The 58,627-nt window shown below is 44.4% G+C and overlaps 1 protein-coding gene across 4 annotated transcripts; it reads left to right on the top strand.

Annotated features, from left to right (window-relative positions):
• Window positions 1-6,557: 6,557 nt before the first annotated feature.
• On the top strand, window positions 6,558-47,426 carry TRMT2B (tRNA methyltransferase 2 homolog B). 4 transcript variants are annotated; one of them, XM_050775963.1, is made up of 13 exons: window positions 6,558-6,662; window positions 17,283-17,397; window positions 18,224-18,278; window positions 21,902-22,036; window positions 22,864-22,963; window positions 24,275-24,345; window positions 38,730-38,876; window positions 40,268-40,362; window positions 41,015-41,229; window positions 41,735-41,836; window positions 42,915-43,034; window positions 43,248-43,347; window positions 46,068-47,426. In XM_050775963.1, exons 2-13 carry the CDS (start codon window positions 17,306-17,308, stop codon window positions 46,192-46,194), a joined length of 1,359 nt encoding a protein of 452 aa, XP_050631920.1. In that variant the 5' UTR covers window positions 6,558-6,662; window positions 17,283-17,305; the 3' UTR covers window positions 46,195-47,426. The 4 variants fall into 4 exon arrangements, with proteins under 4 accessions (XP_050631920.1, XP_050631918.1, XP_050631921.1 ...); XM_050775961.1 differs by having other exon boundaries at window positions 17,283-17,553; XM_050775964.1 differs by lacking the exon at window positions 21,902-22,036.
• Window positions 47,427-58,627: the final 11,201 nt, after the last annotated feature.

The following is a 58,627-nucleotide window of genomic DNA, read 5'->3' as shown; positions in this document are numbered from 1 at the left end:
GTGCCGTCACCCCCGGCTAATTTTTAAAAAAATGTTTAGTAGAGAAGAGATTTCACCATGTTGGCCAAGCTGGTGTGGAACTACTGACCTTGAGTGATCCACCCTCCTCAGCCTCCCAAAGTGTAAGGATTACAGGCGTGAGCCACTGCACCTGGCCCATATCTCTATTTTCGTAGAACAGATTCCTAGAGGGAGAATTTCGGGGGCAAATGCTATGGAATTTTTTAAGACTCGTGATTCTATTTGCTTTCTGGGAAGCATCAATTTACAATCCCACTGGCAGTGTATGAAGGTTTCTGCCTCACTGCTCATGGTCTACTTTGAGAAATATGTGTTCCTTTTTTTTTTTGGTGACAGAGTCTCGCTGTCTGTCACCCAGGCTAGAGTGCACTAGCACTGTCACGGCTCACTGTAGCCTTGACCTCCTGGGCTCAAGCAATCCTCCCACCTCAGTCTCCTGCTAGCTGGGACCACATGCGTACACCACCATGCCTGGCTAATTTTTTAACTTTTTGTAGAGTTGTGGTCTCTTGATATTGCCTAAGCTGGTCTCAAACTCCTGGGCTCAAGTGATCCTCTTGCCTCGGCCTCCCAAAGTGCTGGGATTACAGGCGTGAGCCATTGTGCCTGGCACAGTTCTTTGTAAATCTTTATTAACTTCACAGGTGAAATAGTATTATCTAGTTTGTATACTTTGCATGTTCTGTGATTACTAGTGAGTTAGAACAAAACACCCTACTGAGCAATCAGATTTCTTTTCCTGGAAATTCTCTCTCCATGCCTTTGTCAAAGTCTTTATTGAGGACATCGTGTTCTTCTTGTAAGTTTATGTAAGCTTTTTATCAAGAAAGATAATGACTCTTTGCTATACTTGTATATATTTTTCTGCTTCTTTTTTATGATTTCATTTTGTTAATTATATTTTTGTCATGTCAAGTTCTTAAGGTTAAGTAGTAAAATCTACCTACTTAGTGTTTTTTTTTTCTGCTGCTTTTAAGTTTATGATGTCCTCTCCCATCCACAGTTCAGATGCATAATCATCTGCGTCTTATTCTAGGGCTTTTAGGGTTTGATTTGATGGTTGCCCAGGCTGGAGCGCAGTGGTGCCATCTCGGCTCACTGCAACCTCTGCCTCCTAGGTTTAAGCGATTCTCGTGCCTCAACCTCCTGAGTAGCTGGGATTACAGGCACGTGCCACCACTCCTGGCTGGTCTTGAACTCCTGACCTCAGATGATCTGCCTGCCTTGGCCTCCCAGAGTGCTGGGATTACAGGCGTGAGCCATTGCACCTGGCCTATGGTTTGATTTTTTTGATCTCCAACTAATTCATCTGAAATTTCAGTTGGTGTGTGGTAGTCGGAGCTCAGATTTTAATGGACATCACCTGGTATGCTTGTTACAAACCTAGATATTCCTGAGCCCTATAACTGCCCCATGGGTTCTTCCTGCCCACTGCACAAACAAAATAGACCATGGCATTGCAGTAGAGAAAGAGTTTAATTGACACAAGGCCGGCCAAACCATCTCCTCAAAGTATCAAAGTATCAAAGGTTAGGGGTTTTTCGAAGGTAGTTTGGGGGAAGGGACAGGGGTGGCTAAGCAATGGGTGCTGATTGCTTGGGTTGAAAATGAAATCATAGGGATTGCAAGCTCGCCTCTTGCACTGAGTCACTTCTGGGTGGGACCACAGGAGTGGTTGGTGGGTACAGGTGGAGCCATGGGTGTCAGACACCCAAAAGACCTGGAGACATCTCAAAAGGCCAATCTTAGGTTCTACAATAGTCATGTTACCTGCAGGAGTAATTGGAATAGTTGCATATTTTGTGACCTCTGGAATAGTGGCTGGCAATCATTTAACTATGCCTACATCTTAGTAGAATGCAGGCCCCCCTCATCCTCCTAACCTGGTTGGTGCCCTTTCATTAGTTTTACAAGGGTGGTTTAGTTTTTGGGAAAGGCTGTTATTTAAACTATAAACTAACTTTCTCCCAAAGTTAGCGTGGCCCATGCCCATGAACGGCCAAGGACAGCTTGGAAGTTAAAGGCAAGATGGAGTCAACAATGTCAGATTTCTCTTAATGTCATCATTTTGCAAAGGCAGTTTCAGTGACCTGGAAGCTGAGGGAGACTGCTGCATACATTCAGATGGGAGGTCATAAGATTCTGTGCTAAGGCAAGCTATACTGCATACTGCAAATGTTTCTCAAAATATGGTCAGGGGCACATCTGCAACATAATCCGCTTGGATGATTGTAACACATATGGATTCTGAGCCCCACTCCACACTTACTGAATTGTCCCACCCCACACCTACTGTGGTTCCGACCCAGGAGCAGACTCAGTCCAAGAGGACCATTTTCCATACCCCTATGATTGCATCCCCAACCAAAGGGGAAGAGGAGGTGATGAAAGGTATAGAGTTGTCTATACATATAACTATAACTGCCTACCAAACTATCTTTGAAAAATTCTAGCCTCCAAATTTTCAGGGAGATTGATGTGAGTAATAACTCCATCTCCCACATGTTGTGGCTGAGCTCTCATCAATTAAACTTTTTTTTTTTTATTCGAAATGGAGTTTTGTTCTGTCACCCAGACTGGAGTACAGTGGCGTGATCTTGGCTCACTGCAACCTCCGCTTGCTGGATTCAAGTGATTCTCCTGCCTCAGCCTCCCAAGCAGCTGGGATTACAGGCACCTGCCACTATACCCACTTAATTTTTGTATTTTTAGTAGAGATGGGGTTTCCCCATGTTAGCCAGTTTAGTCTTGAACTCCTGACCTCAGGTGGTCCACCTGCCTCGGCCTCCCAAAGTGCTGGGATTACAGGCGTGAGCCACCTCGCCCAGCCTCAGGAAGTTTTTGATCAAGGGGAACTTTAGAATGGCGGTGCTTGTCCAAGAGGGTGATGCTCCTGCTCGGTCAATTTTAATACATGTTATTTCTGAGAGCGAATGCTGTAACCTCTCAGCTATCTTTTCCTTGCACCAAAATGAGAATGTTTGACAAATTCCTAGGGATTTCACTTTGCTGTGATTTGGTTGGCTAATAACAAAATTAAGTAAAAGGTTATCTTGGTTCCAGCTCTTATTTGAGTTAACAATATTCCTTATCATCTATGACATATCCACTTACTGACTTTCTGGTTGAAGGGTCTAACCTTTCCTATAATATGGGGTATTTATTTTCCCCTTACAAATGTAATGATTTCACTTTTATAGAAGAACATGCTTTGCCAAATTAAATAAATATAAAGGAGTTAATGGCTAAATAATTACATTTTAGCTTCTGTAATCTCTTTTCTCTCTCTACCCATCAGGGTTTTGCCTCCTTGAATGACAGGCCTGCTTTAAATGAATTTGCCTGGATGCTCAAAATAGGTGGGGGTGAGGGAGGAAATGCCTTCTCTCTTTCAGCAGACAAGATGGAATTCAGTTTAATTAATCAAATATTAATATTTATTGAGCTCGTATTGGACACCTGATTCTGTGCTAGGCACAACACAGAAGGCCAAAATGAGAAGTGATAAAGGAGCAGAAGGGCTTGGGAAGGCAAAGAAAGGGGAAGAGGAGGTGATAAAAGGTGTAGAGCTGTCTATCCATATAAGAGGGGATAATAGATGAGAAAGGGAAAATAGAGCCAAAGATAAATTCTCTGGCCTGGTCTCACTTTGTAGCCCTGTATGGGCCTAGAAAGCTGAAGCAGTGGTTTGAGCTCAAATTTTGTTTATGAGCCATGAGAGCAGTTAGGATAGTAGCAATTTGAGTCAAACATTTACATTCTCAAGGGTTTAGGATGGAAGTGAAATCTCTTTTTAAAAAACAAGAAATATATACGTGCGCGGGCGTGTATGTGTGTTGTGGGGGCCACAGCCATTGGCCCCCTGAAGGTTCACTAAAATATCACTGATACGAGGTTGATTCATAGGAGAAAAGGCATACAAATTCATTTAACATGTACACATGGGAGCCTTCATCATGGAGACCCAACTTCCCAATAATTAACAGAAGCTTATATATCATCTTGAAATTACAGAAAGAGGCTGGGCGGTTGCTCATGCCTGTAATCCCAACACTTTGGGAGGCCCAGGCGGGCAGATCACGAGGTCAAGAGATCGAGACCATCCTGGCCAACATGGTGAAACCCCGCCTCTACTAAAAATACAAATATTAGCTGGGTGTGGTGGTGCATGCCTGTAGTACAGCTAGTAGGGAGGCTGAGGCAGAAGAATTGCTTGAACCCAGGAGGCAGAGGTTGCAGTGAGCTGAGATCGCGCCACTGCACTCCAGCCTGGGTGACAGAGCTAGACTCCGTCTCAAAAAAATAAAAAATAAAAAATAAAAAAGTAAGAAATTACAGAAAGAATGTGGATGGACTCAGAGTATATACAAAAACAGGTTTTAGTAGCAAGATAGGTTATGGAAGAAAGGAAGAGACTTGGTTTGTGAAGGTGGCCTTGTTATGTAGAGGAAGCCTCCTTCAGAAAGAATAGGTGGTAAATGCTTCTTTCCAAACTTTTAAAGATGTCAGACTCAATCTCTCCTGGATCCAGGTAAGGCATAGAAATGGGAAGCTTGGCTGCATTCAAGGAGGTTCTCTACAGACGCAAATTTCCCCCATCTCAGTCCTCTGGTCCTGAGGCAGCCATTTCAAAAATATGGCAAATACATTTATTTTGGGGTAAAATATTTTGATTTCCTTCAGAATGTATGAACACACAGTGTATCAACTTGTTTTGAATGATAATAGCTAACTTTTTTGTGTACTTACTGTATTCTAAGCACTTTGTGCGTATTAACTAATTTAATCGTTGTCACAACCCTATGAAATAGGTACAATTATTTGGACATTTTTTTCAGATGATGAAACTGAGGCACTGAGCAATTAAATAACTTGCTCAAGTGGACACAGCTTATAAGTGGCAGAGCTGCTGGCGACAGTGGCTTATGCCTGTAATCCTAGCACTTTGGGAGGCTGAGGCAGGCGGATCACCTGAGGTCAGGAGATCGAGACCAGCCTGACCAACATGGTGAAACCCCGTTTCTACTAAAAATACAAAAATTAGCTGGGCTTGGTGGTACACTCCTGTAATCCCAGCTACTCGGGAGGCTGAGGCAGGAGAATCGCTTGAACCCGGGAGATGGAGGTTGCGGTGAGCTGAGATCGCACCATTGCACTCTAGCCTTGGCAACAAGAGCAAAGCTCCGTCTCAAAAAAACGGAAAAATAAAAAATAAGTGGCAGATCTGGGCTTTTAATTCTATTCTGACTGACTCAATGTTTGCTACTATTTGAAGTATTGGGCCTTGTTTAATTTACTACTGTACTCACTAAGGCTAACGCATTGCCTTACACATAATAGGCATGTTATGCTTTGAATAAATATTAATAAATGAAATGTTGACTACAAAGTGTTTTCCACTTAAGCACAATTATTATTAAGCATAAAGTATCATTAAATGTACGTTCACTTTTTTTTTTTTTTTGAAACGGAGTTTCGCTCTTTTTGCCCATGCTGGAGTGCAGTGGTGTGATCGCTCACTGCAACCTCCACCTCCTGGGTCCAAGTGACTCTCCTGTCTCAGCCTCCCAAGTAGCTGGGATTACAGGTGTGCGCCACCATGCCCAGCTAATTTTTGTATTTTTAGTAGAGACGGGGTTTCACCATGTTAGTCAGGCTGGTCTCGAACTCCTGACCTCAGCTGATCCTTCCTCCTCAGCCTCCCAAAGTGCTGGGATTACAGGTGTGAGCCACTATGCCCAGCCTGGTACGTCCACTTTGCTGTAAATTTTACTCTGTTAAAGCAACAATATTTTACAGCACACAGATGTGTGTATACCTCAAGTTTTCTTACTTATGTGGCTGGGCTACTGAATGTAGTCCAGGAGGTAGTGAATCAACCAAAAAGAGACATCTGTCTTCTTTTTGAGTTCTGTAGTTGAAGAAAAAAATTATTTCTGAGGGCTTAGGATTTAATAGTCTTGAGTGGGATCCAGTGAAAAAACTATAAAGTATTTTTCTGATGCAGTGTAAAATAGAGAATGAATGCCTGAAAAACCCCACAGCTCAGAATAGGTCTGACTTTTACCAAAGGATGCCATTTCAGGAAACCACCCTGCTCCTCATTTCCCAATCTTCCAACCTATTATGGATCTGATGTCTGCAAGTCTACCAGAAAACTATTCCTTGAGTTGGCAGACTTAAACTGCAAGCACCCCTGGGATGGGTAACGCAGTTAACACTGTAGTCTGAGTTTCTTCGTGAGTCTCTTATGTAGATCCACCAATGGGACGGTGAGAAAAGAGCAGGTGGTGGGCGGGGCCGCGGGGAGGGGAGGAGAGGAGAACTTAGAGAAGGAAGGCGGCGGGTATCAGGGCTATGAGTGCTTTTAAGGAAGGTCTCCATAGAAGGTTCCCCCAGCAAAGTAGGGAGGGGCACTCCCCGAGAGGAGTCGAGGTGCCGGGGCCTGCTGCCTCGCCGACGCTGGGAGGAGCCCCGCGTCCCGCCGCGCTTGCCAAGGGTTGGCTGCGCTTGCGGCGGGAGTAGAGGCGCCTTGCGCACCAGGAAGTGACTGTTTCCCCGCCGCAGCAAACCAGGCCATCCGCTGGCCTTTTAGTTTGCCGCCTCGGGTTTGTAAGAGGATTTATTGGTTACGAAGGAAGGTAAGGTGGATAAATAGCCCGGAAAACCTGATTTAACCCTTGCGTTACAGAAAACTCCCTACTATGCCAAACTGTCCGCGGGGCGGGTAATGGAGGCGGCAGGCGGGGCTGGGGACGGGACCCGACGGTGACTGCGCAAGGTCGTGTACAGCCTAGCGTGGGCCTGTGCCCTAACTCCTCCCACTCCCTTACTTTCCGTCCTTCCGGGGCCCTGCAGTCCGGCCAAATTTAGTGGTATCCTTTCCTAGCGTCTCCTCTTTGTTAACCCTTCCTACAGACACAGTGGGCAGAACTTGCCTAAAGAAGAAAGGAATGGGAGGGCTAGTGGAGTCTTGTTGGGGACACAAGGACCTAACTGCCTGTGGACTGCAGTTGGGATACAGCAGAGAACCCATTTGCTCGTTTGGTTTAGCAAGGAATAGTGTTTGGGGCCGGTCCAACTGAAGGAAGGGTGAGCAGAGAGTGCAAGCAGGACCCTTGTCGGTGGGTGAACATTTTGCTCCAAAAGGGATCCTTGGCCCTGCGCGGTCAGACCTACCACATAGTCTCTTTGATTTGAACCTCTCTGAGCACAGGTGAATTAGCCTGCCTTCCTATCTGGGCTACTCTGGACTCCATGGCTCTTCCTGATCAATTCCTGAGGCAGGTATAGAACAGTCGAGCACAACCGCTCACACACCTTTTTTTTTTTCTTTTGCTAAGGAAAAAAACGCCCAAGCATTTATTGTTTTTATTTTTTATTTTTTTTGAGACGGAGTCTAGCTCTGTTGCCCAGGCTGGAGTGCAGTGGCACGATCTCAGCTCACTGCAACCTCCGCCTCCCAGGTTCAAGTGATTCTCCTGCCTCAGCCTCCGGAGTTGCTGGGATTACGGCGCCCGCCACCACGCCCAGCTAATTTTTGTATTTTTAGTAGAGACTGGGTTTCACTGTGTTGGTCAGGCTGGTCTCGAACTCCTGACCTCGTGATCCACCGCCTCGGCCTCCCAAAGTGCTGGGATTACAAGCCTGAGCCACTGCACCTGGCCCCCAAGCGTTTATTTATTGTATTTTTTATTTTTTTAAGATGGAGTTTCACTCTTGTTGCCCAGGCTGGAGTGCAATGGTGGGATCTCGCCTCACTGCAACCTCTGCCTCCCAGGTTCAAGCAATTCTCCTGCCTCAGCCTCCCTAGTAGCTGGGATTACAGGCGTGCGCCACCACACCTGGCTAATTTTGTATTTTTAGTAGAGACAGGGTTTCTCCATGTTGGTGGGTCTGGTCTCGAACTCCTGAGCTCAGGTGATCCGTCCTCCTCGGCCTCTCAAAGTGCTGGGACTACAGGCGTGAGCCACCGCACCCGGCCCCAAGCATTTATTTAAAACAGGACAAGATATAAAAAGGAAATAGTATCTTCTGTGAACAAATGCCTCGCCTGACATTAAGAAACAAAGAAACAGAACTCACCTTGACTGGTATGAGTGTGCTGCCTTGAAAAAGAAATTTCACCACAGAAGTTACTAAATATGACAAGCTTTTACATAGAATGATGGCTAGTTGGCACCTTGAAATAATAAGGTCCTGTTTTAGACCATACTTGATAATTTGGAAGAGACCTAGATGGACAAGGACCCTCCTGCTGGGGTATAGAGCAAATGAACTACAGTCATGGCGGAGTCACCAGTCAGAGGACCCACACATTCACAAAAAAGTCTAAATGTCGTTGGGGTGGGAATAACTGTCTTCAAATTCCTCAGCTCCCTTGTCCCTCCTCTGCAAATCCTCAAATGGGCCTGCAGTTTCCTTCCTCCTGACTTTCCTGCTGACTGGAGGGACAGGACCCCTCTCCTGGATCAGCTCTACTCCCTTCCCCTGTAGTCTGGGCTTCAAGGACCCTGGCCTCCTCAGACCCACCAAGTCATTCCTTATATCTCTTGCCTCTTCATTAATTTCCTTTGTCTGGCTTTTGCCATTCTCCATATCAAACACATACATTCTCTCATAGGCCACACACTTTTTTTTTTTTGAGAAGGAGTCTCTGTTGCTCAGGCTGGAGTGCAGTGGCATGATCTTGGTTCACTTGAACCTCTGCCTCCCGGGTTCAAGCAATTCTCCTACCTCAGCCATCTGAGTAGCTCGGATTACAGGCATGTGCTACCACACTCGGCTAATTTTGTATATTTTTGGTGGAGACGAGGTTTCACCATGTTGGCCAGGCTGGTCTCAAACTCTTAATCTCAAGTGATCTGCCCATCTCGGCCTCCCAAAGTGCTGGGATTACAGGCGTGAGCCACCCTGGCTTTTTTTTTTTTAGACAAGGTCTCCCTCCCAGGCTGGAATGCAGTGGCACAGTCATAGCTCACTGCAGCCTTAAACTGCTGGACTTAAGTGATCCTTCTGCCTCAGCCTCCTAAGTAGCTAGGACCACAGGTGTGTGCCACCACACCTGGCTAATTTTTAAATTTTTTTGTAGAGACCGGATCTCGCTGTGTTGCCCAGACTGATCTCAAACTCCTGGCCTTAAGCAATCCTCCTGCCTTGGTCTCCCAAAGTACTGGGAGTTATGGTTGTAAGCCACTGCGCCCGGCTGCCACACACTTTTGATTGTATTAACAGGTAGTCCAGCATAGGCCATAACCTCACTACACTCCAGCAGGCACTCATGTAGAGGGTCAGAAAACTTATGTGTGTATGTGTGTGTGGTGTTTTTTTTTTTTTTTTTTTTTTTGAGGCGGAGTCTCGCTCTGTCGCCCAGGCTGGAGTGCAGTGGCGCTCTCGGCTCACTGCAAGCTCCGCCTCCCGGGTTCCCGCCATTCTCCTGCCTCAGCCTCCGGAGTAGCTGGGACTACAGGCGCCGCCACCACGCCCGGCTAATTTTTTTGTATTTTTAGTGGAGACGGGGTTTCATTGTGTTAGCCAGGATGGTCTCGATCTCCTGACCTCGTGATCCGCCCGTCTCGGCCTCCCAAAGTGCTGGGATTACAGGCTTGAGCCACCGCGCCCGGCGGTGTGTGGTGTTTTTTAAATTTCCCACATAACTGTACTCATCCTCACAGCACTTGCATGCATTATTACATCTTGTCAGTTTTGCAGGTTGGAGATGTTGAGGCATGAAGAAACCAAGTAATATGCTTTGAATCAGAGCCTAAGGAAGGGCAGTGACACATGTTGAGCACTGGCTGTCTTTTTTTTTTTTTTAATTTATTTATTATTATTATACTTTAAGTTCTAGGGTACATGTGCATAACGTGCAGGTTTGTTACATATGTATACTTGTGCCATGTTGCTGTGCTGCACCCATCAACTCGTCAGCACCCATCAACTCGTCATTTACATCAGGTATAACTCCCAATGCAATCCCTCCCCCCTCCCCCCTCCCCATGATAGGCCCCGGTGTGTGATGTTCCCCTTCCCGAGACCAAGTGATCTCATTGTTCAGTTCCCACCTATGAGTGAGAACATGCGGTGTTTGGTTTTCTGTTCTTGTGATAGTTTGCTAAGAATGATGGTTTCCAGCTGCATCCATGTCCCTACAAAGGACACAAACTCATCCTTTTTGATGGCTGCATAGTATTCCATGGTGTATATGTGCCACATTTTCTTGATCCAGTCTGTCACTGATGGACATTTGGGTTGATTCCAAGTCTTTGCTATTGTGAATAGTGCCGCAATCAACATACGTGTGCATGTGTCTTTATAGCAGCATGATTTATAATCCTTTGGGTATATACCCAGTAATGGGATGGCTGGGTCATATGGTACATCTAGTTCTAGATCCTTGAGGAATCGCCATACTGTTTTCCATAATGGTTGAACTAGGTTACAATCCCACCAACAGTGTAAAAGTGTACCTATTTCTCCACATCCTCTCCAGCACCTGTCGTTTCCTGACTTTTTAATGATCGCCATTCTAACTGGTGTGAGATGGTATCTCATTGTGGTTTTGATTTGCATTTCTCTGATGGCGAGTGATGATGAGCATTTTTTCATGTGTCTGTTGGCTGTATGAATGTCTTCTTTTGAGAAATGTCTGTTCATATCCTTTGCCCACTTTTTGATGGGGTTGTTTGTTCTTTTCTTGTAAATTTGTTTGAGTTCTTTGTAGGTTCTGGATATTAGCCCTTTGTCAGATGAGTAGATTGCAAAAATTTTCTCCCATTCTGTAGGTTGCCTGTTCACTCTGATGGTAGTTTCTTTTGCTGTGCAGAAGCTCTTTAGTTTAATGAGATCCCATTTGTCAATTTTGGCTTTTGCTGCCGTTGCTTTTGGTGTTTTAGACATGAAGTCTTTGCCCATGCCTATGTCCTGAACGGTACTACCTAGGTTTTCCTCTAGTGTTTTTATGGTATTAGGTCTCTAATCCATCTTGAATTAATTTTCGTATAAGGTGTAAGGAAAGGATCCAGTTTCAGCTTTCTACTTATGGCTAGCCAATTTTCCCAGCACCATTTATTAAATAGGGAATCCTTTCCCCATTTCTTGTTTCTCTCAGGTTTGTCAAAGATCAGATGGCTGTAGATGTGTGGTATTATTTCTGAGGACTCTGTTCTGTTCCATTGGTCTATATCTCTGTTTTGGTACCAGTACCATGCTGTTTTGGTTACTGTAGCCTTGTAGTATAGTTTGAAGTCAGGTAGCGTGATGCCTCCAGCTTTGTTCTTTTGACTTAGGATTGTCTTGGAGATGCGGGCTCTTTTTTGGTTCCATAGGAACTTTAAAGCAGTTTTTTCCAATTCTGTGAAGAAACTCATTGGTAGCTTGATGGGGATGGCATTGAATCTATAAATTACCTTGGGCAGTATGGCCATTTTCATGATATTGATTCTTCCTATCCATGAGCATGGTATGTTCTTCCATTTGTTTGTGTCCTCTTTTATTTCACTGAGCAGTGGTTTGTAGTTCTCCTTGAAGAGGTCCTTTACATCCCTTGTAAGTTGGATTCCTAGGTATTTTATTCTCTTTGAAGCAATTGTGAATGGAAGTTCTTTCATGATTTGGCTCTCTGTTTGTCTGTTACTGGTGTATAAGAATGCTTGTGATTTTTGCACATTAATTTTGTATCCTGAGACTTTGCTGAAGTTGCTTATCAGCTTAAGGAGATTTTGGGCTGAGACAATGGGGTTTTCTAAATATACAATCATGTCATCTGCAAAGAGGGACAATTTGACTTCTTCTTTTCCTAACTGAATACCCTTGATTTCTTTCTCTTGCCTGATTGCCCTAGCCAGAACTTCCAACACTATGTTGAATAGGAGCGGTGAGAGAGGGCATCCCTGTCTTGGAGCACTGGCTGTCTTAAGCACAGTCCTGAACATGTCATATATATGAACGCTTTTAATTCTCACCAAAACCGTAAAGATAGGTGTTCTTAGTCCTATTTGTATAGACAGTGACACTGAGATTCATAGTGCTTAAGTAGTAATATCTTGCGTAAAACCGCATAGCCAGTGAGAAGTAGAGCTGGGATTGGAACGTGGCTTCAGCTGAATGCGGTGGCTCATGCCTGTAATGCCAGCACTTTGGGAGGCCGAGGCAGATGGATCACTTGAGGTCAGGAGTTTGAGACCAGGGTGGCCAACATGATGAAACCCCGTCTCTACTAAAAATACAAAAATTAGCTGGGTGCAGTGGGGGGTGCCTATAATCCCAGCTGCTTGGGAGGCTGAGGCAGGAGAATGGCTTGACACAGGAAGTGGAGGTTGCAGTGAGCCAAGAATGTGCCACTGCACTCCAGCCTGGGCGACAAAGTAAGACTCTTCCTTTTTTTTTTTTTTTTTTGAAAGAAAGAACATGGCTCCAAAGCCCGTGTTCTTAACTGTACTGTCTTGTTGCCTCTTGATGGGGGGGTGTTGAGTGGAGGGTGCTATCATTAACACCTGAACTCTGGGCCAGCTTAAATATATTCTGTAAAAAGTTTGAAATCCCCCCAAATGTCACATGCTATGACAGTCACTTTCTTTAGTACTTTGTAATCATACAAAATGGTGTATGGGCTAAATATTGCAGCACCTATGTCATCATCCTCTAGGTTACTTACTGATCATGGAATGTTAATTTAGCAATAATTTGTGTGTGTGTGTGTGTGTATGCATGTATGTATAAATATAAAATTCTGAATTAGGCTATGACTTAACATTGGGATGAAATCCAAGGTAGAGCTTAAGGGCAAAATACAAATTTCACAGCAGGTTAATAGGATGTCAGGCTAAGTCCATTCAAGTGTCCTAAGTACTTAAAATAGGTGTTTATGGCTGGGCATGGTGGCTCACGCCTATAATTCCAGCACTTTGGGAGGCCGAGACAGGAGGATTGGTTGAGTCCAGGAGTTTGAGACCAGCCTGGAAAACATAACGAGACCCCATCTCGTTTTTTTTTAAAGATGGAGTCTCTCTCTGTCGCCCAGTTTTGCTCTGTTGCAGTCTTGGCCCATTGCAATCTCTGCCTCCCAGGTTCAAGCAATTCTCTTGCCTCAGCCTCCTGAGTAGCTGGGATTACAGGTGCCTGCTACCACGCCTGGCTAGTTTTAGTATTTTTAGTAGAGATGGGGTTTCGCCATGTTGGCTAGTCTGGTCTCGAACTCCTGACCTCAGGTGATCCGCCTACCTTGGCCTCCCAAAGTGCTGGGATTACAGGTGTGAGCCACCATGCCCGGCCAACCCCATCTCATTTTTAAAACAAACAAAAACCAGGTGCTTTCACAGCAATGCAGATATACCGTAGAGTCCTGTGTTGCAAAGGGAAGCCCCCTACTTGTGTTCTCAGTGTCACCCATGTTAACTCTTCCAGCTTTTGTCTCATAGTTACTCCCATTGTTCCTTCTCCCACTCCCCTCTTTCAGTGTTGCCACCTCTACTCAGTTAAATACTGTCTTTAAACACATCATGACAGTTACTATTAATGCTTACTGAAGAGATTTTGCCAGGTGTTGGACTCTGCTCAGAGTTTCACAAACATACCTATCTGATCTTCTGCTAAGTACTTTTTTTTTTTTTCGCGAGACAGGGTCTTGCTTTGTCGCCCAGGCTGGAGCATGCATGATCATGGCTGCCTGGGCACAAGTGGTCCTACCACCTCAGCCTCCCGAGTAGCTGGGACTACAGGCGCATGCCACCATGCCTGGCTAATATTTTAATTTTTGTAGAGATGGGGTCTCCCTGTGTTGTCCAGGCTGGTCTCAAACTTCTGGGCTCAAGTAGTCCTCTTGTCTTGGCCTCCCAAAGTGCTGGGATTATAGGCGTGAGCAACACTGTACCTGGCCTAAGTACTTTTTTTTTTTTTTGAGATGGAGTTTCACTCTTGTTGCCCAGGCTGGAGTGCAGTGGCTTGATCTCGGCTCACTGCAACCTCTGCCTCCCGGGTTCAAGCGATTCTCCTGCCTCAGCCTCCTGAGTAGCTGGGATTACAGGCAGGCGCCACCACATCTGGCTAATTTTGAATTTTTAGTAGAGACAGGGTTTCTCCATGTTGGTCAGGCTGGTCTCGAACTCCTGACCTCAGGTGATCCACTTGCCTTGGCCTCCCAAAGTGCTGGGATTATAGGTGTGAGCCACTGTGCCCAGCAGCCTAGGTACTTTTTATTAATTATCTTCTTGTAACTCCTACAACCACTATATAAGGTAGATACCATTGTCTCCATTTTACAAGTGAAAAAAAGGAATGTCAGAGAGAATGATTAACTTGGCAACCGCCACCTAGGTAGTGAGTGGTGGGGCCGGTGGACCACCCAGGACAGGTCTGGCTGTCTGACTCTAGGATCTGCACTCCTAAAATGTCAAAGCCTTCATTTGTGCGCACTGCCTGCCACTTCCCATTGCCTTCTTTCCCTTCTTTCTTTTGTCCCAGACATAATGGATGTGATACTGCCTTCCTCAGAGGTATCTGCCTTGGCCTCCAGGCCTCCAGGCTCTCTTGACTCTCATTCTGACACCAGCATCTCTTCTTGCTCTCCAAATATTACCTTTCTCCCAGATATAGTCATTGGCCTTTTGCTCTTGCCTTTACACAAAGCACTTTTTAAAAAAAATTTTATTTTGGTTTATTTATTTATTTATTTTTTTGAGACTGAGTCTCTCTATATTGCCTAGGCTGGACTGCAGTGGTATGATTGCAGCTCACTGCAACCTCCGCCTCCCGGGTTGAAGCGATTCTTGTGCCTCAGCCTCCCGAGTAGCTGGGACTACAGGTACACGCCACCATGCCCAGCTAAGTTTTGTATTTTTGGTGGAGACGGGGTTTCACCATATTGGCCAGGCTGGCCTCGAACTCCTGACCTCGTGATTCACCTGCCTTGGCCTCCCAAAGTGTTGGGATTACAGGCATGAGCCACTGCACTCAGTCCTAATTTTTGTATTTTTAGTGGAGACGGAGTTTCACCATGTTGGCTAGGCTGGTCTGGAACTCCTGACCTTGTGATCTGCCCGTCCTGGCCTCCCAAAGTGTTGGGATTATAGGCATGAGCCACTGTGTTTGGCCTCAAAGCCCTTTTTCATCTTACAGCTTGTGTTATAGGCACTCAATGAAATCTGTAGCCTTGCCATCTCTCTCGATCTCTCTACTTGTCCTACTGCTTCTCTACTTACTTGTTAGACATTTCCATTTGGATATTTCCCTACCATTCTAAACACAATATGTCTCAAACGTGAATTTCCTTTTTGTTTTTGTTTTTGTTTTTGAGATGGAGTCTCGCTCTGTCACCCAGGCTGGAGTGCAGTGGCACGATCTTGGCTCACTGGAACCTCCGCCTCCTAGGTTCAAGCGACTCTCCTGCCTCAGCCTCCTGAGTAGCTGGGACAATAGGTGCCTGCTTCCATGCCCGGCTAATTATTGTATTTTTAGTAGAGACAGGGTTTCACCATATTGGCCAGGCTGGTCTCGAACTCCTGACTTTGTGATCTGCCCGTCTCGACCTCCCAAAGTGTTGGGATTACAGGCGTGAGCTACTGCACCCGGCCGAACTTGCTTTTTATTAGCCTCCTTATTTCATCTTTAATTCTCTACACAAGGCCTCCATCATCTCACTATTACCTTCACAATAAAGTCGATGTTTTATTCAGGCATGAACATTCTTTCAAATCTCACTTTGACTTAACTTTTCAGCCTGTTGCCTCTATTCCTTAAAATGAACTACTATTTTAGTCAGACTGGTCTCCCTGCTGTCCTTCAAACATGTAATTCATCTCTCTGCCATCCTTTAAGACTCAGTTTCTGGCTGGACGTGGCATCTCACACCTGCAATCCTAGCACTTTAGGAGGCCTAGGTGGGAGGATCACTTAAGCCCAGGAGTTTGAGGCCAGTCTGGGCAACATAGCAAGACCTTGTCTCTACTATGTTTGTTTGTTTGTTGTTTGTTTGTTATTTATTTGAGGCGGAGTTTCACTCTGACGCCCAGGCTGGAGTGCAGTGGCATGATTTTGGCTCACTGCAACCTCTGCCTCCTGGGTTCAAGTGATTCTCCTGCCTCAGCCTCCTGAGTACCTGGGACTACAGGCGTGCGCCACCATTCCCGGCTAATTTTTGTATTTTTAGTAGAGGCGGGGTTTTACCATGTTGGCCAGGCTGGTCTCGAACTCCTGAACTAGTGATCTGCCCGCCCTGGCCTCCCAAAGTGTTGGGATTACAGGAGTGAGCCACTGTGCCCGGCCTTATTTATTTATTTTTTTGAGACAGAGTTTCTGCTTTTGTTGCCCAGGCTGGAGTGCAATGGTGCAATCTTGGGTCACTGCATCCTCTGCCTCCCAGGTTCAGGCAGTTCTTCTGCCTCAGCCTCCCAAGTAGCTAGGATCACAGGCATGCACCACCACACCCAGCTAATTTTGTATTTTTAGTGGAGACAGGGTTTTGCCATGTTAGCCAGGCTCGTCTTGAACTTCTGACCTCAGGTGATCCACCTGCCTCGGCCGCCCTAACTGCTGGGATTACAGGCATGAGCCACTGCTCCTGGCTGTCTCTACTATAAATTAAAAGAATGGTGTGGTAGTGCACACCTGTAGTCTCAGCTACTTGCGTGGCTCAGGTGGAAGGATTGCTTGGGCCTAGAAAGTCAAGGCTGCAGCAAGCCATGATCATGCCACTGCACCCCAGCGTGGGCGACAGAACGAGACTGTCTTAACAAAAAAAAAAAAAAAAAAAAAAAAAAAAAAAAAGACTCAGCACCATGCCTCCCTGCTCTGGGAAGCCTTTTCTGAGCACTCATCAGGAACCAAGCATACTGTGTTATTTCCTAATGTCTTTTCCTGTGTCAGCATTTAATCTCCTTAATTAGATTGTAACCTTTGTAACCCCTCTGGTGTCTAGTGTGGCATGATGTCTTGCACATAGTAAGCACTTACTAAATATTAGCTGCTTCATTGGCTGTTGGTTAGGAAGTTGGAATAGGGAAAGAGATTTGTCATAGAAATATATCCAGAGATTTGAACTCTTTCCTGGAGGACAGAGACTATATTTTCCCCATCTCTTTATTTTGGGAACCAAAACATACCTTGCATGCAGTAATTCAGTTCTGCTCAACAGGCTTGCTTTTACTGTCTGCTGTGTGCCAGCATTCTGCTAGGCGCTTGAGATCCATAAGGGTTTATAAATGGATGAATGGGTTTGGTAGTTGTGCTTCCATTTCCCAACCTCTGTATGTGTACCTTTCATGCAGGTGGATTTCAGTGTGTTCTTTGGATGGCAGGCCTTAAGAGAAGAGTCCCAATGCACCGCCTCAGATACTTCATCTCCATGGTGGGTCTCTTCTCCAAATCAGGACTGCTTCCCTGGTATGCCAGAAATCCACCAGGATGGTCACAGCTCTTTCTGGGCACAGTATGTAAGGGAGATTTCACCCATGTGGTAGCCACGAAGTGTCAGAAAGGACAAAAAAGTCAGAAGAAACCAAGTCATCTTGGACCACTAGATGGTTCCTGGCAGGAAAGGTAAAGGCCAGGCTGATGTCCTCTTTCCTTAGCAAGTCTCAATCTGTGCATCTACTGAAATTCTGTATTCCTAATGTAACTAATGTAGCATTACAAGGATTTGTGGGGCCACCTGAGGTAGGATACCCAGGGCAAATTTGAGGACGTCTGAAGAATATTGGTGGAAATGCTTTGGGGTTGCAGAAACCATTCTCTTTGTCTTTGAGTGTGTTTTTATCAGAAAGAAGATACTAATCTGGGACCTTGTCTTTAATAAGTCCAGGACAGGTTTGCTGAAAACCAGGAACCCAGCATGATATTAGATGGATTAGAGATGAGTAGTCCCATTGCAGCCATATAAGCACAAATATACCTCATTTATGCAACAAATGTATTTTCTAAATCAAATTATATTTTAAAAGCATTAGGAAGATAAGCTATTTAAAGAAACCCAACAGAGAAGCCTTTTGTAATATGATTAATTACCTCCTGAAAAATCTGGATTTTTCTTATATTAGGTTTGCTCCATCTGTTCTGCTTTGTTAAGTAGACAACATCAAAATGGGCTGTTCTCCCAGACTCCATCTCCCTAGAGGGCATGAGAGTTAGGTCTTCTGAAAGTACTTATGAATAGTAGGTGCTCAGTACATATTTATATAATTAAAGAATTGCCTGAATTATTTTATTCCAGGCTGGCTGATGTTGTTACACCACTCTGGAGGTTGAGCTATGAAGAACAGCTCAAGGTAGGTGACCAGCCTAAGTCTTTACCCCTCCTTTCCAGGAGAATGGTGCCAGACTCGTAGGAGGCTTGACTGGGCAGTTATTTATTTATTTATTTTTAATTTTAAGTTTTTTTGAGATGGAGCCTTGCGCTGTCACCCAGGCTGGAGTTCAGTGGTGCAATCTCGGCTCACTACAACCTCCACCCCCCCGGGTTCAAGCAATTCTCCTGCCTCGGCCTTCTGAGTAGCTGAGATTACAAGCATGCGCCACCATGCCCAGCTAATTTCTGTATTTTTAGTAGAGATGGAGTTTCACCATGTTGGCCAGGCTGGTCTTGAATTCCTGACCTCAGGTGATCTTCCTGCCTCAGCGTCCCAAAGTGCTGGGATTACAGGCGTGAGCCACCGCGCCGGGCCTTGACTGGGCAGTTCTATGCAGAAGCCCAAGCAGCTCCTTAAACTCATTATGCTATTGACTCCAAAATTGGAACTTTAGGCCAATTATATCTTCCTCACTCTAGACCCATAGATCCAAATGTGTGTTTCCTCTCTTTCTTGCATTTTTGTTATACTTATAGCTCTGTGTATGTGAGTAGTAGTGCTCTTGCTGTTTCACATGTAGCTGTGCTTTCCAACATGGTAGCCAGTAGCTATATGTGGCAATTTAAATTTGAATACAGTCAGTTCTACTGCTTAATTCTAAATAAGCTCTACTGCTTATTTAGAAAAGAGAAATTTATTCTAACTAATTGACATATTAGGGAAAATTTGAGAATAATGCAAATTTCGTGTTTACTTAGAAGTAATTTTGTCCATAAGAAACGCTAGATGAAAGACCATACTCAGCTGAACCGAGCTATTTAAGAACATATAAAATGAATGCATGCACATACCTCAAACATCTACCGGCTCCCTCAATTCCCCCAGTGTGTTTGTTATAAGCCATACCCATCCACATCCGGTGTTAGAACTTTCCATCTGACTGACATAGCCCTCTTTTTATGACTTCGTGATAACTCCAAGTTGCAATTCTTTTTTTTTTTTTTTTTTTTTTTTTTTTTTGAGGTAGAGTCTGGCTCTGTTGCCCAGGCTGGAGTACAGTGGCGTGATCTCAGCTCACTGCAACCTCTGCCTCCTGGGTTCAAGTGATTCTCCTGCCTCAGCCTCCCCAGTAGCTGGGACTACAGGCACATGCCACCATGCCAGGCTAATTTTTATATTTTTAGTAGAGACAAGGTTTCACCATGTTGGTCAGGATGGTCTTGAACTCCCGACCTCAGGTGATCTGTCTGCCTCGGCCTCCCCAAGTGCTGGGATTACAGTCGTAAGTCACTGCGCCTGGCCCAAGCTGCAGTTCTTCTGATACCCACTTCCATAAGCAAACTTGGTCATTGTCAGGGTAAAGTGTTATCCTTATTGTAGTATTCATGTTTCTTTCTTTTCTTTCTTTCTTTCTTTTTTTTTTTTTTTTGAGATAGTGTCTCACTCCGTTGCCTGGCTGGAATGCAGAGGTGTGATTACAGCTCACTGCAACCTCTGCCTCCAGGGCTCAAGGGATCCTCTCACCTCAGCCTCCCTAGTAGCTGGGACTATAGGCGTGTACCACCATACCTGGTTAATTTTTTGTATTTTTTGTAGGGACAGGGTTTTGCCATGTTGCACAGGCTGGTCTCGAACTCCCGGATGCAAGCGATCCACCTGCTTCAGACTCCCAACATGTTGGGATTATAGGCATGAGCCACGGTGCCTAGGTCACTATTCATATTTCTTTTTTTTTGAGACGGAGTCTCGCTCTGTCGCTCAGGCTGGAGTGCAGTGGCCAGATCTCAGCTCATTGCAAGCTCCGCCTCCCGGGTTTACGCCATTCTCCTGCCTCAGCCTCCCGAGTAGCCGAGTAGCCGGGACTACAGGCGCCCGCCACCGCGCCTGGCTAGTTTTTTGTATTTTTTAGTAGAGACGGGGTTTCACCATGTTAGCCAGGATGGTCTCGATCTCCTGACCTCGTGATCCGCCCGTCTCGGCCTCCCAAAGTGCAGGGATTACAGGCTTGAGCCACCGCGCCCGGCCGACTATTCATATTTCTTAACCACTTGCCATGTACAAAACAGTGTTGCTGTTTTTATTAGATTCTTAATCTTTTCTGTGGGTGTTACTGATAAAGTTTTGGAATGTTGTATGCCTAATCCTGTTTTTCCCATGAGCCTTGAGATCTTTTTGTGCGTGATTTTGCGTAGTGTGGTATAGGAACACTTATGTCATATTATAGCAGGGCTGACTCTTAAGTTAATTAAAATTAAGATTAAAAATTTAGGTCCAGGTACAGTGGCTCGCGCCTATAATCCCAGCACTTTGGAAGGCTGAGGCGGACAGATCACCAGGTCAGGAGATCTGAGACCATCCTGGTTAACACGGTGAAACCTGTCTTTACTAAAAATACAAGAAAAATTAGCCAGGCATGGTGGCACACTCCTGTAATCCCAGCTACTCAGGGGGCTGAGGCAGGAGAATCACTTGAACCCAGGAGGCAGAGGTTGCAGGTGAGCGGAGATCACACCACTGCACTCCAGCCTGGGCGACAGAGTGAGACTCCATCTCACAGTAAAAAAAAAAAAAAAAAAAAGAAAAAAAAATTTAGGCTGGGCATGGTGGCTCACCCCTGTTATCCTAGCACTTTGGGGGGCTGAGGCAGGCAGATCACTTAAGCCCAGGAGTTTGAGACCAGCCTGGGCAACATAATGAAACCCCATCTCTACTAAAAATACAAAAAATTAGTCAGGTATGGTGGCGTGTGCCTGTAGTCTCAGCTACTTGGGAGGCTGAAGTGGGAGGATCACCTGAGCTTGGGAAATCAAGGCTGCAGTGAGCCAAGATCTCATTACTGCACTCCAGATTGGGTGATGGGAGTGAGACCCTCTCTCTAAAAAAAAAATTAAAAAAAAATTTAGTTCTTCATTGCCACTGACCACATTTCAAGTGTTCAATAACCACATATGGCTAGTGGCTACTGTATATGTAGAACACAGTGCAAACAGAACATTTCCACTGTGGAAAGCTCTACTGGACAGAACTGACATATACCTTGAGTGTTCAGTCTGAAAGGGCAGATAAATTGATGAGCTTACACAAGAGCTCATTCTTGACCTTTCCTCATTATCTTTTTAGGTCTGTTTTTGTTCCTTCATTCTGGATTCCTCATCTGTTGAGACCATGAGTCAAGAATCTGTGGAACACTCTTCTTTTGTACTGTTTGTTTTCCATTCTTTGCGGTGAAGCCACAAAAGTATTTCATTTCTTTCTTTCTTTCTTTTTTTTTTTTTTTTTTTTGAGACGGAGTTTCGCTCTTGTTGGCCAGGCTGGAGCAGTGCAATGATGCGATCTCGGCTCACCACAACCTCCGCCTCCTGGGTTCAAGCGAATCTCCTGCCTCAGCCTCCCGAGTAGCTGGGATTACAGGCATGTGCCACCATGCCCCTCTAATTTTTGTATTTTTAGTAGAGACGGAGTTTCTCTATGTTGGTCAGGCTGGTCTCGAACTCCTAACCTCAGGTGATCCGCCCACCTCAGCCATCCAAAGTGCTGGGATTACAGGCATGAGCCACCATGCCCAGCCAGTATTTTGTTTCATTGCTTATATTCTTTTGCAGGTGAAATTTGAAGCTCAGAAGAAAATTTTACAAAGACTAGAGTCTTACATCCAAATGCTCAATGGAGTCAATGTGACAACGGCTGTACCCAAATCTGAGAGCCTCCCTTGTCTTCTCCATCCTATTATACCCTCTGTAAGTCCCCACCTCCCTATTCCTTATCTGTTAAATCCCCTTAATGCTAATAACATCAGCTAATATTTACTGGGTACTTGCTGGGGACCAGGCCCTATGCTAAATGATTATCATGTATCACTGTCACATTTTACTGTTTATAATAACCTGGAGGAATAGATACTACCATTTTATAGATGAAGACCTTGAGGCCCAGAGAGATTGAGTAATTTGCCCAGGACACACATCTAGAAAGGGCCAGAGCTGAGATTCACACTCAGGTCTATCTGATAGAGAGCCCATTGTATCAACCACTCCACTATTACCTCCCTAGAAAGGTTCCAAACTTTGGAAACCTTTCTCCCTGCCACCCCCACGCAATTTGCCCATGTAACATTGGAAACCTTTCTAATGTGGCCTCAGAGGAGTGGAATTTCATTTATGGCAGGGGTTAGCAGACTACAGCTCTTAGGCCAATTTTGTCTTGCTGCCTGATTTTGTAAATAAAGTTTTATTGGAACACAGCCAAGCTCACTTGTTTATGTATTGTCTATGGCTGTTTTTGCACTGTGATGGCAGAGTTGAGTAGTTGCAACAGGGACCATATGGCCTGCAAAGCCTAGATTATTTACTCTTTGGCTCTTGACATAAGTAGTTTGTTGACTCCTGCTTTTTGGCAAGATTGAAACTCCCCTTCTTGACTGTCTTGATCTTCTTAGCCACAGACTTTCACATATGCCATACCTTCCAAGCAAACTTTATTTGTCCTCATCCAGAGAACATTCCTGCTTTCCCTTTATTGTTATCCTCCTTAGTTTCATTTGACCTCTTGTCACCCTCCTCTCCAGCCTGTCATCAATGGTTACCGAAATAAGTCCACCTTCTCTGTGAACCGAGGTCCAGATGGCAATCCAAAGACTGTGGGGTACTACCTTGGAACTTGGAGAGGTCAGTTGAAGGTTGTACAAACCAAAGACTGAAGAGGAATGAAAGGGCGCAGAGAAGTGTCAGTAGAAGTGGAAAATACGGTGGCCTTAAAGAAGAAGATTAAATTGGAAGTCTTTGATGCAGAACGTGATCATGAGGTTGATTGTGGGTACTTCTGATGGTAGTCATCGTAACACAGTGATAGAAAACGCAACCCTCGCCCTTTCTTCCTCTAAAAGCCATATGCCTGATACCTAGTAAACACTTAGTAAATGCTGGCATTGTTGCTGCTGCTGTCTCATCATCATTGTTGTCATCATCATTTTATGCTGCTTTCTGCAGTGGGAGCAATCTCTTTGTTAGAGTTGTCTTCCTATTTCACGTCCCCATATCTCTGAAAATTATTTCTGTGGTAAATCTACCTTAAAAGAATTGGTAGGGGAGCTGTGTGTCAGTGAGGGGAATCACAGTGGCATAGTTCCAGCACTTAATTTCAGTTATCCATTCCCAGATTCCATTCCTGAGCTTTCTTTTCTTTTCTTTCTTTTTTTTTTTTTTTTTTGAGATGGAGTCTTGCACTGTCACCCAGGCTGGAGTGCAGTGGCGTGATCTCGGCTCACTGCAACCTCCACCTCCCAGGTTCAAGTGATTCTCCTGTCTCAGCCTCCAAGTAGCTGGGATTACAGGCATGCACCACCACACCCAGCTAATTTTTATATTTTTAGTAGAGACGGTTTAGTTTTGCTATGTTGGCCAGGCTGGTCTCGAACTCCTGACCTCAGGTGATCCACCTGCCTCAACCTCCCCAAGTGCTAGGATTACAGGCATGAGCCACTATGCTTGGCCCATTCCCGAGCTTTCTGTTTGCCATTTTCAATAAATCCATTTGAAATACCATCATTTGATGTTAGTCACACTGTTTAATATCCATATGTTTTAAACTGCTGTTCGTTAGGGCATGGACTTGACTTTTTTCCATCCTGTGTGCTGAATTACATGACTATGTGATGTCAGTGTTCTATTATTCAGTAATAGAAAAATGAAACCCATTGCATTTTATTTCCCTCTTAAAATCTGAACAGAAAACAGACGTTGTCATATAGCGCATGTGTGGCGTGAGAGAAAATATTGAGGAGTAGCTTCATAAAGAATTAGCTGCTCAATGGCTAGACCAGGAAATAATTAGGTTTTCTCTGAAAAGTGGCAATGAGATTGTATTTGCTTTTTTATATCTACATATGCCACTTTGACGGTGGAAATTTGAGTTGCCAGGCATTTTCTTTTAAATAATCTTTGAGAATAAAACCATGTAAATTCTTTTTCTTTCCATAGATGGGAACATTGTCTGCGTGCGGTCTAATAATCTGAAAAACATCCCTGAGAAACACAGTCAAGTGGCACAGGTAAAATGGAACAAGAGCTGGTTGAGGATGACCTGGGGCGTTGTGGTCTACAACAGCAACATCCTTGACATTTTGATAATAGAGCCAGTTCTAGTGCTAGAGGGAAGGAGGGGCTCTGTACTGAAAGCATACCTTGTAACTGTGGAGAGAACATTGCTAGGTTTTCATTTCAGGGAGAGTAGAGAGGGGAAGAGAGAACTGTGTCCATTATTGTAAATGTCAGGCATCCAAGGACATGTTCATAGTAGGGATGTATTAGGAAGAAGTGCTGATGAGGGCACTATAGCAAGTGTCAGGTGTCTGAAGTATTTGGAAGGCTAGTGTTTTCAGCAGAACAGAATTGAGGAATATGAGGTGAAGTGGTGATAAGCTAGTACATCATGAGCTTGGCCTCTGAGACATTTCTTTACTTCTTTCTTTCTTTCGGTTTTTCATTCTTTCATTCGTTCTTTTGTTCGTTCTTTTGTTTGTTCTTTCTTTCGTTCTTAGATGAGGTCTTGCCATGTTGTGCAGGCTGGTCTCGAACTCCTGGCCTCAAGCAATTCTGCCACCTTCTGTATCCCAGAGTGTACTGGGATTATAGGCATGAGCTACCGTGCCTGACCTCTGAGACACTTTTTTTTTTTTTTTTTTTTTTGAGACAGTCTCATTCTGTTGCCCAGGCTGGAGTGCAGAGGCATGATCTCGGCTCACTGCAACCTCTACCTCCCGGGTTCAAGCAATTCTCATGCCTCAGCCTCCCAAGTAGCTGGGACTACAGGCCCATGCCACCACACCCAGCTAATTTTTGTATTTTTAGTAGAGATGGGTTTTTACCATGTTGGCCAGTCTGGTCTTGAACTCCTGACCTCAAGTAATCCACCCGCCTCGGCCTCCCAAAGTGCTGGGATTACAGGTGTGAGCCACCATGCCTGGCTTTTTTCTAGTTCTTTATGTCAAATTACTGTGTCCCTTGAAATAATTCCACTCTTTGTAGTTAAGCCACTAACTGGATACTTGATACATAGGTTCTTTTTTTTCCATTTTGCTTTCAAATTTTACAGATCTTTTTACATTTAAATTTTGTTTTATACTTTAAAAAAATACTTACATGGTTCCAAACTCAAGTCTACAAAATAAAGGTATATTCAGAGAGGTCTAGCTTTCACCTCTGACCCCTCTACCCAGTTCCCTCCCTCCCATGGGTAACAATTTTTTTTTTATTTTTGCTGATTTCAGAAAATGTAGGCCGGGCATGATGGCTCATGCCTGTAATCCCAGCATTTTGGGAGGTTAAGGCAGGTGAATCACTTGAGGTCAGGAGTTCGAGACCAGCCTGGCCAACATGGCTAAACCCCATCTCTACTAAAAGTACAAAAATTAGCTGAGCGTAGTGATGCACGCCTATAGTCCTAGCTACTCAGGAGGCTGAGGTATGAGAATCGCTTGAACCTGGGAGGCAGAGATTGCAGTGAGCCAAGATCGCACCACTGCACTCCAGCCTGGGTGACAGAGCGAGACCATGTCTCAAAGAAAGAAAGAAAAAGAAAAAGAAATGTAGGCCAGACACGGTGGCTCACGCCTTTAATCTCAGCACTTTGGGAGACTGAGGCGGGCAGATCACCTGAGGTCGGGAGTTCGAGACCAACCTGACCAACATGGAGAAATCCTGTCTCTACTAAAAATACAAAATTAGCCGGATGTGGTGGCGCATGCCTGGAATCCCAGCTACTTGGGAGCTTGAGGCAGGAGAATTGCTTGAACCCGGGAGGCAGAGGTTGTGGTGAGCCAAGATCATGCCATTGTACTCCAGCCTGGGCAACAAGAGTGAAACTGTCTCAAAAAAAAAAAAAAAAAAGAAAAAAGAAGAAAGAAAATGTTAATAGATATTTGTATCTTCCCCCTTTCATAGTTAAAAGGCAGCTTACTATAGACATTGTTCTATATCTTGATTTTTTTTCACAGAATAATATACTTGACTTTTTTATAGTTGCGTAGTCCATTTTATATCTTTTTGTTTTTATTGGCATGAATAATTACCTCATTTTTCCATTTGCTTTGTTTTATTTCTTCTCTTTTTCTTTCTTCCTTTCTTTCCTTTCTTTCTTTCCTTCTTTCCTTCTTTCTTTCCTTCCTTCTTTCCTTCTTTCCTTCTCTCTCTCTTTCTTTCTTTCTTTCTTTTTTCTTTCTTTCTTTCTTTCTTTCTTTCTTTCTTTCTTTCTTTCTTTCTTTCTTTCTTCCTTCCTTCCTTCCTTCCTTCCTTTCTTTCTTCCTTTCTTCCTTTCTTCCTTTCTTTCCTTTCTTTCCTTTCTTTCTTTCCTTCTTTCCTTCTTTCTTTCCTTCTTTCCTTCTTTCCTTCTTTTTCTCTTTCTTTCTTTCTTTCTCTTCCTTCCTTCCTTCCTTCCTTCCTTCCTTCCTTCCTTCCTTCCTTCCTTCCTTTCCTTTCCTTTCCTTTCCTTTCCTTTCCTTTCCTTTCCTTTCCTTTCCTTTCCTTTCCTTTCCTTTCCTTTCCTTTCTTTCCTTTCTTTCCTTTCTTTCCTTTCTTTCCTTTCTTGTATACGAAGTCTCGCTTGTTTCCCCAGCTGTAGTGCAGTAGCGAGATCTTGGAGCACTGCAGCCTCCACCTCCCAGTTTCCAGTTCCGGTGATTCTCCTGCCTCAGCCTCCTGGGTAGCTGGGATTACAGGCACATGCCACCATGCCCGGCCCATTTTTGTATTTTTAGTAGAGACAAAGTTTCACCATGTTAGCCAGGCTGGTCTCGAACTTCTGACCTCAGGTGATCCACCCACCTTGCCCTCCCAAAGTGCTGGGATTACAGGTGTGAGCCACCGCACCCAGCCTGCTTCATTTTCTATAAGCCGATTGCTAATTTCTTTCTTTTTTTTTTGAGATGGAGTTTTGCTCTTGTTGCCCAGGCTGGATTACAGTGGCGTGACCTTGGCTCACTGCAATCTCTGCCTCCTGGGTTCAAGTAATTCTCCTGCCTCAGCCTCCCAAGTAGCTGGGATTATAGGGGCCCACCACCACTCCCAGCTAATTTTTGTAATTTTAGTAGAGATGGGGTTTCACTATGTTGGCCAGGCTGGTCTTGAACTACTAACCTCAGATGATTCATCCACCTCGTCCTCCCAAAGTGTTGGGATTACAGGTGTGAGCCACCGTGACTGGCCTTCAATTTCTTTCCAAATGCTTTATAAGATCTGTCAGATATTCATCAATATTTTCCATATGCTCAAAAGCTTCAGTTGAAGTTTTTCCCTGAAGACCTTTTTCCTGAAGTCTGCCATCCTAGGCTCAACCTGTCTTCTGCATGGCTGTTATCCTGGGGCTTCTTTTGCTAGTCTCTAGTCTTTTTTTTTTTTTTTTTCAAGACGGAGTTTCAGTCTTTTTGCCCAAGCTGGAGTGTAATGGTGCGATCTTGGCTCCACCTCCCGGGTTCAAGCGATTCTCCTGCCTCAGCCTCTTGAGTAGCTGGGATTACAGGCACCAGCCACGACGCCCAGCTAATTTTTTTTCACAAAAAGAATTTTATTTTATTTATTTATTTATTTTTTTGAGATGGAGTCTCGCTCTGTTGCCCAGGCTGGAGTGCAGTGGTGCAATCTCAGCTCACTACTACCTCTACCTCCCGGGCTCAAGCAATTCTCCTGCCTCAGCCTCCTGAGTAGCTGGAATTACAGGTATGTGCCACCACGCCCAGCTGATTTTTTGTATTTTTGGTAGAGGGGTTTCACCGTGTTAGCCAGGATGGTCTCGATCTCCCGACCTCGTGATCCACCCACCTTGGCCTCCCAAAATGCTGGGATTACAGGTGTGAACCACTACGCCCAGCCCCTCTCCCTGATTTTTTTTTTTTTTTGAGAGGGGTCTCACTCTGTTGCCCAGGCTGGAGTGCAATGGTGTGATCTCAGCTCACTGCAACCTCTGCCTCCTGTGTTCAAGTGATTCTCCTGCCTCAGCCTCCCGAGTAGCTCAGATTACAGGCGCCTGCCACCACACCTGGCTGATTTTTGTATTTTTAGTAGAGATGGGGTTTCACCAGGTTGGCATGACTGGTCTCGAACTCCTAACCTCAAACGATCTACCTACCTTGGCCTCCCAAAGTGCCGGGATTATAGGTGCTCCCAGCCCCCTCTCCTTCATTTTCTATGTGCTCGCTATTCTTCCTATTAGATTTGGGGAACTTATGGATTGCTTCTGTCATCTTCTGCTCATTTCTCTCTCCTGTTTTTCATCTCTTTGCCTTTTTGTTCTTTTTGTAAAATTTTATTGACCTACGTACCAACAGCTTTATTGAATTTGTCTCTATCATTGTGTCTTTAATTTTCAAAAGGTTTTTCTTGTTCTCTAATTGCTCCTTTCATATAGCATTCTGTTCTTTTTTAGTAATGTAACATTAACGTATCTTTCTATTTGCTTTTTTTTTTTTCTGTGACAGTTTTGCTCCTGTTGCCCAGGCAACGGGCAATGGCGCGATCTTGGCTCACTGCAACTTCCACCTCCTGAGTTCAAGCAATTCTCCTGCCTCAGCCTCCCAAGTAGCTGAGATTACAGGCATGTGCCACCACGCCCGGCTAATTTTTGTGTTTTTAATAGAGATGGGGTTTTGCCATGTTGGCCAGGCTGGTCTTGAACTGCTGACCTCAGGTTATCTGCCCACCTTGGCCTCCCAAAGTGCTAGCATTATAGGCATAAGCCACCGTGCCTGGCCTCTGTTTGCTTTTTTTCCTGTTAGAAGTGTCTGTTCTCTCCTGGATTTTTTTCCTGTGTATTTGCTTTGGGCATTGTCTTTTATAATGGAGGTGTTAACCAAATAGCTGGTAGTGCTTGGCTGGCTGTTCATATTTAAGAGTGAGGCCTTAGGACCAGTGTGGTGGCTCATGCCTGTGATCCTAGCAGTTTGGGAGTGTGAGGTGGGTGGATCACTTGAGTTTAAGAGTTCAAGACCAGCCTGGGCAACGTGGCAAAACTCTGTCTTTACTAAAAATACAAAAAAATTAGATGGGGGTGGTGGCACTCACCTGTAGTCCCAGCTCCTTCCAGGGCTGAGACAGGGGGATTGCTTGAACCCAGCAGGTTGAGGCTGCAGTGAGCTGAGATGGTGCCACTGCACTCCAAACTGGGCGATAGAGCAAGACCCTGTGTCAAAAAAAAAAAAAAATAGTGAGGCTTTGACCAGTTAATAGTTCATCTTGAGTGGGTTTACTGATTCTTGGATTTACTGCTGGTAATTGTGGACAAGTCTTCCATGTCTCTGTCTCTTGAGTTATTTTCTCTGGGGTTATTCAGTCCCTACAAAGAATTATATTCAAATCTGCCTGGCTACTGGCCTTCTGGAATAAGGTATAGAAAGGGGCCCAGATCTCACACCATTAAGAATGCAGATTTATGCTGGGCACTGTGGCTCACACCTATAATCTCAGCACTTTGGTGGGCCGAGGCGGGCGGATCACAAGGTCAGGAGTTTGAGACTAGCCTGACCAACATGGTGAAACCCTATCTCTACTAAAACCACAAAAATTAGCCAGGCGCAGAGGCAGGTGCCTGTAGTCCCAGATTCTCAGGAGGCTGAGGCAGGAGAATCGCTTGAACCCGGGAGGCGGAGGTTGCAGTGAGCCGAGTTCACGCCACTGCACTCCAGCCTGGGCAACAGAGCGAGACTCCATCTCAAAAAAAAAAGATGCAGATTTATATAGACTTTTCCTGCTTCCATCTCTCTACCACCGTCAGTGTGCCTGGTATCTCCAAGTTCTGAACTTTGATGGGTTCAGTTTCTCCTGAGAAAAACATCTTCAGTCTCCTGGTAGAGGAAGATGGAAGTTTTTGATAGGATGAAGACATTTGCCAGTTTTTGTTTGTTTGAGACAGAGTCTCAATCTGTCGCCCAGGCTGGATGGAGTGTAGTGGTGTGATCTTGGCTTACCGCAACCTCCACTTCCTGGGTTCAAGCAGTTCTCGTGCCTCAGCCTCCCAAGTAGCTGGGACTATAGGCACATGCCACTATGCCCAGCTAACTTTTGTATTTTTAGTAGGGACGGGGTTTCACCATCCCTAGTTGGCCAGGCTGGTCTGACCTGACCAGTTGGCCAGGCTGGTCTCAAACTCCTGACCTCAAATGATCCACCAGCCTCAGCCTCCCAGAGTGATGGGATTACTGGTGTGAGCCACTGCATCTGGCCAACATTTCCCAGTTTTGTGTCCAGACTTTTTAGCCAAACCCTGAGTTTAGTCATGCATCTTACCCCATCTCAGCTTCCTGCAGTATTTTGCACCTTTAAGTGTGAGCCTTACCAGGATTGCGTAGAGCAGATAAGCCTTTTGACTTACCAGATCCACCTCTGTGGTCACTCCAGATATAGCTTCCTTCACCTTGCTAAGTCACTTGTCACTTCACTCTGCTGTCCATCTTCTGAGATTTTACTGAGTTTGCTTTTCTGTTGTCTTCTCTCCCATTATCTTTGTTCTTTCATTTATTTATCCAACAAGTAGTTTTGCACCCCTATAAGTGCAAGGCACTATTCTAGATGCTTAGGATACAGTAATGAAGAAAATAAGTTCCCCTCCCTTGTGTAATTTAAATTTTAGTTGTGGGGGAGGCAGATTTTTTTTAAAAACAGTGAGTAAATCGTATGATATGTTGAAAGTTGATAAGTGCCATGGGAAAAAATAGAGTAAGGAGGATAAGAAGTTTTGGGGGCTGGAGGAAGTATGGGTTATAATTTTATTTATTTATTTATTTATTAGAAAGAATCTTGCCCTGTCGGCAGGCTGGAGTGCAGTGGCATGATCTCAGCTCACTGCAACCTCCGCCTCCCAGGTTCAAGTGGTTCTCCTGCCACAGCTTCCCGAGTAGCTGGGACTACAGGCGCATGCCACCATACCCAGCTAATTTTTGTATTTTTCGTAGATATGAGGTTTCATCATGTTAGCCAGGATGGTCTCGATCTCTTTCTTAACCTTGTGATCTGCCTGCCTCGGCCTCCCAGAGTGCTGGGATTACAGGCGTGAGCCACTGCACCTGGCCCTTATTTGTTTATTTATTTTCAGATGGAGTCTCGCTCTGTTGCCCAGGCTGAAGTGCAGTGGCATAATCTTGGCTCACTGCAACCTCTGCCTCCCGGGTTCAAGTGATCCTCCTGCCTCAGCCTCCCAAATAACTGAGATTACAGGTGCGTGTCACCACATCTGCTAATTTTTTTTTTTTTTTGAAATGGGGTCTCACTCTGTCACCTAGGCTGGAATGCAGTGGCATGATCTTGGCTCACTACAACCTCTGCCTCCCGAGTTTAAACAATTCTCCTGCCTCAGCCTCCAGAGTAGCTGGGACTACAGGTGTGTGCCACCGCACCTGGCTAATTTTTTTGTATTTTTAGTAGAGACGGGGTTTCACTATGTTAGCCGGGATGGTCTCCATCTCCTGACCTTGTGATCTGCCTGCCTCGGCCTCCCAAAGGGCTGGGATTACAGGCGTGACCAGCTAATTTTTTATATTTCTGATAGAGACGGGGGTTTCATTATGTTGGCCAGGTTGGTCTCGAGCTGCTGACCTCACGTGATCCACCCACCTCTGTCTCCCCAAGTGTTGGGTTTACAGGCATGAGCCACCACACCCAGCCTGGATTGTAATTTTAAATAGGGTCAAGGTAGGCCCCATTGAGAAAATGATATCTGAATAAAGCAATGATTCTCAACCGAGGGCAGTTTTGTCCTGCAGGAAACATTTGGCAGTGATGTCTGGAGACATATTTGGTTGTCATCACTGGGGCGTGGCTGGGTGGTGGTGTTTGCATCTACTGGGTAGGGGCTAGCAATGCTGTTGAACATCCTACAATGGCTGGACACAGTGGCACGCACATGTAGTTCCAGCTACTCACAAGGCTGAGGTGGTAGAGGATTGCTTGAGCCCAGGAATTTGAGGATGTAGTACACTATGATTGTACCTGTGAATAGCCACCGTACTCCAGCCTAGACAACATAGCAAGACCTCTGTCTCTAAAAAATGAAAGATCCTACAGTGTATGGATCAGCCCCCTACAATAAAGCATTTTCTTTTCTTTTTTTTTTGAGACGGAGTCTTGCTCTGTCGCCCAGGCTGGAGTGCAGTGGTGCGATCTCGGCTCACTGCAGGCTCTGCCTTCCAGGTTCACGCCATTCTCCTGCCTCAGCCTCCTGAGTAGCTGGGACTACAGGCGCCCGCCACCATGCCCAGCTAATTTTTTGTATTTTTAGTAGAGACAGGGTTTCACCGTGTTAACCAGGATGGTCTTGATTTCCTGACCGTGTGATCTGCCCACCTCAGCCTCCCAAAGTGCTGGGATTATAGGCATGAACCACTGCACCTGGCCAATAAAGCATTTTCTGCCCCCAAATGTCAGTAGTGCTGATGTTGAGAAACCCTGGAATAAGGACTTAAAGGAAGTGAGGGTGTTAGCCATGCAAAGGTCTGAGGGAAAAGCATTTTAGGCAAAAGAAAGAGCTATTGCAAAGACCTCAAGACAAGAGTGTGGCTGGCTTTTTGGAGGAACTGACAGTAGACCCAGGCAAATGAGAGGAAGAATAGTAGAAGATGAGGTGAGAGTTAATGGTAGTGACTTTGGCTTTTATTCTGTGTATAAGTCTCTTCTCACATTGGTGTAAAGAACTTCCTGAGACTGGCTAATTTATGAAGAAAAGAGGTTTAATTGACCCACAATTCCACATGCCTGGGGAAGCCTCAGAACACACTATCATGGTGGAGGGGGAAGCAAGCACATTTTACTATGGTGAAGCAGGAGACAGAAGAAGGGGGAAGTGCCACACACTTAACAAACAACCATATCCTGTGAGAACTCCATCACCAGAACAGCAAGGGGAAGTCCGCCCCCATAACTCAATCACCTTCCACCAGGCCACTCCCCCAATATGTGGGGATTACAGTTCGAGATAAGATTTGGGTGAGGACATAGAGCCAAACCACATCATTCTGAATGAAATGGAGAACCGTCAGAGATTTTGATGGGGTGAAGGAGGAATGTCATGATATGGTTTAATGATCACTCTGGTTGTTGTGTAGGGAATGGATTATTGGTGGGGGCATGGTTGGATAGAAGCAGGGAGACCAATTGAGGGAAGCTGTGCAGCAGTAATCTAGGTGAGAGATGATGTAGATCAATCAGTAGTAACAGTGGAGATGGATATACATTGAGGCTAGAACAACAGGATTTCCTGATGGATTGAATGAGAGGTATAAGAGACAGAGAGAAGTGACTGGGTGCGGTGGCTCACACCTGTAATCCCAGCACTTTGGGAGGCTGAGTTGGGCAGATCACCTGAGGTCAGGAGTTCGAGACCAGCCTGGCCAACATAGTAACATAGTGAAGCCCCATCTCTACTAAAAATACAAAAATTAGCTGGATGTGGTAGTGGGCACCTGTAATCCCAGCTACTGGGGAGGCTGAGGCAGGAGAATCGCTTGAATGCAGGAGGCGGAGGTTGCAGTGAGCCTAGACCATGCCATTGCACTCCAGCCTGGGTGACAAGAGCAAGACTCTGTTTCAAAAAAATAAAGAGAAGTAAAAAATGGCTCCAACAAGGACATTTTTTGGAGGTAATGAATGTGTTTAGTACCTTGGCTGGTGGGGGTTGGTATATGTATATGCCCAAGTATATGTATATGTCCAGGCTCATCAAAATATATACATAAAAACAGGTGCAAATTTTATGTATCAATTATACCTTAATATAAAAAAATGAAAAAAATGGCCCCCGGTGTTTTGTGTAGAGCAAGTGGAAGAATGAAGTTACTGTCAACTGAGACTGGAAAGACTGGTAGAGCAGATTTGGGTTGGAGGAGATGAGTAGTTCAGTTTTGGTCATGTTGTATTTGAGGTGCCTATTAAACATCTGAATGGATATGTTAAGTAGTTAGTTGGCTATATTAGACTGAAGTTCAAGAGAGAGAAATCCAGGAATTGTTAGCATGTAGATGTCATTTAAAATTATGAGGCTGGCAAGAGATCACCAAGGGAGTGAGAGTAGATAGAAAAGTGAAGAGGAACAGGGACCAATCCCTGGGGCACTCCCATTTTAAGAGGTTTGGAAGAAGAGGAAGAACCAGTAAAGGAGACTGAGAAGGGACAGTCAGTGAGGTTGTAAGAAACAGGAGTCGGTGGCTCACACCTGTAATCCCAGCACTTTGGGAGGCCAAGGTGGGCCGATCACAAGGTCAGAAGATCAAGACCAGCCTGACCAATATGGTTAAACCCTATCTCTACTAAAAAAAAAAACAAAACACAAAAAAAAGCACGAAAATTAGCTGGGCTTGTTTGCGCGTGCCTGTAGTACCAGCTACTCAGGAGGTTGAGGCGGGAGAATCGCTTGAACCTGGGAGGCAGAGGTTGCAGTGAGCCGAGATTGTACCACTGCACTGCAGCCTGGCAACAGAGTGAGACTCCTTCTCAAAAAAAAAAAAAAAAAAAAAAAAAAAAAAAAGAAAGAAACAGGAGTAAGGTTTCCCTGGGAGCCAGAGGAAGAAAGTAAACAGAGAAGGAGTGGCTTTTCACCTGTGCCCAATGCTTGCTGATAGGTCAAGGAAGTGAGGACTTAAAGTTAACCATTGGACTTCATAACAAGGAGGTCATGTTATGTGACCAGGTTAATGTGAACTGTTTTCGCAGAGTAGTAGTGACCTGATTCAGCTGGGTGAGTAGAAGAATGGGAGGCAGTGAATAGGCTCAGTTCTTGTGATGAGTTTTATGAGAAAGAGGACCAGAGTTGGGGAATATAGGGTCAAGAAGATTCCTCTTTTTTTCTGCTTAAAATGGGAGAGTAAAAGCAATCTGATAGTATATTGATGGGAATGATCCAGTACGGAGCGAAGGCAATGATGGTGCAGGAGAGAGAAGGGAGAATTGTTGGAAACAATGAACCTAAATAAGCTTATGCCTTTTTAATCCCTTTGTTTCATTTTAGTAGGATTTAGTAGGACTTTCATTTAGTAGGAGTTTTAGGTGGAATATTCTGTTATTTTAACCAGAAGTTCCCTTTAATCTTAATACTTACTTAAGCATTCCCATATAAGAATAGGAGTTTCAGTTTCCATCTTACAATGAAGAAACCAAGGCCCTAGGTCATACAGGGGAGAAGCTGTACTTCATATTTACCCATTATCCTTTAAGTCAAGCTCAGTTTTTCAATTGCCATCCTTCCAGAGCCTATATGAAATTTTTTTTTTTTTTTTTTTTTGAGACAGAGTTTTGTTCTATCACCCAGGCTGGAGTGCTATGGTGTGATCTCGGCTCCTTGCAACTTTCACCTCCTGGGTTCCAGCGATTCTCCTGCTCAGCCTCCTGAGTAGCTGAGATTACAGGTGTGCGGCACCATGCCTGGCTGATTTTTGTATTTTTAGTAAAGAAGGAGTTTCACCATGTTGCCCAGGCTGGTCTCGAACTCCTGACCTCAAGTGATCCACCCACCCACCTTGGCCTCCCAGAATGCTGGGATTATAGGCGAAAGCCACTGCATCAGGCTTTATATGATATTTTTTGCTTCCAAAAAGCATTCCTTTCTAACCAGCCAGTAAACAACAGTTGAACTAGTCTTTCTTTCTTCTTTCCTCTCCATCTCTTCTTTCTTTCCTTGCTTTCCTCCCTCCCTTTCTTCTCTCTCTCTCTCTTTCTGTCTCTCTTTCTTTCCCTCCCTCCCTTTCTTCCTCCTCCTTTCCTCTCTTCTCCTCTCCTCTTTTCTTTTCTTTTCTTTTTCTTTTGATTGAGTCTCACTCTTGCCTAGGCTGGAGTGCAGTGGCACAATCTCAGCTCACTGCAACCTCCACCTCTCAGGTTCAAGCGATTCTTCCTCCTCAGCCTCCCAAGTAGCTGGGATTACAGGTGCCCGCCACCACACCTGGCTAAATTTTGTATTTTTAGTAGAGACGGGGTTTTGCCATGTTGGTCAGGCTGGTCTTGAATCCCTGACCTCAAATGATCTGCCCACCTCGGCCTCTCAAAGTGCTGGGATTACAGGCAGGAGGCATCACGCCCAGTGGAACTAGGCTTTCTTTAAATCACCAACCTTAAAATTTGAAAACTATGTTGAGTAAAAATCAAGGATATCTTATGTGAAATTATAGCAAAAGTGATCAGGTACAACCTTAATTGATCTTACCTCTCAGGTAGCGCTGTTTTGTGGTATAATTCCCCATTTACTACATAATTTGTGGTTTGTTTGTAAATACAGTGGACCCAGAACACATGCATTATGAGAACAAAAGGACCTAGTAAATCAGATGGTGTTTCCTGTTATGGCAGCAATTGGCTTTTAGGATTTTTGAGATCATAACAACTAAATCAGGATTGCATTTGACTTGTATATACCAGGAGGAAATGGAGGATCTGACTAAGCTATAATATAGTTGGTACTCGGTTATATGAAGAAATATAGAAATGATGTGCTTATATCAGGACATTAAAAGTAAGAGTGGAATCGTAGCAGCTTAGTAATACATTAGGAATTCACAGAAAGGGAAGATTATTTTCCATAAATAAATTGGAGTTCTAAGTAAGAATACCTTTCCTGTTCAGTCATTCATACAATTTTTCAATAATATTTATTGAACACATATGTCAGACTAAGGAAACAACTCGCTTCATGGAGCCTACAGTTCGGAATGTAATTGATAGCATCCTCTGTAAAGTCACAGGGCAGGAATCATGATTCTTTCTTTTTTGTTTTTCTGAGACAGAGTCTCACTTTGTTGCCCAGGTTGGAGTGCAGTGGTAAGATCTCGGCTCACTGCAGCCTTGACCACCCGGGCTCAGGCCATCCTCCCACCCCAGCTTCCCGAGTAGCTGGGGCTACAGGCGTGTGTCACCATGCCTGGCTAATTGTTGTTGTTGTTGTTGTTGTTGTTGTTGTTTTGAGATGGAGTCTCTGTTGCCTAGGCTGGAGTGCAGTGGCATGATCTCGGCTCACTGCAACCCGCCTCCTGGGTTCAAGCAGTTCTCCTGCCTCAGCCTTCCGAGTAGCTGAGATTACAGGCGCCCACCCTGATGCCTGGCTAAATTTTGTATTTTTAGTAGAGATGGGGTTTTGCCATGTTGGCCCAGTTGGTCTCAACTCCTGACCTCAAAGTGATCCACCCGCCTTGGACTCCCAAAGTGCTGGGATTATAGGCTTGAGCCACTGCACCCAGCCTATTTTTTTTATTTTTTGTAGACAGGCCATGTTGTCCAGGTGGTCTTGAACTCCTGGACATAAGCAGTCCTCCCAGGTTGGCCTCTCAAAGTGCTAGGATTACAGGTTTGAGCCACTGTGCCCGGTCAGTCATGTTTCTTTTTTTTTTTTTTTTTTTTGAGACGGAGTCTCGCTCTGTCACCCAGGCTGGAGTGCAGTGGCCGGATCTCAGCTCACTGCAAGCTCCGCCTCCCGGGTTTACGCCATTCTCCCGCCTCAGCCTCCCGAGTAGCTGGGACTACAGGCGCCCGCCACCACGCCCGGCTAATTTTTTTTTGTATTTTAGTAGAGATGGTGTTTCACCATGTTAGCCAGGATGGTCTCGATCTCCTGACCTCGTGATCTGCCCCTCTCGGCCTCCCAAAGTGCTGGGATTACAGGCTTGAGCCACCGCGCCCGGCCTAATCATGTTTCTTGTATCACTGTATTTGTCTGCAAGGGCTGCCATTACAAAATACGGCAGACTGAGTGGCTTAAAGAAATTTATTTCCTCCTTGTCTGAAAGCTAAAAGTCTAAGATCAGAGTCTCTGCTGGTTTGGTTTCTGCTGAGGCCTCTCTCCTCGGCTTGTATAGACACCTTCTTGCTGTGTCACATGGTCTTTTTCTTTGTGTACCCAACCTTGGTGTCTCTGTGTGTCCACATTTTCTCTTACAAAGACAGCAGGCATGGTGCGGTGGCTCACACCTGTAATCCCAGCACTTTGGGAGGCCAAGGCGGGAGGATCACCTGAAGTCAGGAGTTCGCAACCAGCCTGGCCAACATGGTGAAACCTTGTGTCTACTAAAAATACAAAAATTAGCAAGGCTAGGTGATGGGCATCTGTGATCCCAGCTACTCAGGAGGCTGAGGCAGGAGAATTGCTTGAACCCGGGAGGCGGAGGTTGCAGTGAGCCGAGACCATGCGACTGCACTCTAGTCTGAGCAACAGAGTGAGACTCCGTCTCAAAAAAAAAAAAAAAAAAAGACATCAGTGAGATTGGATTAAGGCCTGCCTTAACTGCCTCATTTTAACTAAATCACCTCTTTAAAGGCCCTGTCTCAAAATATAGACACATTTTGAGTACTGGTGGTTAAGGCTTCAACATAGGAGTTTTTGGGGGACACAGTGTAGCCGCAAACCATCACCTAGCATGAATAATCAGCTGTGAAACTTGCTAGTTTTGCTTGTGTAATAATTCGGTTCTCTTCCTAGTACTATGAAGTATTCCTTCGACAGTCTCCATTGGAGCCCTGCCTTGTATTTCATGAAGGTGGATACTGGCGTGAGCTCATAGTCCGCACCAATAGCCAAGGGCACACAATGGCTATCATCACTTTCCATCCCCAGAAATTAAGTCAGGTGAGCCTCACAAGATGTTAAGCAACCATCACTTTTACTACTACTATTACTGTAATTGTTTTTTTTTGAAGTTTCAGGGCATATAGCAGAAACTGTACATCCACAGAGTATTTGTGTTGATTGGGGAGAAGAGTTAGAGATGAGGAGAAGATGGCAAGGATACTATTTAACCATACTGCTCGCATAATCAAACCACAGAGACTGTAGCTAGGCTACGTGAGAACTCCCAAGTAATTTCACAAGAACTTTGCCCATGGTAGTAGTTGCTCTTCCAAATCCAAATGCCAGTTCACAATAGAGACTGCAATGTCAGAGAATTTCATAACCCAAATAGTACTTTACATTTGTCATGCACTTGGTGCTTTCAAACATACCTGTGTTAAAACATTCCTATACTTATATGATCATCTCAACAAACTTGTAAGGTAGGCAGGAGGAGAGAGATTGTCACCCTCATTTTACACCTGAGGAAATGGAGGCATAGAAATACCCAAGGTTAAAGAATCAGTAAATAGCAAAGCTAGGATTTGAACCCAGGCCCTTTGACGCCTGGTGTTTTTAACCCTATTGTTCCTACACGGTTTATTGGCAGTATATCCTGGTATCAAGCTAATACTTAGGCTCTCTGTAGTTATGTAAGAATTTTATTTTTTATTTTTATTTTTTGAGACAGTGTCTTGCTCTGTTGCCCAGATTGGAGTGCAGTGGTGCAATCATAGCTCACTGTGGCCTCAAACTCCTGGGCTCAAGCAGTCTTCCTACCTCAGCCTCTTAAGTAACTGGGACTACAGGCATACATCACCACACCTGGCTAATTTTTTTTATTTTTATTTTTGAGACAGTCTCGCTTCTTCGCCCAGGTTGGAGTGCAATGGCATGATCTCAGTTCACTGCAACCTCCGCCTCCCTGGTTCAAGCAGTTCTCCTGACTCAGTCTCCCAAGTAGCTGGGATTACAGGCACGTGCCAGCACACCTGGCTAATTTTTGTATTTTTAGTAGAGACGGAGTTTCACCATGTTGGCCAGGCTGGTCTCGAACTCCTGACCTCAACTGATCTGCCTGCCTTGGCCTTCCAAAGTGCTGGGATTACAGGTGTGAACCACCACTCCTAGCCTTTTTGATTGCTTGTAGAGACAGGATCTTGCTATGTTACCTACGCTTGTCTTACACTCCTGGGCTCAAGCAGTCCTCCTACCTCAGCCTCTCAAAGTGCTGGGATTATAGGCATGAACCATCATGTCTGACCTGCTTTATGTTAAGTGTTATTTATAATAAGATTTGTGAAATGTCTTCGTGTCTGATTACTGCAGGGCTGATTACTATAGAGCTTAGAGAGAAAATTTGTTAGAGATGAGTCTTTGCTTAACTACCAATTTTGTGGTCTGGGCAGGAGGAGCTCCATGTTCAGAAGGAGACTGTAAAGGAATTTTTCATCAGAGGTCCTGGAGCAGCCTGTGACTTGACCTCACTTTACTTCCAGGAAAGGTAAACCTGGGACAGCCAAATAGGCTGATGGCTTGCCAGACTCTTGGTTTATGGATTGCCAATGCAGGGTTGCTGATTGATGGTGGAGGATATTGGCTAAATGGTTCTGGCCCTTGTACACCAGCCGGGTCTGGGAACACAGGCCAGAATGTAGATGTGAGAGTGTCCACATGGACTTTCATCCCCTGATGGGGAAACCGTTGCAGAGCTCTCAGGGCCATGGCAGGGACTGTGTCTCCTAGCTGAGATGCTGGGGCCTCCCTGTCTACCCAACCACTAGTGATGTGATGGTCTGCCATTTCAAGATGCTTTCTTTTTATTTTTTTTCTTTTTTTTTCTGAGACTGAGTCTCGCTCTGTTACCCAGGCTGGAGGACAGTAGTGCAATCTTGGCTCACTGCAATCTCCACCTCCCGAGTTCAAGTGATTCTTCTACTGCAGCCTCCTGAGTAGCTGGGATTACAGGCATGTACCACCACACCTGGCTAATTTTGGGATTTTCAGTAGAGACGGGGTTTCACCATGTTGGCCAGGCTGGTCTCAAACTCCTGACCTTAGGTGATCCCCCCGCCTCGGCCTCCCAAAGTGCTGGGATTACAGGTGTGAGCCACCATGCGCAGCTCAAGATGCTTTCTTCTTTTATTCTTTTCCAGTACCATGACCCGTTGTAGCCATCAGCAGTCTCCCTATCAGCTTCTGTTTGGGGAACCCTACATCTTTGAAGAACTTCTGAGCTTGAAGATCCGCATCTCTCCAGATGCCTTTTTCCAGATAAACACTGCTGGTGCAGAGATGCTGTATCGGACTGTGGGGGAGCTGACTGGAGTGAACTCTGACACCATCCTTCTTGACATCTGCTGTGGAACTGGCAAGTGGAAGCCCAGGGCAGAATCTGCATGCTGCTCAGCTCCCAGGGCCCTTGTAGCTTGCAGAGGTGGTCGGGGAGAGTGGTGCAGGCGTAATCTTATTGGTCTAAAACCCTAAAATTGCAGCCAAGTGTGGTTGCTCATGCCTGTTATCCCAACACTTTGTGAGGCAAGGCAGGAGGATTGGTTGAGCCCAGGAGTTAGAGACCAGCCTGGGCAACATAGTGAGACCCCATCTCTACAAAAAAATTAAAAATTAGCTGGGCATAGTGGCATGAGCCTGTAGTCTTAGCTACTCGGGGGGCTGAGACAGGAGGATTGCTTTAGCCCGGGAAGTTGAGGCTGCAGTGAACTGTGTGCCATTGCACTCCAGCCTTGGCTACAGAGTGAGACCCTGTTTAAAACAAACAAACAAACAAACAAAAAAAGACAAAACAAAAAACAAACAAACTACCACACCCAAACCCTAAAATGCTGCCTCCTTCTTCTTCTCTTTTACTTCTTCAGGTGTGATTGGCCTCTCTCTGGCTCAGCATACATCTCAGGTCCTCGGGATTGAATTGGTGGAGCAGGCAGTGGAGGATGCAAGATGGACTGCAGCCTTCAATGGTACACAGTTTACAGTCTGTATAGAAATTAAGGGATGCAGTTGTTTCCGTGCTATGGAAAGAATTGTGTGGGAAAGGACAACTACTGTATCCCTGACCCACAGGGAGGAAGGGAGGGAATTCTGGAGTGGTCAGAATGGTTTTCTGGAATAGATCCTCATAGTTTTCTGGAATAGGTACCAATATCTAACGTTTTTCCTATCCAGAAGAGGAGCCTAAGGAAAGGTACATGTCTAGCTGATAGGAAGAAAAGTTGCAAAACTTTGGACAGAATAGAAGAATCTCCTTGACATTAGACTCATGAGGCCTTATAGCATAATACAATAGGTTTCAAACCTACATTTTCAGCAACAAAACCTTTTCTTCAAACGCAGTCTTCTGTCAAACTGCAATATAGAAAATAGATCATCTTGCTCCCACTACTTCACCTCCAGAATGCTCCTGAGGCATTTGGTGAAAATGTCTGATATAGCAGGAAGAGCACTTGAGCAAAAGTCAAGATTCTCGTCTTGGTATAGGTCCTTCCATGCTATGTGAGTTGTAAAGTTGTAAAATAGCAGGCATGGTGGCTCACACCTGTAATTCCAGCACTTTGGGAGGCTGAGGCGGGTGGATCACAAGGTCAGGGGTTCAAGACCAGCCTGGCCAAGATGGTAAAACCCTGTCTCTACTAAAAATACAAAAATTAGCCGGTCGTGGTGGCAGGCGCCTATAATCCAAGCTACTCGGGAGGGTGAGGCAGAGAATTGCTTGAACCTTGGAGGTGGAGGTTGTAGTGTGCCGAGATCGCGCCACTGCACTCCAGTCTGGGCAACAGAGCGAGACTCCATCGCAAGAGAAAAAAAAAAGTGTAAACACTAGTTGCTCAAGCTGAAAGGCTTACTGAGATACTCTAAGGGAAAGTACTTTGGAAAAAATGAAGCGGGTCTGTCCAAAAGCACTTCTTTCCTTGTTACTTGGAGTGATGCTAGATCCAAAGGGAAGATGGCAGAGCCCTTGGCTCCTGTGCATTTCTGTGAAGCTGAAGCTTTCCCCCACTGCTGGGCTTGAGTTATGTCATGTGGGCCTGTCTTCCATAGGCATCACCAACTCTGAATTTCACACTGGTCCAGCAGAGAAGATTTTGCCAGGGCTACTAAAGTCAAAGGAAGATGGACAGTCAGTTGTTGCTGTGGTGAACCCAGCCCGTGCCGGACTGCGTAAGGATGAACAGCTATTTTGATGTTCCCAGTGTTATCCACCAACTTTGGTTCTTCTTTTCCACACCATGCTATGGGTACTTCCAGTGGGCTGGCTCTGAACCTGTTTCCCCTCTATTTCTAATCAATCCTGAGTTCTGGTCAGTTGGAGGTTTGTGATAACAGAGACCATGGTAGTTAATTATACTAATAGCAAGGTATTTCTTCCTTCAGATTACAAGGTGATTCAAGCCATTCGAAACTGCAGGGCCATCCGCACGCTAGTTTTTGTTTCCTGCAAGCTCCATGGTGAATCCACTAGGAATATCATTGAGTAAGTCTTGACTTCTGTTTAAAATTTTTTGTTCTGATTATCAAAGTCATTCATGCTTATCGTGCACACAGTTGGAAAGTGATTTGAGCTTTCAAGTCATGAGAAGTGTAAAGAAACAGAAACCAAAAAAAAAAAATACCACCTTCAAGACTCAATTACAGGGCTGGGTCAGGAATGAGGCAAGTCAAGTACTTAGTTTGGGTGCAAAATTTAAGAATGTGTCAGCCGGGTGTGGTGGCTCACGCCTGTAATCCTAGCACTTTAGGAGGCCAAGATGGGTGGATTGCCTGAGCTCAGGAGTTCAAGACTAGCCTGGGCAATGCAGTGAAACCCCATGTCTACTATAAAAATACAGAAAATTAGCCAGGCATGGTTTGTGTGCCTGTAATCCCAGCTACTTGGGAGGTTGAGACAGGAGAATCGCTTGAACCCGGGAGTGTTAGGATTACAGGTGTGAGCCACCATGCTCAGCCTTCATGACATTTTCCAATTAGTTATTGCCAATCTGGTGTACAGCTACCTTACTCTATTATTAGTTTTATTCATTTTTTAGTTGGTTCTCACATTGTTGTGGCAGCTGACCATATGATCACCATGTATAAAAATAATTCTGTCCCTCTCCTTCTAATACTCATTTCCTTTTGCTTATTATATTGGATAAGAAAATGTTCCATTGTAGATGTGATAGGGAATATTTTTGTTGTGTTTTTGATTATAATGGGACAATGCTATCTAAACTACAGTCTTGTGTCACATAATAACATTTCAGTCAACAATGGACTGCATATATGATGTTGGTCCCATAAGATTATAATGGAGCTGACCGGGCACGATGGCTCACGCCTGTAATCCCAGCACTTCAGAAGGCTGAGGCGGGAGGGTCACTTGAGGTCAGGAGTTTAAGACCAGCCTGGCCAACATAGTAAAACCCCATCTCTACTAAAATACAAAAATTAGCCGGGTGTGGTGGTCATGCGTGCCTGTAATCCCAGCTATTTGGGAGACTGAGGCAGGAGAATCGCTTGAATCCAGGAGGCGGAGGTTGCAATGAGACAAGATTGTGCCACTGCACTCCAGCCTGGGTGATAGAGCAAGACTCCGTATCAAAAAAAAAAAAAAAAAATTATAATGGAGCTGAAAAATTCCTATGGCCTAGTGACATCATAGCTGTTGTAACGTTTTAGCACATGGGTTACTTACATGTTTGTGGTCATGCTGGTGTAAACAAATTTATTGTGCTGTCAGTAGGTTTGTTTACACCAGCATCACCACTTATAAAATTAAGTACGTGTAGTTATCTGTAGTACATAATACTTGATAATAAATGACTGTGTTACTGGTTTATATACTTACTATACTGTACTTTTATTATTTTAGCAGATAGTCCTTCTACTTATTTTTTTAAAGTTAACTGTAAAACAGCCTCAGGCAGATCCTTCAGGAGGTATTCCAGAAGAAGGCATTGTTATCACAGGAGATAACAGCTCCATGTATGTTATTGCCCCTGAAGACCTTCTAGTGGGACGAGATGTGGAGGTACAAAACAGTGATATTGATGATCCTGTCCCAGGCTAGAGTACAGTGGTGTGATCTCAGCTCACTGCAACCTCTATCTCCTGGGCTTAAGCCATCTTCCCGCCTCAGCCTCCTGAGTAGCTGGCACTACAGGTGTGAGCCACCATGCCCAGCTAGTTTTTGTGTTTTTTGTAGAGACAGCGTTTTGTCATGTGGCCCCAGCTGGTCTCGAACTCCTGAGCTCAAGCAATCCTCTCATCTCAGCCTTCCAAAGTGCTGAGATTTCAGGCATGAGCCAGCATGTCTGGACCTTAGTTTATTTATTTTTTATTTTTTGGTAAAGACAGAGTCTCGCTATGCTGCCCAGGCTGGTATTGAATTCCTGGTTTCAAGTGATCCTCTGGCCTCAGCCCCCAGAGTAGCTAGAAATACAGGCATGTACTACCACACCCAACTAATTTTAAAATCAGTTAAAATTAAAATTTTGTAGAGATGGAGTCTCACAATGCTGTCCAGGTTGACCAGTTTTTCTACTATATTTTTACAGTACTTTTTAATGTTTAGATACATAAATACTTACCACTGTGTTACAGTTGTCTACAGTATTCAGTACAGTAACATGCTGTACAGATTTGTAGCTGAGGAGAAATAGGCTATAGCGTATAGCCTAGATGTGTAGTAGGCTCTGTCATCTAGGTATGTGTAAGTATGCTCTATTATGTTCACACAATGAAGAAATTGCCTAACAATGCAATTTTCAGAATGTACCCCCATTGTTAAGTGATGCATGACTGTATTGAATGTTATCCAGGCAAACAAATACTCTTCTACTTTGCTGGTTTGGATGTAAAGTGGTTACAACCCTTTTTAGAACAGTTTGGTGATTATGTATCTTAAGGCCTTATAAACATACAGGCTTTTCAGCTCCAACCAAATATGTATTGAACCCTTATTCTGTGTCACATACTGGGAACACAGAAATGAATATTAAGCAGTGTTTACTTCATTTCTACCCTTAAAAAGATTATACTTCAGTAAGGAAGATGGTGAAGAAAAACAGTTATATTAAATAAGATAAATGCTGTATAAGAGAAACACAGGGGGCCTGTGGGAACACAGTGGAAGGGCCTCTATTTTAAGCAATTGTATTCCTGTGGGTTCTTCCTTTTATTCCTGGGAACTGATGCTATGTTCTGTTTCTACAGGCTGTGCTGTCCTCCAGACTCTGCTAAGAAGCTCTTAGGCGAGCCCTTTGTCCTACAGCAAGCTGTCCCTGTGGATTTGTTCCCCCACACCCCACACTGTGAGCTGGTGCTCCTCTTCACTCGATAAGCAGCCTCCTAGAAGACTGCAGGCTATTTGTTAAGGCTGAAGTTTCAGAAACTTTCAGGTTTGGCATATTGCTACATTGCAGACCCCGGGAGCATTACAGTGGAAACCAACCTTTGGTTTGTGAATAGGAAGAATGTAGTAGGCCTCTGGTCTGAGGCAGACTTTTTTTTTTTTTTTGAGATGGAGTCTCATTCTTGCCCAGGCTGAGTGTTGTGGCATGATCTTGGCTCACTGCAACCTCCGCCTCTCGGGTTCAAGTGATTCTCGTGCCTCAGCTTCCCCAGTAGCTAGGATTACAGGTGCGTGCCACCATGCCTGGCTAATTTTTGTATTTTTAGTAGAGACGGGGTTTTACCATGTTGGCCAGGCTGGTCCCAAACTCCTGACCTCAAGTGATCCACCCGCCTTGGCCTCCCAAAGTACTGGGATTATAAGCGTGAGCCACCGCACCCTCTCAAGGCAGACTTAACCTTAGTTTTCAGATTCCCTTTCAATCATGCCCGTTTGCTTGGGTTTGACCACCCCCCACTCCTGGTTCTTTACTGTTTCTTCCTATTGATGTCAGCCTTGGTTTTAGTTTATAGTCTTGTCTCCTCCATTTGATTCTGCTTATGGTGTGGACAAATGACCTTTTTTTAGCAGCTGGTAATAATTTTACATTGACTGGAGCCTGTGCATTTGCTCAGAGATGCTACAATTTTTAGATATTTCTAAGACTTCTGGATTCATGAGGTAGTTAAGGATTAAAACCAGACACAGTCGAGGTTTTTTAAATGAGAGTAAGCCATGAAGTGAATACCGGGTGACTGATCATTAGATGAGATTAATTCTTTCGGGTTTTCTTGGTTTTAAGGCATCTCGAATGCCCCTTGAAAATGTAGTTATCACTGGTGGTGGGCACCTGTAATCCCAGCTATTTGGGAGGCTGAGGCAGGATAATTGCTTGAACCTGGGAGGTGGGGGTTGCAGTGAGCCGAAATCACGCCACTGCACTCCAGCCTGGGTGACAGAGCAAGACACCATCTCAAAAAAAAGAAAAGAAAATATAGTTGTCCCTAGGAGCAATAGCACCAATTAACTCTCACCAATGGAGGAAGAATTGGTTATTGGAGAGACCCTAAGGGAAAGGAGATTTTCAAAGAGACTGAATACCTATAACTGTGCTGTGTAGTGTGGAGGCAAAAGCTCCAAAATCTAATATAGCATAATAAACTGGATATTGAAAACTGACTATATTTAACATTCTCTAGTCCATGATTTCATCAACTCTGGAATTGTTCTTAGGTACTTGCCCAACAATTTAGATTATGTTTTGATAATCTAAAGGCCTAAGGATGTGTAACTTAGTAAGCGTTGTCTGATTCACAAAGTGATATCTGGTTAACTGGTATTTTTAATTCTTCTCAATCAAACATTCTAGAGAAGCCTCCTTCTTAGAAAAATATGGCTGTTAAACCTACTATATAATGTTTTCTGTTCTTTTTTTAGATGGTGGGTCAGGTATAGCCAGAAGAGGAGACACAGGAGAGGCTCAGGAAAACAAAGTCTATTATGCTCACAGGTCCTAGAGACAGGAGACATATTATGCCACATAGGGCTACATGGGAAATACACCAGAGTAGGCAGGAGGCAGAAGACAGAAGAGGGGAAGGTTTAGGCCACTGCTGTTACTTGAGTTTCCTTGGGAAAGGCAATGCAGGGCAGAGTGAACAGTTTAGGATTGGCTACTTTGAATAAGGTATAGGGGTGCTCCCTAGTTGTCTGGTACCTGGCCATGGGGTGATTAGGACACTGGAATGTTGTCTCTTGGGGTGTCCGTGCCAGATAGAGGCAATATAGCTCTGAATTGGTTAGTTTGTATATCAAAGAACTCTTCCAGCTGAACCCTTGCTATCTCTAAGAATTATCTAGCCCAAGGAGGAGCAGCCAGAAAGATTTATTTTATTTTTATTTTTTGAGATGGAGCCTCACTCTGTCACACAGGATGGAGTGCAGTGGCGTGATCTCAGCTCACTGCAACCTCCGCCTCCCAGTTCAAGCGATTCCCCTGCCTCAGCCTCCTGAGTAGCTGGGATTACAGGTGCCCGCCGCCATGCCCAGCTAATTTTTGTATTTTTAGTAGAGACGGGGTTTCACCATGTTGGTCAGACTGGTCTCGAACTCTTGACCTCAGGTGATCCACCTGCCTCGGCCTCCCAAAGTGTTGGTTTATGGTAGTCGCATAAATTTTTTCATTTCCTTATTTTTTAATTTTATGCAATGAGTTATATTATTTTTATAACTGAAATTTTCAAAAAAGCATTTTTTCCCATTTGTTCCCTATATCAGCAAATGGCAATACCATCTCTATCAATCACTTAAGCCAGAAAACAGAGTTCCTTTTCATTCCTGTATCCAACTACCTATAAGGTAACTTCCTCTTGGGTATCTTCTAGATTCTTCAAACTCAATAATCTAAATTAGTCGAATGCTTTCCATCTTTCCCCTAAACATGTTCTTCCTCCTCTATTCTCAGTCTTTATGAATATAACAATGTACTCAGTCACCCAAGCCAGAGCCTGGGAATGACTTCTGAGTCCTTCTCCTGTACTATTGGACCCATCCAATTTTTCACAAAGTCGCCATCCCTGCAGGCTTCCATCATCTCTCTCCAGATTATTGCTGCAATAGTCATCTTCCCAACTGTTGCTGCTTGTATTCACTCTTGCCCCAGTTCATTCTAGCACCATGGCACACACCTGAAATACCAGCTACTGTGGAGGCTGAGGCTGGAGGATTTCTTGAACCCAGGAGTTCAAGACCAGCCTGGACAATATAGCAAGATCCTATCTCTTAAGAAAAAATGCAAATCTCATGTTTCTCCATTACTTAAAATCTGTCATTGGCTTCCTGTTGCTTTTATTTTATTTAGTTAGTTATTTTGAGACAGGGTCTCAGTCTGTCACCCAGGCTAGAGTGCAGTGGTGCAATCTCAGCTCACTGCAACCTCCGCCTCCTGGGTTCAAGCGATTCTCGTGCCTCAGCCTCCCAAGTAGCTGGGATAACAGATGCGTGCCATCATGCCTGGCTCTTTTTTTTTTTTTTTTTTTTTTTTTGTATTTTTAGTAGAGACAGGGTTTCACCTTGTTGACCAGGCTGGTCTCGAACTGCTGACCTCAAATGATCCACCCGCCTCGGCCTCCCAAAATGCTGGGATTACAGGCGTGAGCCACTGCACCCAGCCAACTTCCTATTGCTTTTAAAATAAAGTCCAACATTATTGATGAAGCTCAAAGGCCACTTCATAATCCGAAGAACTCCATTTCTCTAGATATATTGGATTCCTTTCCCTGAAAAGTAGAAAGTTCTTTCATTCTGGTCCTTTTCACATTCTGTTTCCTCAGCTTGGAGTATTCTTTTCCCTAACTCTTCTGACTTAACTCTACTCACCTTTCTGTTTTTAACTTAAATATTCCTCCCTGAAGGAATATTTAATGAATAAATATAGGATTGGCTATGGAAAATCAACTTCCTCATAATTTTGTTACTTGTTTATGGTTATACCCTCAGAGATATTGCGGGTTTGGTTCCAGATTGCCACAACATAGTGAATATCTCAATAAAGCAAGTAACATGAATTTTATGGTTTCTCAGTGCATATAAACATTGCTTATACTATAGTCTATTAAGTGTACAATATCATTACATCTAAAAAACCAGTGTATGTACCTCAATTAAAATGTACTTTATTGCTTTAAAAATGCTAAAAATCATCTGAGTCTTCAGTGAGTCATATTTTTTGTTGTTGTTGTTAAGACAGGGTCTTGCTTTGTTACCCAGGCTGTAGTGCAGTAGCACTATCATGGCTCACTGCCACCTTGAACTCCTGGGCTCAAGGGATCCTCCTATCTCAGCCTCCCAAGTAGCTGGGACTACACGTGTTTGCCACCATGCCTGGCTATTTTTAAATTTTTCTATAGTGATGAGATCTCACCATCTTGCTCCGGCTGGTCTGAAACTCTTGGGCTCAAGCAATCCTCCCAGCCTGGCCTCCCAAAGTGCTGGGATTACAGGCATGAGCCACCGCGCCCGGCCAACTCTTCATCTTTAGATGAAGATACCTCATCTATCTGTATAAGGTATACAGATACGTGTATACCTTATACATCTATCTTCTAAGCATAAGGACATTTTTCTACATAACCATAATATTATGAGTTCAACTAAGAAAATTAGCAGTACCTCACTAATCTTCACTAATGTCATCTAATGTAGTCCAGTGCTTCTTGAGGTGTGATCTGGAGACTGCCTGATGTTTCACAGGGAGATAAGGAGTTTATACCAAAGTATATATCATAGTACCACATTCTTTTTCTTTTTTCTTTTTTTTGAGATGGAGTCTTACTCTGTCACCCAGGCTGGAGTGCAGCAGCACGATCTCAGCTCACTGCAACCTCCACCTCCTGGGTTCAAGTCGTTTCTCCTGCCTCAGCCTCCTGAGAAGGTGGGATTACAGGTGCGTGCTATCACACCGGGCTGATTTTTGTATTTTTAGTAGAGATGGGGTTTCACCATGTTGGCCAGGCTGGTCTTGAACTCCTGACCTCAGGTGATCCACCCACCTCGGCCTCCTAAAGTGCTGGGATTACAGGCGTGAGCCACTGCACCTGGCCTGCATTCTTTTTCTTTTTCTTTCCTTTTCCTTTTCCTTTCCTTTTCCTTTTTCCTTTTTCCCCTTTCCTTCCCTTCCCTTCCCTTCCCTTCCCTTCCCTTCCCTTCCCTCCCCTCCCCTCCCCTCCCCTCCCCTCCCCTCCCCTTTCCTTTCCTTTCCTCTTTTTCTTTTTCTTTTTCTTTTTCTTTTTCTTTTTTTCTTTTCTTTCTTTTTTTATTTTGAGTGAGAGTCTTGCTCTGTCACCCAGGCTGGAGTGCAGTGGTGCAATCTTGGTTCACTGCAACCTCTGCCTCCTGGGCTCAAGAAATTCTTATGCCTCAGCCTCCCATGTAGCTGGGATTATAGGCATGCGCCATCATGCCTGGCTAATTTTTTTTTGTATTTTTAGTAGAGATGGGGTTTCACCATGTTGGCCAGGCTGGTCTTAAACTACTGACCTAAAGTTATCTGCCTGTCTCAGCCTCCCAAAGTGCCAGAGTATCACATTCTTTATCAAAAAAGTCTTTAAAAAAAAAAAAAAAAAAGGCACCTGAATTAAACAGTGTATTGACTTAGCGACATTGTTCATTTACATCTGTGGTCTGGCAAGGTACAACTGCTTTACATTCAATTGCCCCAACTGTCCCCAAAATGTTTTTTATCGCCAATTCACATGTTACATTTGGTAGTTGTGTCTGTGTCTCTTTAGTATCTTTCTTTTTTTTGGGAGATGGTCTTGCTCTGTCATAGCCCAGGCTGGAGTGCAGTGGCACAATCTCAGCTCACTGCAACCTCTACCTCCTGAGTTCAAGTGATTCTCCTGCCTCAGCCTTCCGAGTAGCTGGGATTACAGGTATGTGCCACCACACCCGGCTAATTTTTGTATTTTTAGTAGAGATGGGGTTTCACCATGTTGGCTAGGCTGGTCTTGAACTCGTGACCTCAAGTGATGCACCTACCTCGGCCTCCCAGAGTACTGGGATTACAGGCATGAACCTCCATGTCTGACCTCTTTAGTCTCTCTCAATGTAGAATGATCTCACTTTTTTTTTTTTTTTTACCCAAGGCACTGACTTTTTAGAGACCAGGTCTGTTCCACATTATGGATTTGTCTGATTTTAAGGTGACCAACTGTCCTGGTTTGTCTAGGACTCTCCTAGGTCGAACACTGATCTTACATCCTGAGAAACTCCTCAGTCCTGGGTAAACCAGGATGTTTTGTTTACTTGTGTTCATGTTTAACTTTTTCTTGACCTAAATTTCTTGTAAACTTGAAGTTAGGTCTAGTGGCTTGATTAGACTCACATTAAAACATTTTTGATGGCCGGGCATGGTGGCTCACGTCTGTAATCCCAGCACTTTGGGAGGCTGAGGCAGGTGGATCACCTGAGATCAGGAGTTTGAGATCAGCCTGACCAACATGGAGAAACTCCATCTCTACTAAAAATACAAAATTAGCTGGGCGTGGTAGCACATGCCTGTAATCCCAGCTATTCGGGAGGCTGAGGCAGGAGAATCACTTGAACCCGGGAGGCGGAGGTTGTGCCATTGCACTGTAGCCTGGGCAACAAGAGCGAAACTCTGTCTCAAAAAAACAAAGAAACAAAAACACATTTTTGACAAGAATACTTAAGTGATCTGTGGGCAGTGGCTCAGGTGGAGGCAGGAGGATCACTTAGGCCCAGGAGTTCAAGACCATCCTCAGCCTTGGTAACATAGAGAACCAAATCTTGAGAACCAAAATATGTTTTTTTCTGTGTGAAAGGGTTTTATATCAGTTTTTAAAGTTTTTCTTTTCTTTTTTTTTTTTTTCAGAAACAGTGTCATGAAGGAAAGTTTTAAAATCTTTTTCTCCAACCTAGGCAATATGGCAAAACCCTATCTCCACAAAAAACAAAAAAAAATTAGCCAGGCACAGTGGTGCACACATGTAGTTCCAGCTACTTTTGGAGGTTGAGGCAGGAGGATTGCTTGAGCCTGGGAGGTGGAGGCTGCAGTGAGCCATGGTTTTACCACTGTATTCCAGCCTGCATGACAGAGCAAGACCCTGTCTCAAAAAAATCCAAAATTTAACAGCTAGCTGGACGTGCTGGTGCATGTCTGTAGCCCCAGGTATTTAGGAGGCTGAGGTGGGAGGATTGCTTGAGCCCAGGAGGTTGAGGCTGCAGTGAACCATGATGGTGCCACTGCACTCCAGCCTGGGTGACACAGCAAGATCCTGTCTCAAAAAAAAAAAAAAAAAAAAAAAAAAAAAAAAAAAAAGCCCAAAAACTTAAAGTGTTGGTATGTACATCATGTTGCATCCCATTAGGAGGTACATTATTTCAGTTGTTCACTTGTAGTAAGGGTGATGGTTAAGTTGATGGCTCTCAGAACTCTCCATGTAATTTTCTTCTTTGTAATTAATAAGAAATCTGTGGGAGTTGGCCAGGTGCAGTGGCTCACGCCTGTAATCCCAGCACTCTGGGAGGCTGAGGCAGGTGGATCACCTGATGTCAGAAGTTCAAGACCAGCCTGGCCAACATGGTGAAACCTCATCTCTACTAAAAATACAAAAATTAGCTGGGTGTGGTGGTGCACGCCTGTAATCCCAGCTACTCGGGAGGCTGATGCAGGAGAATCGCTTGAACCCAGGAGGCGGCAGTTGCAGTGAGCTGAGATTGTGCTATTGCACTCCAGCCTGGGCAATAAAAGCGAAACTCCATTTCAAAAAAAAAAAGCTGTTGGATGTCACTCTAATGCCATGTGACTATCCTGTTTCCCAACAACCTCTTCCCTAAAAATTTTAGCATCCATTGATTATTGTTTCCTGACTCAGTCATTTAATATTTTTTAATTTTTTAATTTATTTTGGTCAGATGTGGTAGCTCACACCTGTGTAATCCCAGCACTTTGGGAGGCTGAAGCAGGAGGATTTCTTGAGTATAGGAGTTTGAGAACAGCCCGGGGAACATGGTGAGACCAGGTCTCTATCAAAAAAAAAAAAGAAAACTTGGCATGGTGGCATACACTTGTATTTTTAGCTACGTGGGGGTCTGAGGTAGGAGATTAGCTTGAGCCTGAGAGGTAGAGGCTGCAGTAAGCCATGATCAGATCGTGTCACTGCACTCCAGCCTGGGTGGCAGAGCAAGACCCTGTCTCAACAACATAATTACTTTCTCTTTATTTTATTTTATTTTTGTGTACCCACTGATGGTAAATTAATAGTTTAATTGGGGATTGAAAAGCCATGATTTCCTAATTCTGTCAATCAATCTGTGTTTATTAACTGTCACTTTTTTTTTTTTTTTTTTTTTGGAGACGGAGTTTTGCTCTTATTGCCCAGGCTGGAGTGCAATGGCACGATCTCGGCTCACTGCAACCTCTGCCTCTCGGGTTCAAGCAATTCTCCTGCCTCAGCCTCCCAAGTAGCTGAGATTACATGCACCTGCCACCAGGCCCAGCTAATTTTGTATTTTTAGTAGAGACGGGATTTCACCATGTTGGCCATGCTGGTGTTGAACTCCTGACCACAGGTTATCCACCTACCTCGGCCTCCCAAATTTCTGGGATTACAGGCGTGAGCCACCGCACCCAGCCAGCTGTCACTCTTTTATAAAAATGAGCTTTTCCCTATGTCAAGGGTATGAACTAGAGTTCCTCCAAAAAAGCCAGGTAAAGACCTAGGTCTTTCCCCTTTAATACCAATTTTTAGAGCAAGAAATTAGTATAATAATTGCTTCCTAATAATTACTATGGTGACTATATGGTAAATGCACCTGATAGCAATAACTGAAGCATATCCTGAGAATGGCCCTGTATGGCAGATGCACTTGAATGCGATAGGGAGTTTCCAGCTAGGGAACCCAGAGATCCATTTCTTATCTGTGAGGAACATCTGAGGTCCTGGCCTGTCCCATGAAATGCAGGCCATATGAGGAATTGAGGCCCTTTGTTTTGGTTTAAATGAGGGTTGCCAGGTGCAGGTTGTTAGGGGGAGGGTTAAGTGAAAATGCTATATAAACCCCATGCTTTTGCACATGGTTGCAGTTCCGTCCAGCCCATCACCACTGGACTCTTCCCTGAATGTAAGTCCCCAGTTAAAACAAAAACAAACAAACAAAAAAGCACCATGTCTTGTTTGCTGTCTCTGGATCTGTTCTTTGGCCTCTCGAACCCGGTTCTGTCCAAATTGGAGTTGACAGTGGTCCGGCACAATAGTGGCAAAGTTGTTTTCCCCCACTTTTTTTTTTTTTTTTTTTTTAACATCACTTGATTCAGTGATTTTCTTATTTGAATTCCGTGTTTTAAGTTCAGTTCAATTATCTTCCTTTTGATGCTCAAATTTTCTACAGTTTGGCCAGTGGGAGTCCCTTCAGCTGGCTCTCATGTCACTTAACATGCCTCCATTAGTATTTGAGCACTTCCTTAGATTCTGGCACAAGATTCCCAGGGTCACTTTACATTTTCCTTGCCCCAGTCCTGGAACCAGCCATTTCCAATGAGCCCTGGTTCCTTTCAGTGTAGAATGGTGTTTAGAAACCAAGATCTGGGCTGGGTACAGTGACTCACACCTGTAATCCCAGCACTTTGGGAGGCTGAGGTGGGAGGACTGCTTGCATTCAGGAGTTTGAGACCAGCCTGGGCAACATAGTGAGACCTCCATCTCTATAAAAAAAAAATTCCGGGCGTGGTGGTGTGTGCCTGTAGTCCCAGCTACTCAGGAGGCTGAGGCGGGAGGATTACTTGGGCCTGGGAGGTTGGGGCTCCAGTAAGCCACGATTGTACCACTGCACTCCATCCTAGGTAACAGTGTGTGGCCCAGTCTCAAAAATATATAAAAAATATTGATGACTGGGCCCCAGAGATTCCAATTTAATTGGTTTGGGGAGGGTCTTAGTCATAAGTCTTTTAAAAATTACTGTCCACCCTGCCCGGTGATTCTAGTATGCAGTCAAGGTTGTGAACCAGTAGTCGAGTTTTACCTGTCTAAGTGTGATCCCTGGACCAGCAGCTTTGGCATCACCTGGAAACTTGTTAGAAATGCACACATTTGGGCTCTCCACCAACTGAATCAGAAACGCTGGGGCTAGGGCAATCTAATTTAATATGTCTTTCAGGTGATTCTAGTGTGCATTCAAGTTTAGGAACGACTGACTCAGAGCAACTATTCTCAGCCTTGGTTGCATATTACCTGGAGACCTTCAAAAACAAGTTCCTGGGTGTCATCCCTTCACATTCTGATTTAATTCATTTTGGGAGTAGCCCTAGCATCGTTATTTTAAAAGCTCTCCAGATGACTCGTGTGTCGCCAAGGATGAGAATCACTTTGAATTTTTGGTCTCTAAGTCCAGTGTTTGGTGTGATGAGTAAAAGTGCACACCAGGTTGCAGATAAAATGTAACTACAGTAGTCGGGTAATACATAGGCCAGATAGCTTGTCTTTCTGCTTGCTACTCTTCTAGACCTACCCAGCTGTTCTGAGCACTGGTTTGCAGTCCTTTGCAAAGGCTTTTATTTCTTTAAAGCACTCCTTTCTCATTCCTTCTGCCATTATTTTGGGGGGTATGGTAGAAAGTAGGGCTTAGGTATCATCAGTTACTAGTAATCCTAGCGAAAGATTTTAATTCCTAGCCTAAGTTAATAAAATTAACTCTCAGGCTGGGTGCGGTGGCTCACGCCTATAATCCCAGCACTTTGGGAGGCCAAGGCAGGTGGATCACCTGAGGTCAGAAGTTCCAGACCAGCCTGGCCAACATGGTGAAACCCCATCTCTACTAAAAATACAAAAAATTAGCTGGGCACGGTGGTGGGCACCTGTAATCCCAGCTACTCAGGAGGCTGATGCAGGAGAATCACTTGAACCCAGGAGGTGGAGGTTGCAGTGAGCCGAGATCGTGCTATTGCACTCTAGCCTGGGCAACAAGAGCGAAACTTCGTCTTAAAAAAAAAAAAAAAAATTAACTCTCATACATGTGAGAGAAAAGTGAGCTCATTTTAATATTAAAGTAGGACAGTTATCCTCAGTCTGCTTCCCACTGCCCTTCTAGATTGGGCTTCTTTCCATTAGGCTCATCTTAGAGTTGCTGAACCAATGAGTGCAAATTTTGTCATTGCCCTTTCAGATTTGGAGTTTCACCTACTATGGTGGTTTCTAGCCTTGGCTGCACATCATTGGAATCACCTGAGGGAGCTTTTTAAAACACTTCCTAGTTCCTGGGGTTTGATCCTCCAGAGATTCTGATTTAATTGGTCTGGGGTGTGGCCGAAGTATCTGAATTTTTAAAAGATCCCTAAGGTGATTCTAATTTGCAGTCAATCAGGGTTATGATCCTCTGATTACGGCTGTGGTTCCCAAACTTGTATGTGTATTAAAATCTCCCAGGGATCTTTCCAAACTTCCAAGTGCGGACCATGCCCAGACCAACTGAATCATCACAATTGCTGGAGGTGGGACGTAGGCGTTGGTAATAGTAAAATTTCCCCGGTGATTCCCATATGCAGCCAGCATTGAGAAGCACAGTATGATGGTATTAGATAATGCCCTTTGATTGTTTTTGGGCTGGAAGGGAGAAAATGATTGTCATTTGTTGAGATGTAAGTCTCCCAACCCTTTATCTTCACAATCATATTGGAAATTTATAGCTTACAGGGGAATCATTGTCACTTTCCTAAGGAATATATTTCAAAATGGCATGCCCATGAAGTGCAGTCATGAAGCTCCCTTAGTACTTGCCAATTAATGTAAGTGCAAAAGGACAATTGAAATGAAATACAGCTATTATGTCTGACACTTAAAAATTTTCCATCAGATGATTCTATTTCATTAATACATGTATTTCCACATTATGTTTCTCATTGTCTCTCTTCAAAGGAGACTAAGCAGGGTGGCAGTGCCCACATGTGACCCAGAGCCACACAATGAAGGAACATGTAAATATCCTCATGTCCATTTGTAACTGTTAGGGACATTCATGATACATGGAGGGGAGAGGCCTTTGCTCTGAGGACCTACAAAAGGAATTGAAGTATTTCAGGATATTGGTATTTATCATTTGCCTTTACTGATTACCTTTATACATAACCAAGCCAAGGAATATCAAAGAAGAGAAGGCTATACTAAGCTGTTTAGTAGTCTGTCTCCTCCAACTAGACTGTAAGGTTTAAGAGGACAGGTGCTATATCTTGGTCACTGTTGTATATGTAACACCTAGCACAGTGTCTGAAATATGGCAGGTGCTTACATAGGCGATATAGCATACTGGCCAAGCAGAGCAGTTTTGGAGTCAGGCTGACCTGGCCTGAATCCTGACTCTATCACTTACATGCTCTGTGATCTAGAACAAGTTACTTGACCTCTCAAACGCTCTTTTTACACCCCTCTCCGTGTAAAATAAGGATAATAATAGCACTTATCTCATGGATATTGCTGTGACCAATTTAGTGAAACAGTCTATGTATATATAAAACACTTTGCAAATTGCTTGGCACATAGCATGTGTGAAATGGGTGTCATTCTTTTTTCTTTTCTTTTTGAGATGGAATCTCGCTCTGTCACCCAGGCTGGAGTGCGGTGGCACCATCTCGGCTCACTGCAACCTCCGCCTCCTGGGTTCAAGCGATTCTCCTGCCTTAGCCTCCCGAGTAGCTGGGATTACAGGCATGTGCCACCACACCCGGCTAATTTTGTAATGGGTGTCATTCTTAATCATCCAATTATTTGTTGACAAATACATGGATGTCATGGCCTGCTTTCCCTTCCCATTACTGAGATTAACTGGCAAAAATAATTTGTTTCCTGTAAGTTTTCTTTCTTTTCTTTTC

The sequence above is a fragment of the Macaca thibetana genome, chromosome X, assembly GCF_024542745.1.
Source record: "Macaca thibetana thibetana isolate TM-01 chromosome X, ASM2454274v1, whole genome shotgun sequence".
In the NCBI taxonomy this organism is placed as follows: domain Eukaryota; kingdom Metazoa; phylum Chordata; class Mammalia; order Primates; family Cercopithecidae; genus Macaca; species Macaca thibetana.
This window is presented reverse-complemented; position numbering and strand designations above follow the sequence as displayed.

Excerpts from the sequence above, each read along its gene's own strand:
- TRMT2B (XM_050775961.1), top strand. The coding sequence starts at position 17,306 with ATGGCAGGCCTTAAGAGAAGAGTCCCAATGCACCGCCTCAGATACTTC. Across the intron at positions 17,554-18,223 it reads GATGGTTCCTGGCAGGAAAG|GCTGGCTGATGTTGTTACAC; the intron begins GTAAAGGCCAGG and ends ATTTTATTCCAG. Across the intron at positions 24,346-38,729 it reads AACACAGTCAAGTGGCACAG|TACTATGAAGTATTCCTTCG; the intron begins GTAAAATGGAAC and ends TTCTCTTCCTAG.